General features: G+C 43.2%; 2 protein-coding genes across 9 annotated transcripts; both read left to right on the forward strand.

Annotated features, from left to right (window-relative positions):
- The first annotated feature begins 21,948 nt into the window (after positions 1–21,948).
- Positions 21,949–23,065, forward strand: ifnu (class II cytokine, IFN-u). The gene is made up of 5 exons (XM_090189048.1): positions 21,949–22,062; positions 22,201–22,278; positions 22,541–22,670; positions 22,781–22,863; positions 22,964–23,065. Exons 1-5 carry the CDS (start codon positions 21,949–21,951, stop codon positions 23,063–23,065), a joined length of 507 nt encoding a protein of 168 aa, XP_090045174.1.
- A 2,647-nt stretch (positions 23,066–25,712) lies between these two features.
- pfkpa (phosphofructokinase, platelet a) lies at positions 25,713–56,371 on the forward strand. Of its 8 annotated transcripts, none has more exons than XM_090189780.1 (23): positions 25,750–26,036; positions 35,303–35,376; positions 37,115–37,195; positions 37,374–37,563; positions 38,231–38,396; positions 38,501–38,545; positions 38,699–38,807; positions 39,107–39,202; positions 39,511–39,606; positions 40,805–40,897; positions 41,590–41,715; positions 42,120–42,184; positions 42,839–42,908; positions 43,341–43,487; positions 45,390–45,460; positions 47,838–47,925; positions 50,361–50,513; positions 52,784–52,948; positions 53,313–53,374; positions 53,592–53,703; positions 53,822–53,921; positions 54,850–54,955; positions 55,435–56,371. In XM_090189780.1, the coding sequence occupies exons 1-23, from the start codon at positions 25,940–25,942 to the stop codon at positions 55,592–55,594; spliced, it is 2,472 nt and encodes an 823-aa protein (XP_090045906.1). In that variant the 5' UTR covers positions 25,750–25,939; the 3' UTR covers positions 55,595–56,371. The 8 variants fall into 8 exon arrangements, 7 of the variants coding, with proteins under 7 accessions (XP_021476266.1, XP_021476263.1, XP_021476265.1 ...); XM_090189779.1 differs by lacking the exon at positions 50,361–50,513 and adding an exon at positions 52,025–52,177; XM_090189778.1 differs by lacking the exon at positions 39,107–39,202 and adding an exon at positions 52,025–52,177.
- The last annotated feature ends 15,718 nt before the right edge of the window (positions 56,372–72,089 follow it).

Consider the following 72,089-nt stretch of genomic DNA (forward strand, 5'->3'; position numbering starts at 1 on the left):
ACTCCAACCACCTCTCACCTGCAGAGGGGTGAGGAAAGAACTAGACAGGATTAACAACTCTCATCCTGTTGGAAATCAAGGTGGGAAGATTCAGGTCTCCAATGTTCACCAAAGGAATGTCCTTTGTTTCAAGATACTTTTTCCCGCCAAAACTCTAACACATTCAAAAGCAACTACTGGAACAATATTTCTAACATAGAACATGGGGAATGGTCAGAGTCGATCTATAGAACACTAATGTCATTTTGTTTGTTATTTTGTGATGTCATGAAAAATGTTATGAAGGAAATACTGTAACTTGGAAAGTATACCCACTACATGTACAAAGTTTACATACTATGCATTGTGCATATAATATTAAAAATTATGAAAGTGTTTTTGTTAAGAGAGGGATGTGATTTGAGAAACTATAAGAGATAGTCATGCCCCGAGTGAGGTGTCTCAGACTCGGAGGACGCTCTGGCATACAGACCCACATCGCCTCCAGCTTTGGACTTGGCTACTGAGAGGTGTAAATGGTCTAGGCATTCAGGACAATGTGGTGAACACGTTGCAGAACGCCAGGGCTTCTTACACCAATGTGTCACATCAAACGTATTCTGTACTTAGTGTGAGGGTCATAATTTTGCCCCCGAGTCGTGTGACATACAAACAGTTTTGCACTTTTTACAATCGCTGCTTTGTATGGGCCGAATGGCATCTACTTGGAGAGTGTATTTGGCATGGCAATTTCAGAGAACCATGACGATTGCCCGGAGGTACCCATGGGTGGCCATCCATTGAGCTCCATGTTTAGACGTCTGTGTCCAGCAAAGGCCCGTTTGGTGCCAAATTGGGATCTTAAAGTGGTGCTTTCGGCACGTGCTAGGCCACCCATCGAGCCCTTGGGGTTAGCGTCTTTGAAGAACCTATCCACGAAGGTGGCATTCCAGTTGGCTATTACCTCTACCAAGAGGATTAGTGAACTTCATGCTCTTTCAGTGAGCGCTGAATGTTTCCGAATGGGTGCAGACAAAGGGAGTGCTTTCCTCCGGTCTGACGCCTCTTTCTTGATGAGAGTTCTGTCTGACGGACATGTGAAACGCACCTCCCATGGCTGCGAGTGGGCTGGGTTTTCCCCAAGTGTGCTGTGCCCGGTGAGGGCACTAGAGACTTACCATACACGGACATAAGTCAATATGATAGTCGGATCAGCTGTTTGTGTGTTATGGTCAGAGAGTTCTGGGGAACAGGCTATCAAAACAGAGATTCTCACATTGAATTGTGGATACTATTACTACAACATATTAGCTGTAGTAGCTACATCTTCGGCCCTGCTCCGAGGAGTTTGCCTTAATGAAATTTGCACCTCGGCCAATTAGGCATCGTCTAGTACTTTTGCTAGGTACTATCGAGTCAGTGTTGCTGCAGCCAACCAGGTCGGGACCTGGTTGAAATTATTTCTCGGAATGTATCCTGCCGAGCGGAAGGATACCCTATTGGAGTGATCCAATAGCTCACATAACCATGGTTACATACTTAACCTTCGACATCATGAATACAAATCATTGTCTTATGTCAAATAGCGTGACTACTGCATCTGCACTGGTCTGTCTCATTCTTTGCAATGACTAATTGCATAGATTAAAAGTAGTTTCGCTACAATGTACTCACATAACAAAATATGATCTACAGTAGCTGACATTGTCTGCTGAACCCCATCTGCTTCAAAACAGGCTGAATAAATCTACTCTAAAACAGCAAATCTGTCAATAATGTTGACGTTTCTTTTGTGAGGTAGTCACATTTTACATCTAGCTAAGGATTTTGGTGCTTCAAAGGGCAGTATTTCTGAAGTTTGAAAATGGACACGAAATGCTAGCATAAATTTGTCCAACATTACTTTGCTAAAGCTAGCTGAGCAGGCCACTGAAACAATGCTGCTATCCAACCTACCTGCTTAGTGATACACACACAATGTTGAATGCTTACAAGAAAAGCTAGTTAGCAACCTACTCACAATACAATGAGTTTTCATGAAGCAGCTGTTCTGCCGCAAATTATCGCAGTAGCCTCCTGTCCTGAGTCAGCTGCTGTGCTCAGCTGACCCAACAATACAAAGAAGCATTAGCTAAAGTGGAGAAACATGCTAATCTAGGGAGGAATTTCATGATAACAGGGCCTTTTAATTTTGGGACTGCATGTCAAAATAATTTGTAATAATTTAGCTAGTTATTCTGCCTATTCATATTAGAGTGCAGTGATATTAAACATTAGGAACTATGCTCTCATTCTTGAATGGCAGATGCATTGGAATACTGAAATTTGAATATGAGTTCAACGTCCTACAGGACAGGTTGGTTGAGGGATGAGCGTTGTGTATGAGTGATGCCACCTGTTGGAAGACAATGCTCTAGAATATAATCTGTTATAGAATATCCTGGTTTAGGTATCTAGTTTCCCGCATGTCTTAGGGGGGAGGGAGAGTCTGTTTGGCCTTACCTAACTAAATGAGACAGACGGCAACGCAAGGCAATTCTTTTCTGATGAGGGGTCAAGTCCTTCTCCTCCTTCCTCCCTTCCTTCTTTCCTTCCATCCGCAACCCATCTCCCCGAATACTGGGGCGTTTCATTCACAGGGGAAAATTTCCTTTTCCAAGATTGATCACCATGCTTATAATTTTCTAATTTCCAATTCACTGAGGGACATAAATGGAAGCAGGCATTTTTCCCAAGCAGCGACCAGATTTATTTTATTTCCTGCGCCGGGGTAAATGGGAAGAATCTTCCAGCCCATTAAGCAGACAGTCTGTGTCATAAAGGTTTGGTGGCGGTCGGATGGTCTGCCGGAGTGCTGTGCTGTGTGTGTGTGTATTTGTGTGCGTGCATGCGTGTCTGTGTATTTGTGTGCGTGTGTGCGTGTGTATTTGTGTGCGTGCATGCGTGTGTGTGTATTTGTGTGCCTGTGTGTGTGCGTGCGTGCGTGCGTGTGTGTGTGTGTGTGTGTGTGTGTGTGTGTGTGTGTGTGTGTGTGTGTGTGTGTGTGTGTGTGTGTGTGTGTGGGTGTGTGTGTGTGTGTGTGTGTATTTGTGTGCGTGTGTATGTGTGTGTGCAGTAGGCCTATGGGCTGTGCTGCCTTAATGGCGAGGCATTCTGTTTGATCTGATCTACAGACTGTCTGTAGGAAGGGCTAATAGAAATTATCCCGTTTCTCTGCCATAATGAATGTAACTTCAATGCAACGTCAATAAATGTAACTTATTCTCCTGTCAATTTCGATTTGGGGCATTTCATTCATTCTGACTATGTCCTGATCAGGGCCGTGCACAGCTCAGCTCAGACCGTTGGTGGGCCAGATGCTCAAGATAAAAAAAGGGCAAAAGAATGGACTTTCATAATTCATAACTCGAAATTCATTACATACTAACTGCCTCTGTAGCCAAAATGTTATAATTTATAGGCCTATTTATTTTATGCAACAACACACTAACTCATAAAACATTGTAAGCAAGCGAGTACCAGTGACTCCTAGGCTTAGAGACGACGAGAGATGATTGACATCAGCTGATCAAAGTGAATGACGGTGTAAGCCATCAGACTGCTGAACACTTGAACTGGACTGATAACCTGCTCTGACTCTCCACACTTTAACACACACACACACACACACACACACACACACACACACACACACACACACACACACACACACACACACACACACACACACACACACACACACACACACACACACACACACACACACACATACACACACACACACACATACACACACACACACACACACACACACACACACACACACACACACACACACACACACACACACACACACACACACATACATACACACACACACACACACACACATACACACACACACACACATACACACACACACACACACACACACACACACACACACACACACACATAGTTTGTTCTGCTGCTGACATCTGCATCTAACAAACAATCAGTCAAATTGTCACTTTTTTTTTGTCCCTGACAGTGAGAGATCCAACTCTAAAATAGCATCCTACCGGTATTCAAGTCTCCCCGCCCAGCCATTGGCCACTGTATGCAAGTCAGACGAGTGCACTTTTGGGGCAGGAAGGCCGGGGATGGGGCATTTTCTGAGATTCAAGAGCTTCTGAAATTAGCTACTTAAAAATAAAAGACTAAGTCAAATTAAGAGCAGAATAAAATGTTAGTCATTCATAAAATGTAAAAAGTCCACGAGCTGAGTGGGTACTTTTTCAAAGGAGGGCTAAAGGGCAGGTGCTCGGGTACTGCCTGAGCCCTATCTGTGCACGTGCCTGTACTTGATTTTTGCCGTCGGGTAATCAGTCAGTATCAGGAGAATAGTATGACCTCAGAAAGATCTGAGATAAGACGTCTCAGGAGACAGAGGGGGACCTAGGCTCTGGGTCTGTCTGCTTACATGTAAGCTAATTAACTGGCTGATTGAGGCCTATGAGTTTTGGGGATACTTAAACCCTGATTGACCAGTCAATCAATCAATCAATCAGTCAGTGTACATGTCCCCACCTTTGAACAAAGTTGAAAAGGATTAGCAGACTACATCTACCCTAAAAGCAATGAATGATGTGTATAGGACAGGTTCAGTCTAGAGAGAGATAAAGAGAGAGAATGAAAATATGAGAGAGAGAGAGAGAGAGAGAGAGAGAGACAATGAACATATGAGAGAGAGAGAACAAAAATATGTGAGGAAGAGAGAGCGAGTGAGAGATTGTGAGAGAGAGAGAGCCAATGGTTTGGCTGCTCAGCACAACTGACTGATTAATTGAAATATGTGTAGTAATGAGTGATAATTATTAATAATAGAACATCAATCCACTTCATGTTACCAGGTGTGAATCAGTAGTTGATTGTATGACTCCCACTTCCTGATTGAGAGAAAGAATTTCAATCAGCCAACTACTTCATTCATAGGGCACTCTGGTGAAGACACTTCCAAATCATCACTTTATTCAGAGGTGTAGAAAGTTTAGTTCTTGAGAGAGTTGAATGAGTTAGGCCTGTTAGTTGAAATAATATAATGACTTCGATAAATCATAAATTAGGGGAGTGGGGAGTGAAAGAATGGGGGCATAGGGGATCTGGGGAACCACTCAGTGACACAGGGAGTACAGGGGGAGTGGGCAGTCTGAAGCCCTGTCTGCAGGGGTGTGTGAGGAATGTCACTGCCAAAGGGTGGGGTTGTTGGGGTACCTTGGGTTTGTGGGGGCAAAGAGGCCCCTCTGTATGGTACATTGCTATCCCGGTGCAGTGCCACCTTTCTCCCCCTGGAAAGCAGCTGGGGACCAGCTCTCCCATCCTCTCTAGGACCCTATAGGGCCTCACATAGTGACTGTCAAATCAAATCAAATCAAATGTATTTATATAGCCCTTCGTACATCAGCTGATATCTCAAAGTGCTGTACAGAAACCCAGCCTAAAACCCCAAACAGCAAGCAATGCAGGTGTAAAAGCACGGTGGCTAGGAAAAACTCCCTAGAAAGGCCAAAACCTAGAAAGAAACCTAGAGAGGAACCAGGCTATGTGGGGTGGCCAGTCCTCTTCTGGCTGTGCCAGGTGGAGATTATAACAGAACATGGCCAAGAAGTTCAAAAGTTCATAAATGACCAGCATGGTCAAATAATAATAATCACAGGCAGAACAGTTGCAACTGGAGCAGCAGCACGGCCAGGTGGACTGGGGACAGCAAGGAGTCATCATGCCAGGTAGTCCTGAGGCATGGTTCTAGGGCACAGGTCCTCCGAAAGAGAGAAAGAAAGAGAGAAAGAGAGAATTAGAGAGAGCATACTTAAATTCACACAGGACACCTGATAAGACAGGAGAAGTACTCCAGATATAGCAAACGGACCCTAGTCCCCCGACACATAAACTACTGCAGCATAAATACTGGAGGCTGAGACAGGAGGGGTCAGGAGACACTGTGGCCCCATTCGATGACACCCCCGGACAGGGCCAAACAGGAAGGATATAACCGGAAACAATCCAGGCTGTCCACCTTGGGGCAACAACCTTTCTTTCTCAGGGGGCTGTAGACCCAGACCAGCTCCCTAGTCTCAAGGTGCTGCCCCTGGGTGTGCACATCATAGTTTATTTTCTGCCTCACACCTGCTCCCTGGCGAAGGTGTGGGCTGTCTCCAGGCGGTCCTGGAATCTCCTGGCACACTCCGGCCCCTGGGGAACAGGAGGGCTATCAGGGGACCTCCCGAATGTCATCTCTGCAGGGGTGCGGATATCTCTCCCCAGTAAGAGTAGGGCAAGCGTGCAGGAGATGGAGTCTTGGACAGCGGTGCGGCATGCCATGAGGACCATGCAGGTGCTTGTCCCAGTCACACTGATGTTTGGCAGAGGTGATGGCCAGCCGCTGTAGAAGCATTTTATTGAAGCGTTCCACAAGGCCATCTCTCTGTGGTTGAAGCAGATTAGTGTGGGACTTGTGCATATAGCCAGCTGATCACACATGAGAACACACAGGACTCAAAGTTTCTGCTTTGGTTGCTGTGAATGGAATCCACAGTGTCAAACCTGCTGAACATACCAGCAGATGGTCTCTGCTTCCATTTTGGGAAATTTTGTGAGCATCCAGCAGTTTCTACTGTCCTTGGTGGGGAACGGCCCAGCTACAACCTCTCCCACTCTCTCCATGAGAACCCCGACTGAGAACTGTTGGAGCTGAGCTTGGGAGCAACCCGGAGGGCCCTTTCTCGCTGTGCAGCTGTGACAGAGGTGGCAAAGGTCCCCCCTCTTGTGCTGACCCCAGTAGAAGCACTGACAGTCAGTGGAGAGTTTTTGTGACCACAGTGTCCAGTCCATACTCCTCCATGCATTCCCTGGAGTACAGTTTCCCACATTGCTTTGGGGACCACCACCTGACACCTCTTCTTTCCTGTAGCTCGCTTCTTCCGTGCTCGCTGTAGCAGGCCATCAGCCAGTCGCAGAGCCTCAAACTTAGACCACAAACCTTTGGACTTGTGTCAGAATGCTGCCACCTCTTCCGGCCTCTGCTGCTCCTCCACCAACTGTAGCACTGGCTGCAGGTCTGTATCCTGCTCCTCCACCAACTGTAACACTGGCTGTAGGTCTGTTTCCTGCTCCTCCACCAACTGTAACACTGGCTGTAGGTCTGTTTCCTGCTCCTCCACCAACTGTAACACTGGCTGTAGGTCTGTATCCTGCTCCTCCACCAACTGTAGCACTGGCTGTAGGTCTGTATCCTGCTCCTCCACCAACTGTAACACTGGCTGCAGGTCTGTATCCTGCTCCTCCACCAACTGTAGCACTGGCTGCAGGTCTGTATCCTGCTCCTCCACCAACTGTAACACTGGCTGTAGGTCTGTATCCTGCTCCTCCACCAACTGTAACACTGGCTGTAGGTCTGTATCCTGCTCCTCCACCAACTGTCGCACTGGCTGTAGGTCTGTATCCTGCTCCTCCACCAAATGTAACACTGGCTGTAGATCTGTATCCTGCTCCTCCACCAAATGTAGCACTGGCTGTAGGACTGTATCCTGCTCCTCCACCAACTCTAGCACTGGCTGCAGGTCTGTATCCTGCTCCTCCACCAACTGTAACACTGGCTGTAGGTCTGTATCCTGCTCCTCCACCAACTGTAGCACTGGTTATAGGTCTGTATCCTGCTCCTCCACCAACTGTAGCACTGGCTGCAGGTCTGTATCCTGCTCCTCCACCAACTGTAACACTGGCTGTATGTTTGTATCCTGCTCCTCCACCAACTGTAGCACCGACTGCAGGTCTGTATCCTGCTCGTCCACCAACTGTAACACTGGCTGTAGGTCTGTATCCTGCTCCTTCACCAACTGTAGCACTGGCTGTAGGTCTGTATCCTGCTCCTCCACCAAATGTAACACTGGCTGTATGTTTGTATCCTGCTCCTCCACCAACTGTAGCACCGGCTGCAGGTCTGTATCCTGCTCGTCCACCAACTGTAACACTGGCTGTAGGTCTGTATCCTGCTCCTTCACCAACTGTAGCACTGGCTGTAGGTCTGTATCCTGCTAATCCACCAACTGTAATACTGGCTGCAGGTCTGTATCCTGCTCCTCCACCAACTGTAACATTGGCTGAAGGTCTGTATCCTGCTCCTCCACCAACTGTACCACTGGCTGTAGGTCTGTGTTCCTGCTGCTCCACCAACTGTAGCACTGGCTGCAGGTCTGTATCCTGCTCCTCCACCAACTGTAACACTGGCTGTAGGTCTGTATCCTGCTCCTCCACCAACTGTAGCACTGGCTGTAGGTCTGTATCCTGCTCCTCCACCAACTGTAGCACTGGCTGCAGGTCTGTATCCTGCTCGTCCACCAACTGTAACACTGGCTGTAGGTCTGTATCCTGCTCCTCCACCAACTGTAGCACTGGCTGTAGGTCTGTATCCTGCTCCTCCACCAACTTTAACACTGGCTGTAGGTCTGTATCCTGCTCCTCCACCAACTGTAACACTGGCTGTAGGTCTGTATCCTGCTCCTCCACCAACTGTAGCACTGGCTGTAGGTCTGTATCCTGCTCCTCCACCAACTGTAGCACTGGCTGCAGGTCTGTATCCTGCTCGTCCACCAACTGTAACACTGGCTGTAGGTCTGTATCCTGCTCCTCCACCAACTGTAGCACTGGCTGTATGTTTGTATCCTGCTCCTCCACCAACTGTAGCACGGCTGTAGATCTGTATCCTGCTCCTCCACCAACTGTAACACTGGCTGCAGGTCTGTATCCTGCTCCTCCACCAACTGTAACACTGGCTGTAGGTCTGTATCCTGCTCCTCCACCAACTGTAGCACTGGCTGTAGGTCTGTACCCTGCTCCTCCACCAACTGTAACACTGGCTGTAGGTCTGTATCCTGCTCCTCCACCAACTGTAACACTGGCTGTAGGTCTGTATCCTGCTCGTCCACCAACTGTAACACTGGCTGTAGGTCTGTATCCTGCTCCTTCACCAACTGTAGCACTCACTGTAGGTCTGTATCCTGCTCCTCCACCAAATGTAACACTGGCTGTAGGTCTGTATCCTGCTCCTTCACCAACTGTAGCACTGGCTGTAGGTCTGTATCCTGCTCCTCCACCAACTGTAACACTGGCTGCAGGTCTGTATCCTGCTCCTCCACCAACTGTAACACTGGCTGAAGGTCTGTATCCTGCTCCTCCACCAACTGTAGCACTGGCTGCAGGTCTGTATCCTGCTCCTCCACCAACTGTAACACTGGCTGTAGATCTGTATCCTGCTCCTCCACCAGCTGTAGCACTGGCTGTAGGTCTGTGTTCCTGCTGCTCCACCAACTGTAGCACTGGCTGTAGGTCTGTATCCTGCTCCTCCACCAACTGTAGCACTGGCTGTAGGTCTGTATCCTGCTCCTCCACCAACTGTAACACTGGCTGTATGTTTGTATCCTGCTCCTCCACCAACTGTAGCACCGGCTGCAGGTCTGTATCCTGCTCGTCCACCAACTGTAACACTGGCTGTAGGTCTGTATCCTGCTCCTCCACCAACTGTAGCACTGGCTTTAGGTCTGTATCCTGCTCCTCCACCAACTGTAGCACGGCTGTAGATCTGTATCCTGCTCCTCCACCAACTGTAACACTGGCTGCAGGTCTGTATCCTGCTCCTCTACCAACTGTAACACTGGCTATAGGTCTGTATCCTGCTCCTCCACCAACTGTAACACTGGCTGCAGGTCTGTATCCTGCTCCTCTACCAACTGTAACACTGGCTGTAGGTCTGTATCCTGCTCCTCTACCAACTGTAACACTAGCTGTAGGTCTGTATCCTGCTCCTCTACCAACTGTAACACTGGCTGCAGGTCTGTATCCTGCTCCTCTACCAACTGTAACACTGGCTGTAGGTCTGTATCCTGCTCCTCCACCAACTGTAACACTGGCTGCAGGTCTGTATCCTGCTCCTCCACCAACTGTAACACTGGCTGTAGGTCTGTATCCTGCTCCTCCACCAACTGTAACACTGGCTGCTGCTGCCTCCATTCAGCCACGTCGACAGCCTGCAGCTCACAGCAGACAGGCATGCTCACCTGGCATACTGAGGCACAGACCGCCTCCTCTCTCATGGGCCTCTCTCCTTCTCACAGAAGGCAGCATACGTCTGCTATACAGGGCCGATGGGACACGGTGTCAGCGTTAAAGTGGAGTTTTTTATTTTTTTATTTTATTTCACCTTTATTTAACCAGGTAGGCTAGTTGAGAACAAGTTCTCATTTGCAACTGCGACCTGGCCAAAATAAATCATAGCAATTCGACACATACAACAACACAACACAACACATGGAATAGACAAAACATAGTCAATAATACAGTAGAACTAAATAAAACAAAAAGTCTATATACAGTGAGTGCAAATGAGGTAAGTTAAGGCAATAAATAGGCCATGGTGGCGAAGTAATTACAATATAGCAATTAAACACTGGAATGGTAGATGTGCAGAAGATGAATGTGCAAGTAGAGATACGGGGAGTGCCCCCGCCCTGTGTACCATTGTTAAGTCATAGGCTTGAAGCTCTTCCAACGAGTGTGCTACCTGCCCCTCTGGTTCTTTGAAAGACATGAGCCACTGGAGGGCAGAGTGGTCAGTCCTTACAGTGAAGGGCAGGCCACACAGGTAGTACTTGAAGTGTTTGATGGACTCCATCTACATTAAGAAACTTTTGCCGGATGACACAGTAGCGTCTTTTTTGTTTGTTGAATGTTTTGCTGAAGTACGCTACCACTTCCTTCCCCTCTGGCCCCACCTGGCTAGCATTGATCACATCTTTCTCCAGGAAAAGGGCAAGGTGGGATCAGCGGGGGCGAGCACGGGGGCCTTGATCAGTGCACGCCCCTGTCCATGTGAAGGCCTGGTCCTTCGTCAGCAGGCAGTTCAACGGAGCGGCGGCACTGGAAAAGCACCGTACAAACCTCCTGTAGTACGAGGCCAGGCCCAGGAAGCTCTTCAGGTGTTGCTGGTCAGTGGGGTGGGACAGTTTCAGACAGCCCATACTTTCTTTGTCCTCCATTGTGCTGATTCCCTCTTCCCCCAAGAAGGACATATATCTCTCTCCTCATGAAGTAGCACTTCTCAGGGTGGAGCTTCAGGCGTGCGGCAGCCACCCTCTCTGACACACGCTGTAGCGCCACCAGGGCAGACTGGAAGGAGCTGCCATGGGCCAGGATGTCATCGAGGTAGACCAGACACTCCTGTCCGGGGATGCCAGCCACCACCCTATCCATCAACCGCTCAATAGTAGATGGATCATTGCACAGGCTGAAACACAGGACCTTGAACTGCCAGTGCCCTCTGTTGGTGGAGAAAGCAGTCTTGGCTCTGGCCTCTGGGGAGAGGGGCACCTGCCAGTAGCCACTGCGGAGGTCCAGTGAGGAGAACCAGTGACTCATTGATGAATGGTATAGGGTATGAATTCTTCCTGGTTACTGATTTCTGCTTCCTGTAGTCTGCACAGAACATCAGTTTGTCCCCCTTCTTAGGAACCATGATTATGGTGAATGCGGGCCTACCCTGGAAGCTCAGTGTGCTCCCGTCTAGGTCTAGCTGGCAGCCTGTGCTCTTAAGAAAGTCCAACTCCAGGATACAGGAGTCCTGCACAGTCGCCACCCACACAGGGTGATGCATAATTCCCTACAGGTCCAGCCCACCACAACAACAGGCTCCATCTGCATGCAGCTTCTGGGGGAAGTGGAGCCTTGCTCCCCTGTCTATGCCGTTGGCATCCTCCTGGCGTTGGTGGGGTTTGGAAAAGAGAGCCAGGGGTCTGCACCGCCCCATCTACGCAGACCCCAACCCAGTTCCCTGAGCTATAGGAGACATGGGGCAATCCCAGATGGCCTGGCTGGCCACACCGCCAGCAGACCATGGGGCCAGAGCGTGTGTTGCGCACTGTCTGTAGTGCTACGGCACGAATGACTTCAGTTATTTCAGCTACCCGTGCAGGCTTTTCCTGCTCTGGGCTGCTATGCACCACAGCCCACACAGAGTGGGTGTATCTCCATACGCCCCCAGTGAAGCTCCGGCCCACACAATCTCCCTCTGAAAACCATTTGCAAGGCTTTCTGTAATGACTCAGGATGAGCCAGCTTGGTCTGTGGGATGAGCCAGCTTGGTCTGTGGGATGAGCCAGTTTGGTCTGTGGGCGAAGCTTCGTAGGAGAGAGTGCATATATGCACTGAGGGGGGTATGTGAGCGTATGCCTGCCTAGTGAGGCTCTCAATTAGCTGGCACCCGTTGTGGCTCCCCTGGCTGCCTACGTCCATTACTCAGTTTGGAGAGCAGCAACTCAGGTTGTAAACAATGTCCAAAGCTCCTCTTCAGTGCTTCAACTAAAGCCCCATAATCACGTCTGTCCTCTGGGCTAATCAATATCAAACAGGACAGAGCATCGTCCGTGAGGCACAAAGCTACCTGAAGTGCCTTATCTTTAGCCGATCACCCCCCTGAATGACCTAACAGTTCAAACTGGGGAAGAAAATCCCCCTTACCGGAGTATCTAGCGGTTAAGAGCATTGGGCCAGTAACTGAAAGGTTGCTGGTTCGAATCCCCGGAGTACCTGGTAAAAAAATCTGCCGTTCTGCCCTTGAGCAAGGCACTTAACCCCCAACAACTGCTCCCCAGACACTGTTGACATGGATGTCAATTAAGGCAGCCCCCCACACCTCTCGGATTCAGGGGGGTTGGGTTAAATACAGTTCAGTTGTGCAACTAACTAGGTATCCCCTTTCCCTTAACCTCTACAGGATCAGTGTCCCCCCCCACGGGATGGTTGAGCTAACGTGCGCTAATGTGATTACCATGCAGTTGTAAGCAACAAGAACATTTCCCAGGACATAGACATATCTGATATGGGCAGAAAGCCTAAATTCTTGTTAATCTAACTGCACTGTCCAATTTACAGTAGCTATTACAGTGAAAGAATACCATGCTCTTGTTTGAGGAGAGTGCACATTAATAAACCAATTAGGCAATTGGGCAGACTTGATACAACATTTTGAGCAGAAATGCAATGGCCAATTTTTTCAGTCTAAACCTTTTCACATATACTGTTGCCATCTAGTGGCCAGAATCTTAATTGCGCCTAAACTGGAATAATACATTATGGCCTTTCTCTTGCATTTCCAAAATGATACAATTTAAAATATATATATATATATATATATATATTTACGAGATCTAATGTGTTATATTCTCCAACATTCATTTCACATTCCCACAAACTTCAAAGTGTTTCCTTTCAAATGGTATCAAGCATATGCATATCCTTACTTCAGGTCCTGAGCTACAGGCAGTTAGATTTGGGTATGTCATTTTAGGCAAACATTTTAAAGAAGGGTCCGGTCCTTAAGCTACGGATGCGACTGGGGACTGGATCCCGCCATGTTTGTTATTCTGTTATTCTGTTATTCTGAAGCCCAGCCTTCCCGTCACGCAGTGTCGGTGTCACACCTTCGCTCCGCCAACCAGAATCCGTGCAAAAAGCTGATGAGGATGCACCCATGCCCAGGTCAGCTGCCATCTGTCTAGCAGTCTCTTTCATACTGGACTTGTGCCCCTATGCCCTTGCAAAATCCTCAACCAGATCCTCCTATGTCCATCCACAAGCACCCCCCATCAACGTGATCGTCCTCAGCTTTCTACTTCACTCTCGGACCGCAATGAATAATTTTCAGTCCCCTCTATTGCTAGGCTAATCCACGTAGCAAGCCTTCATAGTCAGCTGGCTAGCGCAATTTGAGCTTTTACTTCTGACACCAATATAATGACCTCGATAAATCATAAATGAGCGAATGTCCACGGCAGTTCTTGAGTTCTCGAATGGAAACGGTTTATTGAACCGAACTCTCACAGCTTACTGTCTGGCCGTAGCCAAACAAAACCCTAAAGAACAGCAACAACTAAATGCACACTGTCGGGAGAAGAAAAGAGAGAGAACAAAGGATAAGCCCCCACGCTGTCCACCAACCACAAGGACACCTGGCACTGAAACATTCCAGGCATCCTCTTGATTGGCAGACAGCAGAGTGACTGGCATGCTGGATCCTGCGAAACCCTGTGAAACTCGTTAGCATGACCGTAAACTCACACATATTTACAAATAACTGACCAGGAATAGTAATATTGATTACTATAATGAAGATATTCATGTAACTGATGATGAATATTCCAGCATCCGCAAAAGCGGGAGTTCAAAAACAAGGTTTTAAACTTTTCTACTCTGCAACTATTTGACTTACAAATCCCCGATATCCTCAACCAGCCCTGTGGCTATTTTAGGTGTGGATTTGAGGAAACTTCTGGGTTCCGACTGCTTATTCAAACTGAGCTGAGACGACTGAGTAGGAGGAGGGAGCTGTGTATGAACTCATAACTCCTGCACTGTGAACCAATTCAAATTCACTTTGAAGAGAGCTCTGGGTTGGAAGAAATCCTGCGAAGAACAGAGTTTGGTGGTTGTGTATTATTCACCTAACGGGAGACGGAGAGCTAGTTACTTCTCCTTAGCTTGCACATCTTTTATTAGCTCTATTTCAACTATGGGGGGGAATTGGCCAATCTTTTAGGCCAATTCTGGGATAAATAATTCAGGCGAGGATTAGGCCTACTGCTAATGAAGAAGACTGTCTTTATTGGATATAGGCTGAGGGTGAATTTGTGGTTTGTCTTTGTATAAACATTATATTTATGTATTTTCTGCCTGCAATCAGTGGTTATTCTGCTCCTGGCTCATCCTCAGGTGAGGTCTCCTCTTCATTAGGTGTTTCAGCTCCCGTTCACTATACCTATGAAGGTAATACTTAAAAAATAAAGGAAATACGGCAACTCTCATTGTTTGTTTCTGTTATCTGATTGGCTGTTCCATTTCATTGAGGCCAACACAGAATACCTCTTATGGAGACAGTCCTTAAATGTCCCTCGTTGGATTCCTAACCTGGTTTGTCACAGGTGGACTTTTGTGTGTGACATACCGGAGAGGAAATAGACCAGGACACCAAGTACTGACAACAAGTGAAATGTGATTATTCCTGAAATCCCTCTCCCACAAGTCACTGCCGATGCCAGAGATGAGGGTGCAGTCTGGTAACAAAGAGACAGACCTCACCACCGAGACTGTCAGCGCTCAGATAGTGCTCAAAGCATTGGACAGTTTGTCCTCTGTTATGTCCAATAACATTGAATATTGTGGACATAATACAACTCTTTGGATGTCATAGTGCATTGTTGTATAGGGCATCTCTTTGGATGTCAAACATAATAATATGTAAAAGTGAAGTTTTGAGGAAAAATTGTAAGGATGTGGAAGTTTCCTAGAAAGAGTTAAGGAGAAGCACCACACCTTAACAGTATTTTTCTTCATATCACAATGAACCTTTACCAGTTGAATAAAGACACCAATATAACACTTTTCTGTATTGAAAGATCTCTGAAATATTATATCAAAATATGCAAATGAGGCAATATAACATTAAATATGTGCACATTTGTATATACCACAAATCCATTTTTCAGGACACTGGAATAAGTCTGCCTTAATATTTTCATTTCAATTTGTTATGACAATCCAGGTCCGCACTTCTATAGAGCAGATTGTGGATATATACCTTTTTCATCTTTCCATCTGTAAAATACTGAAGACATGTACGTAAACTGCATTTTGGGCACATATGTCCTTCTTTAAAAAAAAATCCAGAATCAACATTTGACAACATATCAACAATCAACATATGAACAATTCCATCGATACAAGTCTGGATAATATGTCTACGGATAACCACACAAAACTGGAAATGGCAGGAAATGGCAGTTAAAAGTAAGTCCAATGAATTTAGCCTACCGATTGCTAAAAGCCTATTTAGACTACATATAGTCCAGTTTGTAACATTCCCCATGAAACAGGCTTTTAATTTGTGTATAATTACATGCAGTGAGCTTTGAAATGATGCATTTCTGTCCATTTGAATGTGGTTAAATTTCATTACATTTTGATGACGGTAGCACGGTAAACAAAATCAAATATACATTTACATAAAGTTTAAAATGATTATACTAACAAAATACCCCAAAATCGAACAATTGATGAGTAGATGCAAAAATCTGGTGCCTCCTTTAACATGAATGTTTTGTTTGACATCCTGAAATAACCGAGGACGAGTATCCGGACAGATTTTAACTTGAAGGTTACAATATATCAAATGCACTTGAGTAAATCTGGGACCTCAAAAGAAAAAAAACTTGATCATTAGAAATAAAATATAAACGGTAATCCATAATCATATCAAGAAGACCTGTAAACAAATGCAGTCTATTTAACATAGTCAAAGTTAGAATGAACAAGACTTTTTGTGTTTCAGTGGGGTTTTACCACTCTCTAGTGGTTAGAGAAATGAATTGCATACACGTCTATAGAAATCACCAATTTAGTAGTAACCATTCATAAAGTATTATCTGCTATCTATGCATGTACAGTGGTCTACATCATTGCAACACAGTTTAACATATTCTGGAAGGTATTCTAAAAGTTCTATGTAGCCTTGTAGCCTATGTAGCCTCATACAGTGCTCTCATTCTCTAAGAAAGAAGGCCACATTCCCTGTTATATCAGCCATTCTTGTTACACCAATATAAGTCCTATTATCCTGGACTAATAGCTTGTCCAATGGTGCAGTAAGTTATGTGGCTTCTCTAGTCAACCAACGCACAACTCATTAGCACAAGCGTTACATTGTAATGCAACATAAAGCCCATGCCTTTTGTTAGGATCCAACACATTAACTTTGCTATATGACATATTCCAACAACAACAGCAATATATCAAATGATTTCTGGGCTGACTAGCTTAGCTGCCACCACGACTAGCGCTACGCCACCACCCTCCACTTTACATGCCTTTTCCCTGGTCCCCGTTTGAGTATAGATGCAGTAAATAAATTAAATTGTGTCATTGAGCATGCTAAATGGCTTGCAACCATAATTATCTAAATAATTATGAGTCTGCCATTAAAGTGAGCTAGATGGATGGTATACAGGTTTTATGGGGGGAAAAAAGTTAATGGGGCAAAATTTGATATGGGGAGAAAAAATGAAACGAAAGGAGATGAAGGAAAGGGAATGCAGCTTTCTTCCCCGTCGTTCTTTCCCTTTTCATTTGGGTAAAAGATGTATAGAGTGAGAGTGCTGGGTGACAATAGGTTGATTAGGCTAATCAAAGGCCTAGTGGGAGACTGGGTAGTGGGTACGGCTGCTCAGTGCTGTCTTTTTATCGACACACACAGACACACACACACACACACACACACACAGACACAGACACACACACACACACACACAGACACAGACACACACACACACACACACACACACACACACACACACACACACACACACACACACACCACAGACACAGACGCACACACACACACACACACACACACACACACACACACACACACACACACACACACACACACACACACACACACACACACACACACACACACACACACACACTGCATTAATCAGCAACCTCAGGCCCCTGAAAATCAGTTCAGCAAATCTGATTCGCTCTCACTTGTTCCCATGTGGCAATCTACGAAAGACAGAAAGAGAGAGAGTGAAAGAGAGTGCAAGAGAGAGAAATCAGTCCAGACTAGAAGTAGTCTCCCCCATTATCTGTACATTAAACTCATACATTTCTTTCCTTTTTTCCTCCTCTTTTTTTGTTTTTACCCTTGACAAATCAGTGAAGTCCAACTGTGCAAGATTCACTGTGTGACTGTGGGATGTGACCTCCATGTAACCCCAATTAACTTTCAGCTAGAGGCAGTTCTCCAGTGCATCTTTGACAAAAGTATTACATTCATTAAATTATTAATGCATTAGAGAGGGACACATTGTTTCGTCTCATATCAGCACAGTAATAGAGAGACAGATACTTATGTCTGTCATCCTGTGTTACTCCTGTCCCGATTAGGGAGGTGAAGGTTATGGTAAGACAATCAGACTACGCATACTAATAGCAGGGTTGGGATCAATTCAAATTGAAGGCACTCAATTCAGGAAGTAATTTTAACTTAAAATGCAAGAACCTTAAAATTTGGAAAAAATTGCTATTACTACTCAATAGCAATACTACTTTATTGAGAAGTAATTGAAAATAGATACATTTTTTAATATTTTAATTGTAATTTAAGTTTACTTCGAATTGACCCTAACCCTGACTAATGAAAGATCTGTTGGTCTTAATGTGAATTGTCCATCAACTAAATGCACATTACCAGAAATTACAACAATATTAACCCAAACTACCAACTTGCACTATATGCACTGTACTGTGCACTGTATGTGCAATAAAATGATGTCATTCATGTGTAGTAAATGCGTCAGGTTTCGTACGATAGCATTACTAACTGACTTAGTACAAATTCCTAAAAGCATTTCCATTTAGAAGAAACACCTTATGAAAAAATTGACTCCACCTCAGGAATCCGGCACATCAAAGCCCCAAGCTATGTTCATTCTGAAACTCTCCAAATCTCATCATGAGATCCTACTTTCTCTCATTCTGGAAAAGGAAACTTGTCATCGACATTGTGCCTTAGATCTCAACCTTGATAAGCATTACGGCACAAAGCAATTTTACATTTCCTGCAAACCATGTCATCATAACTGATCCAAACAACTTTACTGACTCTGTGTTGACATGTGCTTTGCTTAGTTAATAGCAAATGCAGTTTTTGCTACTTTTTTCTGTGAAAAGAAAGACAATACTATATCCCATTAATGGTTTGCACCATGTGCAGCTGATTCTAAGTGGGCTAATTGTCACTAGGCGTAAAATTGCTGACTGGGAAAGGGTTGTTGATCCATGAAATAGAATAGTTAGAAATCCCAAGTCAGTATCAGGGGACCGGGGACAATCTTGAAGCCCATCTATTTGGCAGCAAACTCATCCTGGACACTAGCTATATTCCAACTAGCAATAAGGCAAACTTTAGTAGGTAATCAATTTAATCCAAACCCACTGGTGTGTAGGCTATATAGTATGTGATTTCCCTTTGGACACAGCCAACCGTCATATGATGATTTTAGAGGTGAGCCATTCCTTATAATACCCCTCATCTCCACAAACAGCCAATGTAATCTATCGGACAGGAGTTTTTCCTCCCAAGAGGACTCTGGGTCAATAATGCTGTCTGGAGTGACCTGTGAGAGATGTGGTGGCCATTAGCTTAAGACCAAGTCCCACATATTTACTCATCTATCTACCACAATACAATGACTCAAACTCACTAACAATTACCTGCCAGTATCCAAGCAGACTTGGCCGACCTATTCTATAGTATCTTGAAAGGACACATTTTCTCAATGACCACAACTGGGGATAATATTGTACATGGCAGAGGCACGTTTTCTCTAGTGAACCGGTCTTTGACATGCAGCTGTCCCTGGATTCCCAATGCAAACAATAGTGATGGCAATGAGAAAAGGCTGCTTGACATATATCATCACAAATGGAACAACTGCACTCTACAGTAACAAACAACCTCTACTACAGTCCTTTACGCATCACAAATGACACCCATATGGGTCTTGGTCAAAAGTAGGGCACTATATAGGATATAGGCTGCCATTTGGGGCACAGTCCTTCTCTTTAGAGAGCTGTAACTATTACAACAGATACGCTAGGCTCGGCACATTCATTTCCTCTCAAGCCACAGGAGAGAGTAGCTTGACTTCAGTGCTCTCTGTGAATGTGGTATTGGAGTTTCAGGGAAATTACAGCTGTCACTCCACTTTGCAGCAGTGCATGTTGGGACATGCCAGGCTACTTCAGGCAACCTTCCTTCTCTCTCTCTGTGTGTTTGCGTCTGTGTGAGTGAGTGAGTGAGTGAGTGAGTGAGTGAGTGAGTGAGTGAGTGAGTGTGTGTGTGTGTGAGGGACAGAGAGAGAGAGAGAGAGAGAGAGAGAGAGAGAGAGAGAGAGAGAGAGAGAGAGAGAGAGAGAGAGAGAGACTCCCAAGTGGTGCAGCCGGGAAGGGTTTCCTCTCTACACCCACACAAACAGCTCGCAAGTGCTTGTAGTGCCCATTCACACATAATTTTAGGAGAAAGGAAACTTACTGAGATAATTGCACACTATCTACTATCTACACTATCTACTGTATGCATTTCTGTCACATTTGACCTCTTTCACCATCAAAGTAGATATATTGCCAATAATCTCAAGGGTTGTTGAGCTTTTTTAGATAGATCAATACTTTATTGTTTACTATTGTATAGCAGTATTAAAGTCCCTTGAAGAATACACTGATTTACAAGAGCAGGAGCTCTTACTCTAGATCCAGTTTATTCGTTACAAAGTATTACACAATATTATAACCCATTTAATACGATGTTAATCCTACACTGCAATTAGGACTGATTCTAATATAACAGCAATTAGGACTGATTCTAATATAACAGCAATTAGGACTGATTCTAATATAACAGCGATTAGGACTGATTCTAATATAACAGCAATTATGACGGATTCTAATATAACAGCAATTATGACTGATTCTAATATAACAGCATGAAAATAAGTTGATGCACTTACAATAGGTTGTTTGGACCGCAACATTCGTGATATTACAGATCACTATTTTTGAAATTGTGACGTGAAAACACCTTTCTGTGCCCTTGTTTGGGATTTCCATGTGAGGTACAGTAATAGTAACATCAGGTAAGGTACAAAGATACAGTGTAGTTTCAATTTGTGTAAGCCCAACAGGTGTGGTATCCCAGAAACAGCATCTCTTTGGTATAAAAGTACCATGGACTTGCAACGAAGGGCATCACAAAACTCCCATCTAAATCAGGTAACAAGAACAAGACGCAGCATCTTACTGTTGAGAAAGGACATCTACTCTGAGGTAAAGTTCACTTATTTTTTTGCATTCTGTTGATAGAAAAACGTAACAATTTAGGGCAAAAATATGATTATAATCTTGAATGGATCTGACCATTCTGGATGATAGATATACTTTTGGTTATGTAGTGGGTGGACATCTGCTAGTTGAACTTCTTATTCCACAATCATGGGCATTAATATGGAGATGGTCCCCCCCACTCTTAAGTTTGAGTTTATTTTTTTTACAGGGACAGTGTACATTAATCAACGTTTTAGTTAAAGTGCCCGTTTTAGCCAGCCGGCAAATTTTCAGTCCTTGGGCAGGTTATGAAAAACAATTACAACATCAATACAGACAAACAATGAGCAGTGAGCACATGCAGAGGAATATAGGACAAGCAAACATGTAGCATGCAGACAGAGAAATAGCACCAAAAGCAGCAAAACCAAATAAATTAAAGCAACAAAGTGTTCCCACACCTCACAAGCTATAGACAACATGGAAAGTGACAATACACAGCTGGTCTGATCCTGTCCCGGCGCTCTACGAACGATTCCTCCGACCTCGTGGCTTGGCTTTTGCTCTGACATGCACTGTCAACTGTGGGACCTTATATAGACAGGTGTGTGCCTTTCCAAATCATGTCCAATCAAGTGAATTTACCACAGCTGGACTCCAATCAAGTTGTAGAAACATCTCAAGGATGATCACTGGAAACAGGATGCACCTAAGCTCAATTTTGAGTCTCATAGCAAAGTGCAAAGCGTCTGAATACTTATGCAAATGCAACATTTCAGTTTTAAATTATTTATAAATTAGCATACATTTCTAAAAACCTGTTTTTTCTTTGTCATTATGGGGTATTGTGTGTAATCCATTTTAGAATAAGGCTGTAACGTTAAAAGAAATGTGGAAAAAGTCAATGGGTCTGAATACTTTTCGAATGCACTGTATCGTGTATCAATGTATCTTATTAAAAGTATGTCTAAATACACCTACATTTCTCTTATTCCAGGGATCATGTGTTGGATAAGAGTTGCTGTCATCTGTGTTCTGATAAGCCTGGTGAAGGCTCAGAAAGAGTGCTTTAAACATGTTGTATGGAGCGATCTACTGCACAGCTTAAACATCTTGGTAAATATCCTACACAATGGGCAAATATAATAGACAACGACACATTTTAAAAATCATGCATAACCATTCCACAAAACATTTTTTGATTTCCTTTCCACATCCATGTGACAATATGTTATGTTCTGTACATCCCATCAGTGCAAAGACATCTCCCACGAGTGTGTGCATCACCACGACAAGGCCAGTCTCTGTGATCCTCAACTGATGCTCGGTCAGGTAAGAGAAACAGGTTGACATTGTCATCAAATAGTCAATCACTTTCCATGTATATGATGTTGACCTCTGTAATAAAATACGGGATCACTCAAATTCACCTGCTCCCTAGATGCCTATTAGTCTGAATCCGACTTCAATTGCTAGGTTTTATCATTGTTGTGAGCAATTAAGTTTGGATCCAGATTGATGTGTTTGATAGCCTGCTAACATAATTAAATCAGGGAGATACAGAGTTTGAAGTGCTTCTCTCTATTTTCAACAGATAGAACACAAAGAAGTAGTTCTAGCTGACATCATGAAGAAGGCTGTGACCATGTATGAGAAAAGCCCTCAGTTTGACAGCTTCAGTGAACAATTAGCCATGTCGCAACATAGGCTAACATCTTGTGTGAGTGGCTACAACAAGCTTTCGCCTGTATTGCTAAGATCATATTCACGTTTTAGTTTTCCACGTGTGTTTTTTTATTTACTTATAACTCATATTTATTCCGACCATAGGCAGTGGCACAACTCCCTTCAAATGCTGACCATGAGCCAGTGACTGCATGCTTTAACAAACTGGAGAATTTCCTCCATCACAAAAAGGTCAGTGTCACAAAATTGCAAGTGATACGAGGGTGTTGGGTAGACTGAATGTGATGACAACGTGCAGTAAGCTGATTATAAACTGTTATCTCTTATTCAGGCTCATCTACAGTGTGCTTGGAAGATTATCCACATCACAGTCAGAGAAATCCTTCAGAGATTTGAGAAACGCACCGTCAGAGGACTACGACGAAGAAGATGATTGAATCAAATTGTTCATTACATCAACATTGAAAAAAAGATTGCTTTGTATTTTAATGAATTTGTATTGTTTTATTGGGGGAAATACATGTGTTAGGGCCTGTTTATGAAATAAAAATACGTGGATTTAAATGTTGGAGGTTGGCAATCGTTTATTGGAATGTGTTATGAAATTGTAACTTGTGTTTTTGATATTCTTGTTAGTTTGTGCATTGGGCCACCAGATGGCGACAATTCATATTGAATAAATATCCCACTAGAGGGTGCAAATATCTTGCCAAATTCATCACATATATTTTATTATAGTGGCATAAATGTTGTCTTACTTTATAAAGAATAATATCAAATATCAGAATGGCAGTTTAAACTGGTCAGTGTGGAAATACGAGGCTTCATTCCAAACTGCAAAGCCACCCTGATGGACTGCATCACACAGATCTACCTTTCTATGACAGGTTTGGGGGCACCACTACAAATAAATAACACACACACGAACGCACGCACACACACACACACACACACACACACACACACACACACACACACACACACACACACACACACACACACACACACACACACACACACACACACACACACACACAAACACACACACACACACACACACACACACTAGGTAGAGATAATGTGAGAGAATGTGTGTTCCCACTGTAAAAAGTAAATGAGGATCAATGTACTGCTCCATATTCCCTATAAACGTGAATTTACCCACACACGAAACAGAGGGAGGGAGAGAGAGAGAGAGAGAGAGAGAGAGAGAGAGAGAGAGAGAGAGAAAGAGGCTCCCAAGTGGTGCAGCCGGGAAAGGTTTCCTCTCTACACCCACACACAAACAGCTCGCAAGTGCTTGTAGTGCCAGTTGCAGTTTGACAAAATATTCACACATCATTTTAGGAGAAAGGAAACTTACTGAGATAATTGCACACTATCTTAGTACTGTATGCATTTCTGTCACATTTGACCTCTTTCACTATCAAAGTAGGTATATTATTGTCAATAAACTCAGGGGTTATGGATTTTTTTAAAAATATATAGATCAATACTTTGTTTACTATTGTATAGCAGTATCAAAGTCCCTTGAAGAATACACTGATTTCTGCAAGCCCAACAGGTGTGGTATCCCAGAAACCGCATCTATTTGGTATAAAAGTACCATGGACTTGCAACGAAGGGCATCACAAAACCCCCATCTAAATCAGGTAACAAGAACAAGACGCAGCATTTTACTGTTGAGAAAGGACATCTACTCCGATGTAAAGTTAACTTATTTTTTGTGCATTCTGTTGATAGAAAAACGTAACAATTTAGGACAAAATTATTATGTTCTTGAATGGATCTGACCATTCTGGATGATAGATACACTACATAACCAAAAGTATGTGGACACCTGCTCGTTGAACATCTCCTTCCAAAATCATGGGCATTAATAGAGCAATTGGCCATGTCACAACATAGGCTAACATCTTGTGTGAGTGGCTACAACAAGATTTCGCCTGTATTGCTAATATCATATTCACATTTTAGTTTTCCACGTGTGTTTTTGTATTTACTTATAACTCATATTTATTCTGACTATAGGCAGTGGCACAACTCCATTCAAATGCTGACCATGAGCCAGTGACTGCATGCTTTAACAAACTGGAGAATTTCCTCCGTCACAAAAGGGGAAATACATGCCTTAGGGCCTATTTATCAAATAAAAATACATGGATTTAAATGTTGGAGGTAGGCAATAATTTTTGGAGTTTGTTATGAAACTGTAACTTTTATGTTATTTGATATCCTTGTTAGTTTGTGCATTGGGCCACCAGATGGCGACAATGTATTTTCAACAAACATCCCACTAGAGGGTGCAAATATTTTGCCAGATTTATCACATACATTTTTTTTATGGTGGCATGAATGTTGTCTTACTTTATATAGAATAATATACAATATCAGAATGGCAGTTTAAACTGGTCAGTGTGGAAATATGAGTCTTCATTCCAAACTGCAAAGCCACCCTAATGGACTGTATCACATAGATCTACCTTTCTATGACGGGTGCACCACTACAAATAAATAACACACACACACACGCACATGCACGCACACACACACACACATACAGTACACACACTTGGCAGAGATAATGTGAGAGAAGGTAAGATAAAGTGTATCCCCACTGTAAAAAGTACTGCTCCATATTCCCTAAAAATGTGATATTACACACACACACACACACACACACACACACGGAGAGAGACACAGAGAGATAGAGAGCGAGTCAGGCAATCTGAATGTAAATACCAGTGGTAGCTTTTAAATATAAAAGCGTCTCAGGTATCTGCAGAGTAGGTTGATTTTTTTGCACAACAGTTTTGAGTTTTCAATAACATAGATCCTATACACTGCACCGAACTCATGAAGTGGCCTGTCTTTTATGGTCAGCCTTTATGCATTCAATGTTAGCAGCCATTAAATTGTGATTAGGCCTATTCAATGTACTGCCACATACAGTGGTTTTACAGTCAGGTTGGCCTACTCGTGTACTGCTCATAGGTACCTCCCATTCCATCACCTAATCTGCCCACCCACAAGTCTCCGATTGGTCCAAATACGGAAAGGTCTACGTGAAGCGAAAGTTCATTTGCTGACGATTATGTCAATTTATCGCCAACTTGTACTCTATGCAAATCGCTTACTAGAGTACATGCGGAACCCAGGCAGTGGGAGAATAGCGGGCACGGGAAGGAAGAGAGGAAAGGGGGGCGGACAGCAATTTTAGCCCTCCATCAGCGGCACAATTTATACTGTTTTAAATATAACTGTATAACTACCAATTTATTCACAAGAAGAAGTGAAAGCCGCCAAAATGGCACAGCCAGACAACCAAAGCAAGAGATTCTTTGAGAGTCTGTCGGGAGCAGGGAAATCCATCGCAGTGCTGACTAGCGGAGGGGATGCTCAAGGTACTGTGACAGATGACAGCGCAAGAGATTGTATGCTATGACATTGTATCAGTGGAGAGGCCCGTAGAGGGCGAAAAGCACCAATTTGAACTGAAAATAAACACATTGTTACATCGTATATTGAATCAACTAGCCTTGGTACCATGTTTCAATAAAAATAGCAATTCTTTGAAGTAATGTTACAGTAGCAGATATCACAGGCGCATTTAGCATTTCGGTGGTTAGCTAGCTCTGATTACCCACATATGGAGCATTTTCTCACCACTAGGCTAGCTGCAGGCTCCCGTCAAGGTGAAACACAAATGCCGACATAGCCAAATAGCTCGACATCTATTCGATTATCAGGCCAATCATCTGATTTGTATTGATTTTCCACAACATTAACAAAAACGATGACACCGGTCGAAGTGTGGAGAGAGGAGAGGTGATTTAATTTTTCGAATTCTTGCCACTGCATTGCGGAGTTTCGTTCTGTTCGTGTGATCACGTATTGTAGCATTTGTCCCTTAATAATACTGGTATGCTTCATAGTAATATGCCACATTATAACATCGGGGTGATAAAGGAATTAGTGAGGATGAGTGTTCACGACGACTCCTCCCAACCAGGAAGTCACTAAAAACGATAGTGTTCATGCTGCTATCTTCATCATTTTGAAATGTAATACGTCTGTCTCTGAAAAGCAGACGTTCACTATTATGATTATTATGAACGAGAATGTAATTGAAATAAGTTATGGGACTGCTATAAGCTTCAGGGATGCCCTAGCCTGTGTGTTGCCTACGTGAGGACCTGCAGGCAGCGTCAGAGGAAACCCATTGTCGTATGCTGCCTACTGTCACTTTATGAATGTGACTTGTGCCTTAGTCAAAATAGGGCCATACCAGCTGTACTGTAATTATTTCAGCAAGTGTACATGCTTTTCAAAAGAGGAATAAGCAGTGGGAATCAGCTCAAACGACTTGATTGAATCATAGAGAAAGCAGAACCGCTTTCAAGATTGCTGTAGTAGGCCTTTGCTCAAAATATAACTTTATTACTATAGGCCTACTGCAGCAATATTGACTTATGAGCCATGGTTGGAAACCTATATTCCACATGGTCCATCACATTGCACTGCAGTATCTATTTCAAATGCACTTGCCCACACACCCCTACAATGATGACCAAATGCCCTTACCCACTGCAGGATACAACATGGTCATCACTGTAAAAATTGTCCCTGTAAATGTACAGCATCATACTAGCGGCAGAGTTGCCAGTTAAATACTGTAGTTTTGCTCCACAGCAGGGTTGCTGTAAAATGTTTTACAATAAGAAAAACATAGTGCTGTATTGTATAAAACAATCTATATATACAGTATATACCAAAAATGTATGAACCACTTCCACTTCTAGAAACCTTAACGACTTCCAATACAGACCAAGGACAAATACTCAACCATTCAAGGTTTGAGACTTGCTGCCACTCCAATCTGCCCCCTTTACACATTGAATTGTTGGGGCACTACTACCACATATCAGTGACATTGGTAGCCTCTTACAAGGCATACCTCAAAATATGTCAATGAGCCAGAAACAGCAATACCATGCACTCACTAGTGGTCAAACGGTTTTTGGCACTCCAAAACTGTGGTAAGGTACTGTATTCTGTGGGGTGGAATTACAGTACCATTTGAAATACAGTACTTCTTTAAAGGAATCTATTGTTAAACCAATGTTTCATTGGAATTTACAGTATGATTTACAATGTATGCCTATATAATACTGTAAAAACATGTTTTAATAGTGTAGAGAGGAAAAAAAATGATGCGCTGGTGTCACGATCGTCGTATGGAGGAGACCAAGGCGCAGCGTAAAATGAATACATACTTTTAATGAAGACGAAGAACACTTAACAAACCGAACGTGAAGCTATAATAATACTAGTGCAGACACAGGCAACTAGACAGACAATAACCCAAGAAATACCCAAAGAAGATGGCTGCCTAAATATGGTTCCCAATCAGAGACAACGATAAACACCTGCCTCTGGTTCTCAATTAATCTAGGCAACCATAGACGTATATAAACACCTAGATGGTAAACAACCCCATAAACCTACAAAACCACTAGACAGTACAAAAAACACATACATCACCCATGTCACACCCTGACCTAACCAAAACAATAAAGGAAACAAAGAATACTCAGGTAAGGGCGTGACAGTACCCCCCCACAAAGGTGCGGACTCCGGCCGCAAAACAGCGGGCCCCGGACTGAAGATCATCGTAGAGGGCGTCACTGAACTGAGGAGCGGCTCTGGCCGCTCCGGACAGGAGGGAGATTCCAGCATCGCCAGCGTGACAGGCGGCATGGGCAGCTCCTGGTCGGCTGGCGGCTCCTGGCCGGTTGAAGGCTCTGGCGGATCCGGACTGCACGGAGACTCTGGCGGATCCAGACTGGTAGGTTCCGGACTGCGACCCGTCGTGGTAGGTTCTGGACTGCGGCCCGTCATGGGAGGTTCCGGTCTGCGGCCCGTCATGGGAGGTTCCGGTCTGTAGACTGTCGCCGGACGCTCAGGACTGGGTACTGTCGCCGGACGCTCTGGACTGGGTACTGTCGCCTGGACGCTCTGGACTGCCGAGGCGCTCTGGACTGGGTACTGTCGCCGGACGCTCTGGACTGGGTACTGTCGCCGGACGCTCTGGACTGGGTACTGTCGCCGGACGCTCTGGACTGGGTACTGTCGCCGGACGCTCTGGACTGGGTACTGTCGCCGGACGCTCTGGACTGGGTACTGTCGCCGGACGCTCTGGACTGGGTACTGTCGTCGGACGCTCTGGACTGGGTACTGTCGTCGGACGCTCTGGACTGGGTACTGTCGTCGGACGCTCTGGACTGGGTACTGTCGCCGGACGCTCTGGACTGGGTACTGTCGCCGGACGCTCTGGACTGGGTACTGTCGCCGGACGCTCTGGACTGGGTACTGTCGCCGGACGCTCTGGACTGGGTACTGTCGCCGGACGCTCTGGACTGGGTACTGTCGCCGGACGCTCTGGACTGGGTACTGTCGCCGGACGCTCTGGACTGGGTACTGTCGCCGGACGCTCTGGACTGGGTACTGTCGCCGGACGCTCTGGACTGGGTACTGTCGCCGGACGCTCTGGACTGGGTACTGTCGCCGGACGCTCTGGACTGGGTACTGTCGCCGGACGCTCTGGACTGGGTACTGTCGCCGGACGCTCTGGACTGGGTACTGTCGCCGGACGCTCTGGACTGGGTACTGTCGCCGGACGCTCTGGACTGGGTACTGTCGTCGGACGCTCTGGACTGTGTACTGTCGTCAGACGCTCTGGACTGTACTGTCGTCGGACGCTCTGGACTGGGTACTGTCGCCGGACGCTCTGGACTGGGTACTGTCGCCGGACGCTCTGGACTGGGTACTGTCGCCGGACGCTCTGGACTGGGTACTGTCGCCGGACGCTCTGGACTGGGTACTGTCGCCGGACGCTCTGGACTGGGTACTGTCGCCGGTCGCTCTGGACTGGGTACTGTCGCCGGACGCTCTGGACTGGGTACTGTCGCCGGACGCTCTGGACTGGGTACTGTCGCCGGACGCTCTGGACTGGGTACTGTCGCCGGACGCTCTGGACTGGGTACTGTCGCCGGACGCTCTGGACTGGGTACTGTCGCCGGACGCTCTGGACTGGGTACTGTCGCCGGACGCTCTGGACTGGGTACTGTCGCCGGACGCTCTGGACTGGGTACTGTCGTCGGACGCTCTGGACTGTGTACTGTCGTCAGACGCTCTGGACTGGGTACTGTCGCCGGACGCTCTGGACTGGGTACTGTCGCCGGACGCTCTGGACTGGGTACTGTCGCCGGACGCTCTGGACTGGGTACTGTATCCGGACGCTCAGGACTGGGTACTGTCGCCGGACGCTCTGGACTGGGTACTGTCGCCGGACGCTCTGGACTGGGTACTGTCGGTGGACGCTCTGGACTGGGTACTGTCGCCGGACGCTCTGGACTGGGTACTGTCGCCGGACGCTCTGGACTGGGTACTGTATCCGGACGCTCAGGACTGGGTACTGTCGCCGGACGCTCTGGACTGGGTACTGTCGCCGGACGCTCTGGACTGGGTACTGTCGCCGGACGCTCTGGACTGGGTACTGTCGCCGGAAGCTCTGGACTGGGTACTGTATCCGGACGCTCTGGACTGGCGAGGCGCACTGTAGGCCTGGTACGTGGTGCCGGCACTGGTGGTACTGAGCCGAGGACATGCACCTCAGGGCGTACTGGACTGCCGAGGTGCACTATAGGCCTGGTGCGTGGTGCCGGCACTGGTGGTACCGGGCTGGAGACACGCACCTCAGGGCGAGTGCGGGGAGCAGGCACAGCACGTACTGGGCTGTGGAGGCGTACTGGAGGTCTGGAGTGTAAAGCTGACACAACCCGTCCTGGCTGGATGCTCATTCTAACCTAGCCAATGCGAGGAGCAGGAATATAGCGCACCGGGCTAGATATGCGCACTGGAGACACCGAGCGCATCTCTGCATAACACGGTGCCTGACCAGTTACACGCTCCCCACAGTAAGCACGAGGAGTTGGCTCAGGTCTCCTACCTGATTTAGCCAATCTCCTCGTGTGCCTCCCCCAAAACCCCCCAAAATTATTGGGGCTGCCTCTCTGGCTTCCGTGCTAGCCGTGTACCCTTATATCGTCACCGTTCCTCCATTCTCCTGTATCCCTCCTCGCACTGTTCCAAAGAATCCCATGCAGGCTCTGGCACTCTCCCTGGATCGATCGACCAACTCAATCTCCTCCCAGGTTGTTACCCATTCATAATTATTTCAGGTCCATCTCTCCATTAAGCGCTGTTCCTCCCAATCACGCTGCTTGGTCCTTTTAAGGTGGGTTATTCTGTCACGTTCGTCGTAGTGAGAAGACCAAGTATGAGTACATACTTTTAATGAAGACCAAGAACACTTAACAAACTATACAAACCGCCCATGACGCTATCATAATACTAGTGCAGCCACAGGCAACTAGACATAGACAATAACCCACAAAATACCCAAAGAAGATGGCTGCCTAAATATGGTGCCCAATCAGAGACAACGATAAACACCTGCCTCTAATTGAGAACCAATCTAGGCAACCATAGACATATATAAACACTAAGATGGTCAACAACCCCATAAACCTACAAAACCCCTAGACAGTACAAAAAACACACACATCACCCATGTTACACCCTGACCTAACCAAAACAATAAAGAAAACAAAGAATACTCAGGTCAGGGTGTGACAGCTGGTAATATGGGTAATATCTTCTTAGGGAACTGGTCTGTCTGCCCAATATAAAGGATCAAAATTGTCGGAGGAATAAAAATAGCATAAATAGGAAAGTATACCAGTTTCATTTGAGGACCAGGATGTTGACAACTGTGCCATACAGATTGCAAAATAGTTGGGAAGAGTTTTTTGATGGTTGGGATTGGGATTCCATGGTACAGGGTGTGTGAGTTTATATTTAAAAAAACAACACAAGATAAAAGACTTCATGCTTTTCAGCTAAAATGATTATATAGAATCCTTGACACCAACAAAATGTTGAATATTTGGGGCATAAAATCATTAAAGCTCTGCAGATTTTGTTGTGAGGATACAGAATCAATAGACCATTTATTTTGGTATTGCCCTCAGGTAGCCTGTTTCTGATCTCAGGTTCAGGAATGGCTGAAAATGCATAGCATTGATCTAAAATTGACCCTATAAATAGTACTGTTAGGAGATCTGGAGAGACCGGGTCAGTCAATTACTAATATACTAATACGCTTAGAAAAAGTATTTATCTTCAACTCACAATCTGTGGATTCTATTCGATTAGATAGATTGAAATTGTACATTAAACATCACAGCATAGTTGAAAGATATGTGTTGCGTAGAAACCCAAAGTGGGTGGCCATCAGAGATAGATGGGATGGGCTGAGGGAAGCTGAGGGTTGGTTTGTGGAATTGGAGACAAGTTGGAGTGGAGTTGCTGTGTGGGAGATAGAATGATGGTCAAAGATGAACGTTTAAAAACAAAAAAGTCCAAATAAAACATAATAAAAAGTACATTTGAATGACACTGATGCAACTAATGCCAGTTTGCCTGAGGCTGATGCCGTGTAGGTGTTTGTACACATGAATATACACACTCTCTCATTCAAATAAACACATACAAGAACACACACATACATGTAATAGTGCCAGACATGCACACAAACCTATTCAGTTCAAATCAAAATCAAATCAAATGTATTTATATAGCCCTTCGTACATCAGCTGATATCTCAAAGTGCTGTACAGAAACCCAGCCTAAAACCCCAAACAGCAAGCAATGCAGGTGTAGAAGCACGGTGGCTAGGAAAAACTCCCTAGAAAGGCCAAAACCTAGGAAGAAACCTAGAGAGGAACCAGGCTATGTGGGGTGGCCAGTCCTCTTCTGGCTGTGCCGGGTGGAGATTATAACAGAACATGGCCAAGAAGTTGAAACTGGAGCAGCAGCACGGTCAGGTGGACTGGGGACAGCAAGGAGTCATCATGTCAGGTAGTCCTGGGGCATGGTCCTAGGGCTCAGGTCAGTTGAAACTGGAGCAGCAGCACGGCCAGGTGGACTGGGGACAGCAAGGAGTCATCATGTCAGGTAGTCCTGGGGCATGGTCCTAGGGCTCAGGTCCTCCGAGAGAGAGAAAGAAAGAGAGAAGGAGAGAATTAGAGAATGCACACTTTCACACAGGACACCGAATAGGACAGGAGAAGTACTCCAGATATAACAAACTGACCCCAGCCCCCCGACACATAAACTACTGCAGCATAAATACTGGAGGCTGAGACAGGAGGGGTCAGGAGACACTGTGGCCCCATCCGAGGACACCCCCGGACAGGGCCAAACAGGAAGGATATAACCCCACCCACTTTGCCAAAGCACAGCCCCCACACCACTAGAGGGATATCTTCAACCACCAACTTACCATCCTGAGACAAGGCTGAGTATAGCCTACAGTTGGCATTGCTGTTATGATTTTAGTTGTCATTGATGTCATTTGTTTAAAATGTATTATTTTGTTTTATTCTTTTTTTGCATTGTTGTTTTCTTCTGTCTTTTCCTTTTTTCTCTTTAGTTAATTCTCCTGGTTGTTGGTGCATTGGGTGGGGAATGGAATTAATTTTATTTTTAATTTTTCTTCTTGGGGGACTGTGGGAGGGGTCTCGAATGGTTGAGGGACAGCTATTGGGGAACTGTGGGGGGGATCTTGGAGGGTTCGGGTTCACGTTTTTAGGCCTGGTGGTAGATTGGTCAACGTGCCCTTAAGCAGGGCATTGACCTTGGATGGTTCTGTGTGTCGCTCTGAATGGGAATCTGTTGGATAACTGGTATGATGTAGTTGTTGAGCGGCTTCACTGCAAGTATATTGTATGTTTCGAATATTCAATAAAAAAATATATAGAATAAAAAAATATATAATTTAACTGTTTGGGCAAGAAACAAGCCATTTGCTCTGTATTAATGGTGCAAACCTAACAGTCACGAGTCTGCGCTTTATTCACGGTGGCTACTCTATCCAGAGGCTACGGTAGAGCGAAGCCTAATCATTACAATTATTATCTGCGTGATTAGTTTTTTCTTCATTTTTTGTTGTTGTTGCTAATAATCTGAGCTTTATGCGTCTCACCCGGCAGCATTAGGTTTGTGCCTGAAACGGAACATTTTAATCTACGTTAGGCATGCTGTAAAGAAATACTGAAATTCTGTTATTTATTCCAATTAATATCAGAAATGTGAGTATTTTACCCATAATGAATTTTACTGTGCATTCTACAGTGTTTTTATATTGAAAAGTCTTACAGTGCAGTCAAGATGCCTTTGACTCAGCCAGGAATGGCCAGGAGTACACTGATCGATCCCCTGTGGGAGGCTTTATAATGCCAAAGCAATGTTGTCTGCCTCACTGCGCTGCAGGGTTCACTGTAGCTGCAGGCCTTACTGCTCAGCCTCTGTTTGGCCCCAAACAAGTCTCGGGCCTCAGAAAGTACAACTGCTGTAGTACTCATCTGGAGGATCAGAGAGCATTCAGGCCGACTGAAAACAACAACAAGAATGTCAGCTTCAGGAAGAAGTCCCACTGGGCACAGATGCCAGTTGATTTAAATGTGGTTGAGTTGTCAACTAATGTGAAATCAACAAAACATTTCAAAATATCATTGGAGTTAGATTAAATGTTGGGAGAAAAAAAGAAAACAGTCCCTTACATTGATTACTTTTTGCAAATCCGTTTTGGACACTGATTCAACGTCATCCCATTACATTATTGTTGTTGTTGAAATGACATGGGAACAACGTTGATTCAACCTGTTTGTGCCCTGTGGGATGAGTCCGTCAGACTTGTAGCTCACAATAGCCATATGTTCTCTCTGGCTCTGCCGCACTCATAATCAGATCGTTTACAAGAGGTAATACGAATATAACGATGCTATTCATATTCATGTAGTTACGCCAACAGAACAGCGATGATCACTTGACTTGTAAAGTGGCATCTGATGATCCCTTTATGATGATTATGGACGAAGAACTATGGATTTGTCATTATGTAATAGCTTTTATAACACACTCAATGTAGGCTCGGCCCTATGAGGTTCATTTAGAGAAGTCTGTGCCAGTTCTTATTCTTTTTTTTTCTCCCCTGCTTTCTTGCTTTCTTTCATATCCTCCTGATGGTCAATCTCAGAAGTGTGTTGCTTAGTAACAGCTTAGCCTAGCAACTATTACACTGTGAAACCAAACGTTTATCAGATTGTTTATAAACGCCTTGGCCTCGTCAGCCAAGTTCCATGGATCTGCCTGGTCTAAAGCACACAAATCATTATTCCTACTGTCTAAGAAGTTACAGTAGGTTAACCTGACATTAGAATTGTAGGCACAGAACACCATCTTTACAATTCTCCCCAAGGCAACTGGAAGCGGACTGCACAGTGTTGGTATTTTTTGGAAGCGAGGCTCTTTCTTATGGTGATAAAGGATTCAGACTTCGGCCTGAAAGGGGGCATGACATTACATGTTGAGCTATTCACCACTTACGCTCATAAGTGTATGCACAGGACTCATGTGCTTTGGCCATATGTTCTCTTGTTGATTTAATTAGACGATGTAGGACCCATCGCTACAGGAGTCTTAAGCAGTATTCAAATGTTGTTATTTAAAAATGCCTTATTCAAGTGAGTTTTCTGTTGACCAGGAATGAATGCTGCTGTCCGGGCAGTCGTTCGAATGGGAATCTATGTGGGAGCCAAAGTTTACTTCATTCGCGAGGTGAGTCTAGACACTCTGTACACACAGCACTACTTTAGAAACAATAAAAATCCTTCCTTACCCAAGGATACGTCAACAGGTGGGACTATCCTATCTTGAGTTTTATTCCCGGGACAAAACACTTTGTAAACACCTTACTGAGCTGAGTATGTTCCTTCCATCCAGGGTGGTTTTGTATGTAGACAAATATAGGATGACTGATCAACATTTAGAATCTTCTCAAAATTAGCCGATTAGAGGCTACCGCCCAACATTTGACCAGCTCTTGCGTCCATCATGTGGAAGCTGAATTACAAACACAAGGATACATGCCTACAGTAGGCTACAGTACATGGCAATGTGTGTGTTGCATATTCTAACGTCTGGATGGAACCAGACCATCTATTTCACATATAGCCTACACGCTGACAAATGGGCCTGGTTTCGCTTACCTCGGGTCTAATGATGATACATATGTTGAATGAATTAGGATATGTTAAGCCTCTATGCAGCTGACTTCCTGGGCAGGCTAGGGCCTAAAATGCCTGCTCATTCTGTAATTTGTGTACATGGTGGCCTATACGTTTATATCAACGACTAAAGGCATTAGTCGACAGATCACATGTGTGTTCCCTTTCGGGTCTGCTCAGGTAATCTGTTTGGCTTCCGGGTCCGTTTAAACAGGATGTGAAAGCCAAAGACCTGATACACAGTAGGACATATTTGTTTTATAGCTCTTTGGTTTAAATTGCGACCATTCTGGTTGCATAGGCTATGCTCCTATAAGCATTGGTAGTCTGTGCAGCCTGGAGTTTTTTCATTTGGTAGCACCAGTCCGCCTCAAAGTATATTCACTCAGATTAACATTGAATGGCAAAATGATGTTTGTGCCATTTGGAGTAGCCTAAGCAAAGTTATTACATGTGTATCGTTTCCTGTCAGTAGGCCTAAGCAAAGTTATTACATGTGTGTCGTTTCCTGTCAGTAGGCCTAAGCAAAGTTATTACATGTGTGTCGTTTCCTGTCAGTAGGCCTAAGCAAAGTTATTACATGTGTGTCGTTTCCTGTCAGTAGGCCTAAGCAAAGTTATTACATGTGTGTCGTTTCCTGTCAGTAGGCCTAAGCAAAGTTATTACATGTGTGTCGTTTCCTGTCAGTAGGCCTAAGCAAAGTTATTACATGTGTGTCGTTTCCTGTCAGTAGGCCTAAGCAAAGTTATTACATGTGTGTCGTTTCCTGTCAGTAGGCCTAAGCAAAGTTATTACATGTGTATCGTTTCCTGTCAGTAGGCCTAAGCAAAGTTATTACATGTGTGTCGTTTCCTGTCAGTAGGCCTAAGCAAAGTTATTACATGTGTATCGTTTCCTGTCAGTAGGCCTAAGCAAAGTTATTACATGTGTATCGTTTCTTGTCAGTAGGCCTAAGCAAAGTTATTACATGTGTATCGTTTCTTGTCAGTAGGCCTATGCTCTGGTTGTTGTTACATTTGCATAATTATTTGAGCGGTACAAAGTTGGTGCATTGTATCATTTCAACTCACCTGTGAGGGTGAACAGGAAATTCAGCAACTCTTGTAGGACAGGGTTAGGGTTCAAAGTCAAAGTCAAGTTGACAACTTGACAGTGGAAGTTTTACAAGTAAAAAAATGAAGGAGGCTTTTATATATTTGAAATAGTGGGGGGTTGTTAAGCCTAGGAAGTGTGCGTGCCTGTGCGTGTGTGTGCGTGTGTACTTTGTGACATCTGTGTTGTATCTACAGGGATATCAGGGTATGGTAGATGGCGGAGAAGAGAACATAAAGGAGGCATCATGGGAAAGTGTCTCCAGCATGTTACAAATGGTGAGTACTGTACCATCCATGTAGGACAGAAATAGATGACCACACACTGAATCACAGTAGCCTATTTACAAAACCAGTAGACATAGACAGAGCTATAATTGATTGGTGTGAGTAGGCATCTTGCATCTGGGCTGTATTTTACATCCACTTCAATGTTTGTGTAATGCCACCATGCCAGGGTGGCACTGTCATTGGCAGTGCCCGGTGCAAGGAGTTCCGGTCCCACGAGGGGCGTCTGAAGGCAGCCCACAACCTGGTGCAGCGTGGCATCACCAACCTGTGTGTGATCGGAGGGGACGGCAGCCTCACTGGGGCCAACCTCTTCAGAGAGGAGTGGAGCGGACTGCTGGAGGAACTGGTCCAGCAGGGTGGGGAATGGGGCTGGTTTTGTTTCTACCGGGGACAGGAGAGGGGTTAGGGATCGAAGATTTGGAAAGATTGCAAGGTGGGGACTGGCACTTCAAGCGGGGACAGGAGAGAAGTACGAGAGAAAGGGATTGCAGAGAGAAAAGTACTGCAGAAGGGTTTGTTTGCTGCGGGGACAGACAGGAGCATGATGTAGGGGTCATTGAAAGAGAGCTTAGAGAAAGGTATGGGGCTGTAAAAGAGAGAGGTCATACTGACAGGGTGACATATTGACACTGAAAAGAAGTGGAAATGTCAAGAGTGGTATTGTGGTAAGCTGAACAGTCTTAAAAGTGTATTTGCACATGAGGTAATCCATTGTGAGCTTGCTGCTAGAACAGGATAATAAATCCCCAAATGTTTTTCATCTGAAAGGATTTGTCCGGGAAGGCAAAGAAGGTTTTTATTTGAGAATGAATTGGTCGTAGTTTCTCATTGTGTACCCGTGTTGGATGTTTCGTATCCTAACTTAGAATGAAGCTCCAATGTCAAGTTAACCTTTCTGCTTAGAAGTTATGGCTAATCCCACCTCACATTGAAGAGTCAGGGATCTTGGAATAAATTGCTTTCCTTTATTTCAATCTTAGTCACAAAAGTATATAATTGCATTGTTCTTAAACTTTGCCACAGGGTTGATTGATGAAGATGCTGTCCAGAAGTATTCAGCCCTGCACATCGTCGGGATGGTGGGGTCTATCGACAACGACTTCTGTGGCACCGACATGACAATCGGGACGGACTCTGCCCTGCACAGGATCATAGAGGTGGTTGATGCAATCATGACCACCGCACAGAGGTTAGCAATAGTAGCTTTAGCAAATGTTGTCTGCGTTTTTACTTTGTCTGTGAGCATATGATTCTCTCAAATGTCATCTTCTCACTCGCTCATCTCTCTTTCAGCCACCAGAGGACATTTGTGCTGGAGGTCATGGGCAGGCATTGTGGGTAAGACAGACACAAACTTATTTAAAAACTGATATGCTAACACACCTTATGTGTGTGACCTTGTGTGTGAGTTCAGATCCGTCCTGTGGGGCCGATGGGTGCTGTTGTCTGACTTGTGTGTGCGTCTTTGTGTGTCTGTGTGTGCGTCTCCAGATACCTGGCTTTAGTGAGTGCCCTGGCGTGTGGTGCTGACTGGGTGCTGATTCCTGAGATGCCCCCTGAGGACGGCTGGGAGGAGAAGATGTGTCAGAAGCTATCTGCGGTAACGTATTAACTCAGCAATCCTTTAACCTCACAACACTTCTCACTGTAATAATTCATGCTCGTTCACTATCCAGTTTACTCTGTTTCGTTGTTGTTTATATTGAACAATTTACAATAAATGATTACTTTTAGAATAAAATGAAGTTACCTTACCAAGAATGGGAACAAGTTTAGTTCAATGTCACATGAAGCTAACATTGCGATACGATCTGATCTGCAGTTATTTGGTCATGTCACGGTCATTTACCTGTGTGTTATATGCTGTTTTCTGTTTGGAAATGAAATGTTATGGTCCAGACTCGCTCCAGGGGTTCAAGGTTGAACATAATCATAGTGGCTGAGGGAGCCATTGACAGACATGGGAAAGCTATAACCGGTAGTGTTGTCAAGGACGTGAGTACCTTAGCGTGTTACAGGGCCAAAACCAAAAGTACGTAGGCCCAACAGTGTCAAAATAGTCCACTGGCAAACGAGCAGAGTATTATGTGTCGACACCAAGTTAGTAAATGATGTGATATTAAGGACATGTTCCAACAAAGAGATTGTGAGCATTTTTTGGTTAATAAACCGCCAAGAATCAACACTTGCTCTCTGGTCCATGGACAATGTTTTCACTGTCGGGCCCTCCGTCTTTTGCGAGCCCATGCCAAACCTCTGTTTTAGTTTCTGTCATGTGTCTTCCACCCCCCTCCCTCATATAGAACCGGGCAGGAATGAAAAGGCTGAATATCATAATAGTAGCCGAGGGGGCAATTGATTGTAACAACAAGCCCATAACGACAGACCATGTCAAGGATGTAAGTACAGCAACTCAGACCTATAGCAGACAGCTCCTGCTAGGCCTCTATCGCTACCGTGCTGCCCTTGGTGTGGCTTCACTCGCTGACTGTGCACTCTGGTTTGAATGCTCTGACGCGCACACACACACACACACACACCCTGCGGTAAGACTGCTTCCTGAGTGGCCTCAAACTGACTTTACAGCTGATAACCTGCTTTTTCCCCTCTACCTTCTTAATTTGCTGTGTGACAGCTTTAGCAGATACGTTTGATTAACCTACTGTACATGTCTAGCCAGGCCTATGGAACGCGGTGTAAAAGAGGTACATTTTGTACAAAACGCATCAGTACTTCCGCTGTCAAATACACTATAAATGGAAACTAATTGAGTTGCATGGTTAATCATTTTGAAAATGAAGTCCTTTTATAATCTGAGCACAATATGACACAGCATATTACCATTTCATTCTAGGCCCTCAGGAATTGAGGCAAAGCATTTAATCCAGCGTGTGCTTGAATGTCTTATTTATTTATTTGTGTCACATTTTGAAAGTCAACCCTTTTTTAAGCTTGGGATCTGTGCGTCTTGTAAAGACCCCACAAACATGACTGGAATACGGAGGATGGGTTGCATGTGCATTGTGTTTTCCCTTTGCTCAACTCTTCAGCTTGTGGGAGTATTTTCTCCGTGTTTAGTACAAATGTGTATGTCTAGAATATATTAGGTCAAATAATATCTGATGGTTTACTTGCAGTACGTAAAGATACAACACTACTTGCTTCAGTATTTAGCCTAGTATTAGAGCTAACATTTCAGTATTTAGCCTAGTATTAGAGCTAACATTTCAGTATTTAGCCTAGTATTAGAGCTAACATTTCAGTATTTAGCCTAGTATTAGAGCTAACATTTCAGTATTTAGCCTAGTATTAGAGCTAACATTTCAGTATTTAGCCTAGTATTATAGCTAACATTTCAGTATTTAGCCTAGTATTAGAGCTAACATTTCAGTATTTAGCCTAGTATTAGAGCTAACATTTCAGTATTTAGCCTAGTATTAGAGCTAACATTTCAGTATTTAGCTTAGTATTAGAGCTAACATTTGCATGAGTGTATCGCATGACCATTACTCCTATGCCATTACTATAAGACAGACTTTAAAAGAGTGCCGCTAAAACCACCTCAATCTAGCTAAAACATGGTTCCTGTTGTCCCAGCTTGTTGTCAGATGCCTGGGGTTTGACACCCGTGTGACAATCCTGGGTCACGTCCAGAGAGGAGGAACCCCCTCTGCCTTCGACCGTATCCTGGTAGGTATTCTGACCACATTCCTGGCCGTTACCCCACATCTGCAATCGTGTACTAGCCTGGTCCCAGATATGTTTGTGCAGTTTTGCCAACTCCCATGCTTGGCGTGACAAAATGACCATAAAAGCTGACAGGGCAGTACAAACAGACCCGGGACCAGGCTAGTAGTGTACAGCAGTCCCACGAGATTAATCGTGTGGAAGACATGCACTCACTAGGCCTGGGGAGGAAACAACTGCTGCTTTTAGGCTAAGCACATTAACAGATTTGAGGACATGGCACATGTGTTGATCTCGGCGTACTGGTCTATCATAGAGAGTGGGAGAAATCCAGGGCTGACAAGCTCTTCCAGTTTGCCTACATCCTCTGAAATACAACAAATGAAAAGAGGAAGCAAGAGAGCATGAAAACAAGAGGGAGAGTGAGGGAAACAGAGAGAGGGACGGCGATAATCCCTGTGTGAGCTCAGGCAAAGAGGAAGAAATGTCAGTATATGTTTAATGTGGTCCCGTTTGGCTCGGTTGCTAAGAGCATTACCCTAGCAGTGCCAATGTCTTGGGTTGAATTCCAACAGGGATCACATTCTGTACATGTACTAACATGCACTCAGTGTATTGTACATTGCTCTGGAGAAATGTTTCTTGCTGTGGCATCTTTCCTATCTTTATTATGTGTGGCTGTGTGTTCTCTCCAGGCCAGTCGTATGGGTGTGGAGGCTGTCATTGCCCTGTTGGAGACTACAGCTAATACACCGGCCTGTGTGGTCTCTCTGTGTGGAAACCAGGCGGTGAGACTGCCTCTCATGGAGTGTGTACAGATGGTAGGTAGACAAGAGTACTGTAGCCAGGACAAGGCAGCTTGCTACTCGTGTGCACACGCACCCTCACACTCACAAACACACATGGAGGAATGAGAGAATTGCCTGATGGGAAATATAAGTGCATCAAGTGGGTGAATGATGAATGTTGTTTTGTTCTCTGAGCGAGGTGTTTTTTGGTTAATCGCTATCCAATGCATGTGGCTGCCGGTTGCTTTCACAGAGCAGCTCTCAATGACTGCACTGCAAACCCTTCGGATCTTACCTAGATACCTACCGTTAGATTGCATCGACTTGATGTCCTACTAAGGCAGGAATCACATACACATTAGAAAAATGTATAAGTCACTCGGAATAAAAGCGTCTGCTAATTTGCATGCAAATATGAATCTGCTTTGGTTCACCAGACTCAAGAGGTGCAGAAAGCCATGGATGAGAAGAAGTTTGAAGAGGCTGTGAAGCTGCGCGGCAGGTACAGCCACGTCACCAACCACTGTAGTGGCTTTGTACAGCTACAGCCACAGCCACAACCACCAGCACAGTGTGAAATATTAGGGACAGTGACCCGTTTCTCGTGCTGATGTTAGTAGGCCTCTTGACACGTGACCTACTGGGCCACTGACACACACACACACACATACATACACAGAGAGAGCAGCAGCCAGCATGAAAGGACCTGGTCAGGCAGTAAATTAGATCACTATATTATGTCAGGGTCACCCAGTTTGGAATGATTGGAGTTCACTGAGGGACATCCTCTTCACCAGTTAGGACAATGCTTACCCATTTACAGTATAAAAGTAGTGGGTTAATGTTGAGGAACTTGTTATTATTAGGGACAGGAGATTTTCTTGACCACCTGATCTGGCTAGGAAACACTCTGGACCCTAGTTATAACCTGAAACTACTGCCGAACCTAGAGGTGTTCCTGGTCACGTGGTCATGAATCACTCCCGGCTCCACTTATTAACAGAATGCTAGGATCAATTGAACCGGGCTGTAGGGCCCTATTCTATCAGTCATTTTGGTCTCACTTTGTGCTAACGTGCCTAAGTGGATTTCTGTTCCTTAGTATTTGTGTAATATCTATATTGTAAGACATCTTTCCTTTTTTGTCTGATTGCAGGAGTTTTGAAAACAATCTGAAGACATACAAGCTCCTGGCACACCGTAAATTAGAATCAGAACTCCCACATGTAAGTCAATCACAGGTCATGAGTCCTGCATGGTGACAGAAAGTCAACATTGTTTTATGTTTGCTCAAGTTTCCCCTCCCCATATTCCTGTAAAATCTATAACAGGAAGGATGTTTATTTTGCACACGACTTACACTCCAAGTCCATTTTCCAGTGTTGAGAATGTTTTTCATCAGTGTTGCCTCTTCTAACATGTTTCTAATGTGTCAGCGTGGTCTATCTCTGTCTGAGCTAGCAGGGGGTATGCCTATGACCTAGCCTTAACATGTGTGCATAGGGCCAGAAAGCAATTATCTAACCTGCCCAGCTCTGTTGCCCCTTTCCCCCTTCCCAACCTAGCTCTGTAACCCCCTGCTTAAAAGTTAAATATATATATATATATTCAGTTGACAGTTTTGGTAATGGTGTATCCTGTTCCCCTTTTCCCTGCAGAGTAACTTCAACATTGCTGTGCTGAATGTGGGAGCCCCCGCAGCGGGCATGAACGCTGCTGTCCGCTCTGCCGTCAGGGTGGGCATCTCTGAGGGACACAAGATGTTCGCTGTCAACGATGGCTTCGAGGGATTCTACAAGGGACAGGTAATCATAAACAGACAAAACGAGTTGTATTCTTATGTTCTTCTAACAATTTATAACACCTATCATTTGGATTAGAAGATGCCACACAGACTCAGAGATTCACTTACAATAATGTACTCTAGATTAGTTTGACTGCAAACAAACACGCTTTGCCGCCACAGGATCGCTCATATCTCTGTTATGTACCATTTTGGTATGAAATGGGCAGATAAAATATGGACATGAATGAAGAAAAAAACAAAAAGAGAAAAGATGGCTGTCTAGCCGACAGTCTAGCTGACAGTTGAACAGCCATGTCACCTTTAGCTGTCCACTGACTCCATGGCCGTTAATGTTTAGGTGATTGATAGGTAGTACAAGCAGTAGGATAATCTGACCAGATTAGTGTAAATCAATTACTTGGTCAATGATGTCACTTCCCCTCCCAGGTAAGAGCAGTACCACTCTGCACCAACAGGGGGCCACGTGACATGGCTGACGCGTAATACAAATACTTCACTGGAGTAGGCTTGTTTTGTTATTGTCCCCCTGTGCCATTCATTTATAAAAGGGGATTCATTCCAATGAAAGACCATGATGTATCTTGTAAATCTAGTTCTACTGGTCTTTCCCTACTGGTACTGAACTAGAAATTCTCAGTCTCAGCTTTAGTTGGATCTAAACTCACTGCGGTAACACGAACAGTTCAGTACATGGATTTGAAGCACATGCCCAGTAGTCCCTAGATAGCTGTATTTGACAATAATCACTGGTGAATTTAGAATCCCGTCCTAGGTCTCTTAGACAGCTATGCACAGGTTTCTTAGAGAGGGTTATGTGCAGCTACAGTTGAAGTTGGAAGTTTGCATACACTAATGTTGGAGTCATTAAAACTTGTTTTTCAACCACTCCACAAATTTCTTGTTAACGAACTATAGTTTTGACAAGTCGGTTAGGACATCTACTTTATGCATGACACAAGTAATTTTCCCAACAATTGTTTACAGACAGATTATTTCACATGATTTCATACTGCTCAGGAAGGAGACGCGTTCTGTCTCCAAGAGATGAACATACTTTGGTGCGAAAAGTGCAAATCAATCCCAGAACAACAGCAAAGAACCTTGTGAAGATACTGGAGGAAACGGGTACAAAAGTATCTATATCCACAGTAAAAACAAGTCCTATATCGACATAACCTCAAAGGCCGCTCAGCAAGGAGGAATTTAGCTAAATACAGGGAAATACTTGAGGGAAACCTGTTTGTCTTCCAGAGATTTGAGACTGGGACAGAGGTTCACCTTCCTTCAGGACAATGACCCTAAGCATACTGATAAAGCAAGACTCGAGTGGTTTAAGGGGAAACATTTAAATGTCTTGGAATGGCCTAGTCAAAGCCCAGACCTCAATCCAATTGAGAATTTGTGGGATGACTTAAAGATTGCTGTACTCTAGCAGAACCCATCCAACTTGAAAGAAGAATGGGCAAAAATCCCAGTGGCTAGATGTGCCAAGCTTATAGAGACATACCCCAAGAGACTTGTAGCTGTAATTGCTGCAAAAGGTGGCTCTACAAAGTATTGACTTTGGGGGGTGAATAGTTATGCACGCTCAAGTTTTCCGTTTTTTTGTCTTATTTCTTGTTTGTTTCACAAACAACAAATAGTGGTAGGCATGTTGTGTAAATCAATACAACACCTCCAAAAATCCATGTTAATTCCAGGTTGTAAGGCAACAAAATAGGAAGAATGCCAAGGGGGTGAATACTTTCGCAAGCAACTGTAAGGGCAACCAATACAAGTTACAGTAGGCTCCAATATTTTCTCAAGCATTTCGCTACATCCAGCAACACCATCTGCTAAACGTGGATGTGACCAATACAATGTGATTTGGTTTGTTTTGATTGTGTTTTTGTCCCTTCAGATAAAAGAGATCAAATGGGCAGATGTCGGAGGATGGACAGGGCAAGGTGGATCTCTGTTGGGAACAAAACGGTAACGTCTCCATCCCAAATGCAAACTTATTTGATATAATATCACTCACTTGATTATAATGTTATAATAGTTTATAATACAGCATTTAGAGAAGCTATATAATTTCTTCCGTATAGCCAAATTTCCCCTATCAAGGTGTTTTGGTACTTCCCTTATGTGCTGCGCTTTTCTGTACGCTTACTATACAGTCAACTCTATCCTGCCCTCTATGCTTAGTGACAATAGCGGTAGGTGGATCGTTTGTCCAGATCTGCAATAGGTTAACTAGCAGTCATATCACATAGAAAGTCATTCAAATCTGCACAAATGTTCAATATGAATCCACAAGAAAAACATAGAAGAGTAGCTGATAGGCAGCAGAGAGGCTGGTGCGTCATTGCGCATGAAAGAACAGTAAACACATGAGACACACAGCTCAAAAAGCTCCCGTATTGATCTTGTTTAGGCCATACACATGTCATTTGATATATAACGGATGCCCCTCTTCACATTTCTCAAAAAAAAAAAAAAAAAAAAAAAAGTAAATTGCATTTTTATGAAAGTATATATTTTTGTAACAATTCTTTGATGTGCATGCAGTTGGGGTTTGGTTATATCCCGTGAATCGAATGATGGGAATCAAAATAATAAATTGTGAATCGCAAACAGTTAAAAAAAAAAATGTTGGGGGCTGTAGCATTCCTTTTGAATTGTTGCTGTAAAACTAATTTTGTATATTCTTTAAGTTGATTTAGACATTCTGTTTATCGGACATTGCAAATCAATAGATGCTGGTAGTCAGCCTGTATTGTATTTTTTTCTCTCGCTGACTGTTATACAGTGAAATAAATGTGTATGGGACAATATAATTATCCTACCTAGACTAGCCTACAACACTACAATGCAATGAACATTTGTACAATTATTGTTTTGAGTACAATTCTACTCTAGGCTGTAAACTGCAGTGAAAATGTCATTTGAATAATGGCACAAAAGCCCTGTTATTTAAATGTTGTCTTCCATTAATTCCATTTGGAACAGTTGTGGGTCTACTCTCAACAGATTATACAGTCCAGAAAGGCACAGTACAGGACAATCGGTCTGTATTTTTACTTCTGATATGGATGCGCTGTCTGTTGCCCATCATCATTCTTCCAAGTTGTCCTTCGGCCTCATAGGCCTATCTATGCGCACCGCAGGCCCAGTTATTCAGGAAAGCTTAACAAGCGTTCTGCTTCCTTTCCGATCCGAGCGGCTGTTCCTTGACCTAGAACCTAACGTTTCAATATAGCCTAAATATTTGTCATTTAAAGCTGCAATATGTAACTGTTTTTTGGGCGAACCGACCAAATTCACATAGAAATATGAGTTATTTATATGTCATTTGCATTGAAAGCAATTCTAAGAAGCGCTAGGTATGTTCAATGTGCGCTATTTCTATGCCTCCCGTGTTTAACTTTAGTTTGTGCGTTTTTTTTCCTTTGTACACCAGCTTCAAACAGCCAAAAATACAATTTGTTTGCGTTATGGAAAATATATTTCACAGCAGTTTAGATGGTACAATGATTATCTACACTACACTTACTTGTTTTGTCACAAACTGAAATTAGACAAACTATTACAATTTTAGCAACCAGGAAACGGCTGAGCGATTTCTGCATAGTACATCTTTAACTTTTAAAATGTATGACCTTTTTTTTTGTGTGGCATAAACGCAACCAGTCATAATGTTTCAAGCTGATGAGGCAACTTCAAAAGTCTCCTGTAGACTACCGGTTCACATTCGACTCCATTCTAATATCATTTCAGCATCCAAACGGCACACCGGGCCATTCGGTGAATGGAAAGAAACATCTGTCACAAAACACCAGAAAGTTTAATAACATTCAGAGTTTGCCAAGCTTTTGATACTGAGTAGACAGGGATGTATTTTCTGTAAGTCGAGATTGTCATACTGCATTTGATTGTGGTGTTGAAAATACAAACCGTGATGAAGCGCTCAGAGTCGGTAATCGGTATGCAGTTATGCGTTGCTTATTGGTTGTGTGTGGTGCATTGGCACGGAAACCCGCTGGTGGAAAATCATTGCATTTATTTTATATAATTATAAATATAGCATCAAAATGTAGAAAAACTGATTCCCCCTAGCTGATTATTGTCTGCAGCCAGCTCTGATCGTAGTGTAATGAGACGGGCAGGAAATGTGAACTCGACTGTGGTGGTCAGTGAACCCTCGACCTTCAGGCCCGTAGCCCAGGGTGGCATCGACTGTGCCTCAAAACCATGCTGAAGTGCAATTATTTTTTACAGTACACAGGTAGGGTCTCCTCCCCACCCCACACACTAAATGTAAAACTGTCTAACTCTTCTGTTGCTTTATCCTATTTTCTTTTTTCAGAACTCTCCCTGCAAAGCATGTTGAAAAAATTGCTGAGCAGATGCGAGCACATAACATAAATGCATTGTTAGTTATCGGAGGATTCGAGGTATGTTGACGCCTGTTGTTTTTACTATATAGTAGATATTATTATTTCATGAATTTCGAGCTTTGTGTTAGATTTGATTTTTTTACACATTTTTCATGTATTTTACAATATATACAGTACCAGTCAAAAGTTTGGACACACCTACTCATTCAAGAGTTTCTTTATTTGCATTATTTTCTACGTTGTAGAATAATCGTGAAGACATCAAAACTATGAAATATCACATATGGAATCATGTAGTAACCAAAAAAGTGTTAAACAAATCAAAATATATTTTACATTTGAGATTATTCAAAGTAGCCACCCTTTGCCTTGATAACAGCTTTGCATACTCTTGGCATTCTCTCAACCAGCTTCATGAGGTAGTCACCAGGAATGCGTTTCAATTAACCAATGTGCCTTGTTAAAAGTAAATTTGTGGAATTTCTTTCCTTAATGTGTTTGAGCCAATCAGTTGTGTTGTGACAAGGTAGGGGTGGTATATAGAAGATATCCTATTTGGTAAAAGACCAAGTCCATATTATGGAAAGAACAGCTCAAATAAGCAAAGAGAAACGACAGTCCATCATTACTTTAAGACATCAAGGTCAGTCAATGTGGAACATTTCAAGAACTTTTAAAGTTTCTTCAAGTGCAGTTGCAAAAACCACCAAGCGCTATGAGGAAACTGGCTCTCATGAGGACCGCCATAGGAAAGGAATACCCAGAGTTACCTTTGCTGCAGAGGGAAAATTTATTAGAGTTACTTGACATGCACCTCAGATTGCAGCCCAAATAAATGCTTCACAGAGTTTAAGTAACAGACACATCTCAGCATCAGCTGTTTAGAGGAGACTGCGTGAATCAGGCTTTCATGGTCGAATTGCTGCAAAGAAACCACTACTAAAGGACACCAACAAGAAGAAGAGACATGCTTGGGCCAAGAAGCACAAGCAATTGACATTAGACCAGTGGAATTCTGTCCTTTGGTCTGATGAGTCCAAATTGGAGATTTTTGGTTCCAGCCGCAGTGTCTTTGTGAGACGCAGAGTAGGTGAACGGATGATCTCCGCATGTGTGGTTCCCACCGTGAAGCATGGAGGAGGAGGTGTGATGGTGTGGGGGTGCATTGCTGGTGACACTGTCAGTGATTTATTTAGAATTCAAGGCACACTTAACCAGCATTGCTACCACAGCATTCTGCAGCGATACGCCATCCCATCTGGTTATCCCATCTGGTTTGCGCTATCATTTGTATTTCAACAGGACAATGACCCAACATACCTCCATGCTGTGTAAGGGAAATTTGACCAAGAATGAGAGATATGGAGTGCTGCATCAGATTACTTGGCCTTCACAATCACCTGACCTAAACCCAATTGAGATGGTTTGGGATAAATTGGACCATAGAGTGAATGAAAAGCAGCCAACAAGTGCTCAGCATATGTGGGAACTACATCAAGACTGCTGGAAAAGCATTCCTCGTGAAGCTGATTGAGAGAATGCCAAGGGTGTGCAAAGCTGCCTTCAATACAAAGGGTGACTATATTTAGATTTTTTTTGGTTACTACATGATTCTATATGTGTTATTTCATAGTTTTGATGTCTTCACTATTCTACAACGATGTAGAAAATAATAAAAAATCAAGAAAAACCCTTGAATGAGTAGGTGTGTCCAAACTTTCGACTGGTACTCTGTATTTGTAATTAAATTCATGATTCAAATGAATCATTCACATGTATTATACTGTAGATGTAAAGTATTAATATGTATATATAGCTAATATATAACTTTGTAATGCTTATTGTGTGAGTTCATCATAGAAAACATTGTTATGTTGATTTTGCCAACCCTTTCCATCAATCTGCTTCTTTGTAGCGTTGGCTCGTACCCACCTGCTTTAATGCATAGCCATGCACATTATTTGGTACTTGTTGTTGCATCAAGTGCATAAGTAAATGAATAATCCGTTCAATTTAAGAATTCGAAAAAAACAGTTGGTTCATTGTTCAGTTTTTGATTTCAGTTCAAAACCTAGAATAGATCCTTTAGTTGAGGCATTCAAAACATTCAAATGAATAGTGAACCAACGGTCTGAAACTTAAAAGATAAGTGATAATTTGGTCCCACTGGAAAACACAGAATGCACATTAAGTCACACGTCATTTCACGCACACCTGTGCACTAGGCTCACCAGCTTTCTATATATGTGTATGTAAGAGTGTGTTCAATTGAGTTTGTGTGTGTGTGTGTGCCTGTGCGCGTGTATGCACACGTGTGTAGGAACACTGTGTGTGTATGTCTGGAGTGGTACCTGTGTTTCACGCTGCTGTCCGTTGTGATAGACTTGGCTCTCCCCTTGGCATCCTTTCATGTCTCCTCCTCCCTGACTGTCAGTCTGCTTTATCAGCACCATCTCGTAACTAAAACCCCTGGCTCTGGCTCTGCCCTGCAGGCCTACCTGGGACTCATGGAATTGTTAGAAGCCCGTGGGAAATATGACGAGTTCTGTGTGCCCATGGTCATGGTGCCAGCCACTGTCTCCAACAATGTGCCGGGTTCAGACCTCAGCATTGGCGCTGACACAGCTCTGAACGCCATCACTGATGTAAGCGAGGCTGGAAAAAAAAGAGATAGCCACACCTACTTCCTGGTAGGCTCAGCCAATCACATAAAGGGGCAACGCTGACCTGGACCAACCCCCTCGGCCTTCCATTTACCAGCATCAGCCAATCAGCTATCACGATCAGCTATCCTGGCCAACATTTGCATTGATACAGTTGACAGGGCAAAAGGTTTTGGACCTGAATAGGAAAATGTTTTATTTTATCTACTGTACTAAATTTGACTAAATGTAACAATTGATTCAATAACACCGTTTCTGAAATTAACAACCATGCAGTGAATGTTGGCTAAATATTTCCCTCAGTTTATAACTAACAGATAAACATTCATTACACATAGCTTGAATTTGAATACACATTATTGATCCCCAGAGGGGAAATTGGATGGCTGGTAAACCAAAGCCGAGTTGTCCCTAGCACTCCCAGGTAAGTGCGTAATGACATGGAGGCATGCTTTGACCGTACCTATGTGTCGTGGTGGCCACCATGTTTGCTCCAGCCTGCCCCTTGACTGTGTGTGTACCTCATTAACAAAGACCATCGGTCAACAACGTTCAGGCTTTACACTGCTTAGTGTTTAATAGAATGCTCTTTTACCCTCTAAAAGGCACAAACTAACATGCTGTAGTTGTTAGGTCGTGGTAGCTAAGTAGTTAGTAGCTGTTGAAGCTCTCACATTGATACTACGTGTGTGCTATTGCTAAGTTTGCATAAAACATTTTTTTAGAACGATCCCTTAGTAAGTGTTTTGTGTAAAGATTACAGCAAAATGGTGAACAGTTATTTTTTTTTAGCACACGGTTAAATACTTTAGTGATTATTCATCCGCCAGAATCTTATCCAGTTCGTTTTTTTTTTTTTACAAAGGTCCTTGTGTTACTGTACAAGAGTCCTCTTTTTAAAGGATTGTATACAGCAGTTAGGCACAACATCACAACGTTGTTGTATGCATCCAAACCGCATGTTGTGAAACGACAAGGCAGAGGACCAGTCTGGGCTACAAGTTGACCGACATCTCTTCCTCATTCATCTCCGTCCCCCCTCTGTCAACATCCTCATCCTCTGTTTGTGGACTTGACCCTTGCTTGTCCTGCCACCTGTGTGCCCCGCCTCCAGCCACCGTTTCGATTGGCTGAGGTACTGTAGGCAGTGTCACCGGCTGCATTGAGCTGCGAAACCCAAACAGACCTCTCTCTGCCTCTCCATCAGATGAATCCCTTCTTTTTTCAACCCTCCAACCTCTCCACCCCCTCCTCTCCTTTCCCAGCTCCTTACCGTAGCCTTTTCCTCCATCCTTCCCTCTCTCTTCCCTCCCTCCGTTCCCCGCCCTCCCCCTCTCTGCCAATGGGAAGCCATAGCTGCTATCACACGGAAAGAGCCCGGAATAGCAGGGTACACTCGATCAGTGTCTCCGAGAGGTGTGTTCGACCGTCTCTCAGTCAGAAGTCTCCCCCTGGTTGTCTAATGCGTGTTGTACTACTGCCTACTGCTTCAGGCGCTTGAGTGTCTTCTGCAGCTGTATGAGGCTCGGTCCAGCTATGAGGAGTTTTGCATCCCCATGTGTATGCTGCCTGCCACCATTAGTAACAATGTGCCTGGCACTGACCTTAGTATTGGGGCAGACACAGCCCTCAATTCCATCGTGGAGGTAAGGGACAAACCCCCGCTAAGATCACACTACTTTGATGACTTATCGATTGAAATCTCTCTTCTAGATGTTTTACCTCTGTTACAAAATATCACAACATTTAGATGTGCAATGTTTAGACAGTATCACACACTGCATGTAATGTAACATGTTTACCACTAAACGGTATATACTTTTTTAGCCTTCTGCAGGTCTCCAGTCTTTTGGGGAATAGAACATTTTAGAACGAACGGGCCTATGTGTGCTTAGTATAGCAAGCAAGCCGTGTCGTGGTATCATAACCACTCAATGACCTGCGGCAGTATCAGAATGCTTTATGGTTGTCTGCTATGAGTAGGGCGGAGTAACACTATGATGAGGGATGTACTATCACGAAGCCTGGGTTGACTTATTCACTTCAGATGGGTAAACATAGCGTGTCGTGAACAATCCAGGAATTCTCAACTTATTATGTATGAACAGAATGAGAAAGAACATGAGTTCACATGTTTTAAGCACCTTCTGTTGTGGCAGTAGTCTGCTTGGAATGGTGTGTTTGTTCATTTGATCTCCCGACTAATGCTGTCGGCGTCTGTCTAACTCTGCGAGTGTGTTTGTGTGTGTCAGACATGCGACCGCATCAAGCAGTCTGCCAGCGGGACCAAGCGGCGTGTGTTCATCATTGAGACCATGGGAGGGTACTGTGGGTACCTGGCCAGTGTCGGGGGGTTGGCTGCTGGGGCGGACGCTGCCTACATCTACGAAGAACCCTTTGACATCAGGGACCTTCAGGTGAGACAAACGCACACTTAAACAAACAAGAATATATGTGCAAGTTCATTCAGAAAAACCTCTCCCAGACCTTCAACTTGAACCCTCATAGCAGTCTCATAACCATGACATACTGTAAATGGAATATGTCCTAAGCAGTTATAGCAGCTAACATCAGGTTATGACCATCTGCCTTTGCAGAGACTGTTGTTTAGGTAAGATACTCAAGTTGCTCTATTTGGCTAGCAGTGCAGTATTATAGTAGAGCATGTGTAAGTGGAACAGAATGGATTTGTGCCCAATATAGATCAATGTTTTTAAGGTGCAGTTATGCTTTTTGCTGGTCAAGAGAAGGAACACTGACTCGTAGCATGTTTTCTTTCAGTCCAACGTTGAGCATCTGACAGAGAAGATGAAGGGAGCCATTCAAAGAGGATTGGTCCTCAGGTAACGCAGTGCACTGGATGTGTCCCAATATCTCCTTTTCGGTGAAGGCAAGAGAAAAGTGTACACTTTGGGAGAAAGGAGAGATAATTGGGACGTATCCACTCACTCACCGTCTCATTCAATCCCTCTCTCACTCACTCCCTCACTCACTCCCTCACTCACTCACTCACTCACTCCCTCCCTCACTCACTCCCTCATTCTCATTTTGGTGTGGCAGAAATGAGAACAGCAACGAGAACTACACGACAGACTTCATCTACCAGCTGTACTCTGAGGAAGGGAGAGGAGTGTTCGACTGCAGGAAGAATGTACTAGGACACATGCAGCAGGTAGGTAACCGTAGAATACTCTGTGGATGCGTCCCAAAACAGATCCCTATTTCCTATAATGTGCACTACTTTCGTGAAGAGGAGAATATAGTGACAGCTGTTGTGATTGTTTTGAAAGGGAGGGGCACCATCTCCTTTCGACCGCAACTTTGGGACAAAGATCTCGGCCAAAGCCATGCTATGGCTCACCAAGAAAATGAACGAGACCTTCAGACAAGGTACAGTAGTAAAGACTGTAGTCATGCCAGTAGATTCCTAGTGTCCTCAGAGAAGATTGTGATCGTGATGCAGCACCTTTACCTGGATCTGTCATGGAGTCCTTCAATAACTTTTTGGGTGTTTTAGGTAGTTTTGTTCACAATGCATCCATCACACAGCAGATTTCAAATTCCCTCCGGTTTCATTTGCGTATTTGTTATTTAATATAATGTGTAAGGGCTATGTTGAACACTTTGCATGATGAAATTGCAAGTAACTATTCCATAATAAATGTGACAATTGCGCTTAAACTGCACTATAAGTGCATACCACATCATGTAAATAATTTTTTATATTACTTATTTACTAAGTAAATAAATAGTAAAATAAGTACTATACTAGTTTCTTGATTAAGGCTAACGTTAAAACATTACATTCTTCTTTGTTTTTTTGTCTATTTGTTTGTGCACATGGATGACATAAGATGAAGGTAAATTACTTAATTAATTGACTCTGGCTCCATGACCATCTATTTCATTAGATCTAGTTCCATGTCCCTTTACCCATCATGCCCTTGTAGTGTTACATGTCTCAAATAGAGTTTAGTTGGTGTTTGTAGCAGTTGGAGGTTCTGTTAGAAAAACTAGAGCAGGTATTATATTTTGAAATCATTTCTGGATCTGTGTATTTTTCTTTGGTTTGCTCTTATTCAGCACACTGTTGCAAGACTCCTAGATGTTTCCTTCTGTCAAACCTAAATTAGAACAGTATTCCCCTTTCCCATTCAAACATTATCCTAGATCCATGTAGACAGTATAGTGACATTCCAATTGTAGGAAGTTGACTTAACAACCATTACCATAATAATGTACTGGAAACTTGGACCATAACCGTGAAGTGGCATATAAACCATGGATGAGTGTGTGACTGCTGACTGTTGTTTTGTAGGGAGAGTGTTTGCCAACACAGAAGACACGTGCTGTCTGTTGGGGATGCGTCGCAGGGCCCTGGTCTTCCAGCCCGTCGTACAGCTGAAGGATGAAACTGACTTTGTGTAGGTCACTTTACCTCTGACAGCTTTTGTCACTGTACAGCACCCCCTGACAGCAACACCTACACCTTAAGTCCTACAAACCTGACTCAGTTACACCAGCTCTGTCAGGAGAAATGGGCCAGAATTCACTCAACTTATTGTGGGAAGCTTGTGGAAGGCTACCCAAAACGTTTGACCCAAGTTAAACAATTTAATGGCAATGCTACCAAATACTAATTGAGTGCATGTAAACTTCTGACCCACTGGGAATGTGATGAAAGAAATAAAAGCTGAAATAAATAATTCTCTCTACTATTATTCTGACATTCCACATTCTTACAATAAAGTGTTGATCCTAACTGACCTAAGACAGGGATTTTTTACTGGGATTAAATGTCAGGAATTTTGAAAAACTTGAGTTTAAATGTATTTGGCTAAGGTGTATGTAAACTTCCGACTTCAACTGTACAATCTCTCCCTCTCTGTCTGTCCCCCTGCAGCCACAGGATCCCTAAGGAACAGTGGTGGCTGAAGCTCCGCCCCCTGATGAAGATCCTGGCCAAGTACAAGACCAGCTATGACGTGTCTGACTCTGGCCAGCTGGAGCACGTGGTCCGCAACATCCAGCCCAAGGAGTCGGACCCCTCCGGGGCCATGTGAGCATCTGTTGTCATAGGTCTGTCTGATTGTCCCCTTTAGAACAGGGGGCTGTCTGCGTTAAAGAGTACCAACTAGCAACAACCAATAGCAGCGTAAAGGTCCTCTGTTGGTCAGTTATCAGTCACTTTGTTTATTTTTCTGTCTGTCTTTCATTCGTCCCCATTGTAAAAGTCCCTCCTTTTTTTGTTTTATTTACAAACCGGCGTATACAGTAGGACTAGGAATGTCTGTGTGTCACCATTGAGAGCTCTCCAGCCTAACTCCAGTGCTTCTGTCTGTTTTCACACTGACCCGCCTGCTCCAACAACCCATACCCCCTCAGACCACTGGCAATTTCTATTTCTGTGCGACAACTCAGTCGTCGTGTCTGTCCCCTGCCCTTGTCAGTCACTGTGGCTGTGTTGTCAATCAGTGACCCTTTGTGTTGAACTGTACTTTCTCCTTCCTCCTCTGACACCCTGATGTCTGTTCCCAAGACTAACCCGTCTGAGAATAGGTAACACCATACGGTAGATCTGCCAGTGTGAAGTTACTGGCCATATTTACGTACCTGTAAGACTGAATAAAATACAATGCTGATATTGGCTGTGAGTTTCACATCACAAATGTTTTGTTTTTGTTTTAACTTCATGTTAATTTGCTTGAAACATGGATATATTATACAACTACTATTTAGACACTACTTAAAGTAGGAGTCAAATGTAATGCACCATTCATTTAAATGTGTACGGCCAATATTCCCCACACAATAAACATTATTAAACATGGAAATACAAAGGAACTGAAGTCGTTGCATTTGTTGTATTAATGGTCACATACTTGTGTATTTACTCAAACATACTAAAAAGTCATTTTAAAAGCCTTATGCAATGGGTTTCATTATACCTTCCTGGGCCTGTATTAATATAGTATCTCAGAGTAGGAGTGCTGATCTAGGATCAGGTTTTCCTTGTTCATGTAATCTATTCATTACTATCTGAAAGACAAAACTGATCCTAGATTAGAACTCCTACTCTGAGACTCTTTATGAATAAGGCCCTGATGATGAATCGATAAGATCCCATATGCATTAGATGCGTCATTGGGTTCATTGGTTTTATTTTCTTTGCCACCTGATGGCAGCAAAGTACTGTCTCTGTTCACTATAACGTTACCTGCAGTGTAGCCGAGGCTACATTTTCCAACTAGGCGTTTTCCAACAAGCTCCCTACAATTTCTACCTATTCCATTCAGAACCATTTCAGAGCATGGGCTCTTGTAAAAAAATATATATATATATTTCTTTAAAAGACATGAAAGCGTGTGCCTGAATTTGTATGTCTACATAGCCACCATAATAATGAATTTATCTTTTAATTTAAAGGGAATTTCAATTTCCCTGAGGTGTATTAAATGTGTATACATGTAATAGGGTAATTTTTTTCACACCTAAATGGATTTGCTTTGCTAATCATAAGCAGTTATGTGAGCGTGTATACAGAGGGCTAAGACCACTGCAAAGTGACAGTCAGCAACACGAAATATGAATTCTACTCATAAAAGTTACCCATAACCTCCATCTCTATTCCCTTGTGAATCAGCTTTAACTCAAACTAATATGAAACATTAAACTACAGTATAAGTCACTCATGCTTTCTTACAAAAGCGTTCTCTTTTTCATCATCATATTGTTTTCCTCACCTTCAGTGATGGGGGCTCGGGTTAGAGGGAGGTAATATTCTCCCATTGCTTCTCTGACCCTCCTACAGCACGAAATTAGCAACTCCAATAATTTGAGTTGATATAAGAATGCAGAGGGGGCGCCTGTGGGGTCATATGCACATAGGTAATCAATAGTCATTACCTTTCATTTCTCCCCTCTTTCTGTTGTAAATTCACACACACACACACACACACACACACACACACACACACACCTGATCTCATCGGGCTGATTAAAGGTTGCAAATGAAGGGTCCTCTCTCTAGTTATGTATCAAAGCCGCAACTTTGTCTTCATTTAATGTTGCATTCTCTTTAACCAAAGGCCCAATTACAAGATGGGACACTGAATCACTGAAATGGGCTGCTATGTTGACCTTTACTAGATGAAAAGCACGTTTTCCTCTTTAAGTTCATACACTTGAATTGAAGGGATAATGAGGAATATTGGCAGAGAATTCTTCTCGCTGTAAATGGTGAATAAAGTCTACCCACCATGGGGCTAAAACAGATTACTTTGAAAGGTATTGTGATTACAAGAGTAACGACAGTCAATAAATCTTTGCTTGTGTTATTAAAAAAAACAATATTTTCCTTTCAGATAAATCATGTATAAGTGACATGGGAAAGATTCATATTTAAAAATACTAGCATAGCTAATACATTGCAGCACAAATATCTGCCCCATGAAGGAACATGCATATTGCCTGTAGCTGTAGCTGTGGAAATGGATTGTAAGTACAATTCCTCTGTTCTCTGGATCCATGCAGGATTGGAATAGTGATACTACTGTGGTGCAGGTTGATTTAGAACCACACAGCTCTCGTTCTCAGACCCAGTTGAAAGATATATTGAACATGTTGCAAAGCACAGAGAAGTGTAGTGTTGGCTTAGGCAGGTGCAGTGAGTTGAACCTCATTTGAGTATTTTTACAATTTACTGAATGAGTGGAGACTGGAGACTGGTCACTGGTCATCACACTTGGCTATTAGGGCTTCCATGAGGGCATGAAAAGCTGTAATTTTACATTGGTCTCTATGTTGTTTAACCTGCTACCTGTCCACTCATCCCTAACATAGTCATCACTCCATTATGTGGCATTTGCCTCAGAATTGATATGAGAAATCTACATGGAAAAGCAATTTTCTTTCATTTCTCTCACACACACTTCAGTGGCATCGGACAGATATAAGGAATTGTATTGGAGCCGCTAATGATGTTCGCTCTGCATCATTTAAAATGTTAATCTTTGGAAGAAAGTGACTTGGAGTCTGTGTCTTTATTTACTCGTCTGTATGTGACAGATAGAGAGAACAGAGTAGATGATATTGACGGTGGCGTTGTATCGCTGTATTTAATGAAAGGAGAGGGGCTTTAGTTGGCAGTCAGCTCAGAGACTGCAGCTGTCCTTTGATGCATTGGAGTTAATATCATCCTGACATTTCTCAGGACAGATTTTCATCGCAGGATCATCCATACTTTTGGACCTGTATGATAAATGATTCAGGACATTCATTTTCCTCTCTGTCTCATCTCTCCTTTCCTCTGTGTGAAGAATCAAAACTGTGTGTGTGTGTGTGTGTGTGTGTGTGTGTGTGGGCGAGTGTGTGGGCCAGTGTGTGGGCCAGTGTGAGCGTGTGCGTGGGCAGGTGTGCGTCCGCATGTCTGTGTGTGTGGGTCTGTGCATGACTTTGCGTGTGCGTCTGTGTGAGAGAGAGAGAGCGAGACCCGGCGCGGCATGCGATGAGGAAGAGAAGGCAGCATTAATGGAATTGACATTAATTTGACAGAGTGCTCGCTAACATGTGAAGTCACTCGCAGTTCATAAGAATAATATTAACTTGCCATTAGTATGCCAAGCGGCTGTCAAGCTTACCAGACGCCAGGCATTTTGGGAAGTCAGAGCCATGGCCCTGTTTCATTCTAGGGTTATGAGTGCATCCTGAAGCTATGCACAACAAGAAAACCCTCATTCCACTCACAGTCCCAGACGTAAATAGCCCACATTGTGAAAAGATGACAAAGATCCTGCTCTGGTATTGTAACCAATGGATGTATTGCAACACTGATACCCTCTGACCAACAGCATTCTCTGAATAGCTAAAAGCGTTAGTGAAAGGGTATCGATTAGGCAACAGGTTTAAGACCAAAACTAGGGCGGAATCAAGTTTTAATGTCACGTGCACAAGTAATGCAGTAATCAATATCAGTGTACACTGAACAAAAATATAAACGCAACATGTAAAGTGTTGGTCACATGTTTCATGACCTGGAAACGTATTTCACTCAAATGTTGTGCACAAATTTGTTTATATCACTGTTTTTGAGTATTTATCCTTTGCCAAGATAATCCATCCACCTGACAGGTGTGGCATATCAAGAAGCTGATTAAACAGCATGATCATTACAGAGGTGCACCTTGGGCTGGGGACAATAAAAGGCTACTGTAGATTGTGCAGTTTCATCGCACAACACAATGCCACAGATGTCACAAGTTTTGAGGGAGCGGGCAATTAGCATGCTGACTGCAGGAATGTCCAACAGAGCTTGGGAGTATTTCTGTATGTAATAAAGCCCTTTTGTGTGGAAAAATGTATTCTGATTGGCTGGGCCTGGCTCCCCAGTGGGTGGGCCTCTGCTCTCCCAGGCCCACCCATGACTGCACCCCTGCCCAGCCGTGAAATCCATAGAGTGGGCCTCATTTATTTAATTCAATTGACTGATTTCGTTATATGAACTGTAACTCAGTAAAATCTTTGAAATTGTTGCATGTTCCATTTATATTTTTTGTTCAGTATTGTACTAAAAATAACATACACTCTTAGAAAAAGGGTTCCAAAAGGGTTCTTTGCATTGGGATAGGGTTACACCAAGAACTGTTTTGATCAGAAGAATCCTTTTTGGAAGACAAGGGTTCTTGTGAGGCAAAGGGTTCTACCTAGAACCTTTAACATCCTAAGGAACCTTTTTGGAAGAACGGGTTATTTGATGTTTCTTTGGAAGGCAAGAAGGGTTCTACAAAGAACCATATAATATTTCCCGGCATGTGCTAGATTTTCAGATTTTTTTCGTTTTACTGTAAAATTTGTGTTTTTGCATTTACATTGATTGGTTAATACATTTTATGCTACACAAAGATAAATAACCTACAGTTTTCTGAAATAAATCCAATCTGTTGGATATATTGCACCCATTACTGAGATGGATGTTCCAGGTTTGATGATTGAGGCAGTCTCAAAGTTCTATCTTCCCTACCCTGGCAGTCATACTGAATGCAGGTTGTGGGTAATTTACAATTCCACTTGTTGGAATTGTAATAGGAATTACACATCACTTTGCAAGCCAGCATAATGTGACTTGCAGGCCTAATGTGGCATGTAGACCAGGAGATTCCTAACACCACTCTGTTAGGTTATACTGTAACTAGGCCCTCAAAGAAATTCCTTATGATATATATATAATGTATTCTCATAGATTATACAAATTTAAAAGCAAATAAGGCTGGTGGAACCGTTCCTAGAGGGTTCTAGGCAGAACCCTCTGCAAAGGGTTCTAACCCAGAACCAAAAAGGGTTTCTCTATGGGGACAAACTGTGGAATCATATATGGTTCTACTTAGCACCTTTTGTTTCTAAGAGTGTAAGGTAGAAGAACAAAAACATGAGAAATAAGAAATAATAAGAACTATGTACAGGGTCAGTTCCTGTACCATAATTACAATGTGCAGGGATACTGAGGTAGATATGTATAGGGGTAAGGTGACTACAGTAGGCATCAGGATGTATGATAAACACAGTAGCAGCAGCATATATGATGATTGTATGTGAGTGTGTGTGCGTGTGTGTAGAGTCAGTATAAATGTGTGTGCGTGTTATTTGTGTGTGAGCAAATTAAATGTTTGTGTTGGAATGTCAGTGCGTGTGAGTGTGCATAAAGACTGTGCAAAAATACAAAAATGAAATACAAGGGTCAACTCAGATAATCCGTGTAGCCATTTTGTTAGCTATTTTGTTAGCAGACTTATAGCTTGGGGATAGAAGCTGTCCAGGAGCCTGTTGGTGTCAGACTTGATGCACCGGAACCGCTTGCCGTGTGGAAGCAGTCCGCACCACCCTCTGTAGCACCATGCGATTGAGGGTGGTGCTGTGGCCATACCAAGCAGTGATGCAGCTAGTCAAGATGCTCTCAATGGTGCAGCTGTCCACATTCCCTTGACTTGCAAAAGGCTTCAAGTCACACACACACACACACACAAAGTACACACACACACAATGACAATGTTGAAAGCAGACTTGAATCATGAGCGTTGGGTGTTACAGCCAAATGCCATTAAAGGCCTCCCCCATTAACACTAATCAAAAACCACTTTAGTTGATAAGAACCCTGAGGTGGCCCACTACCTAGTGGCCACATCCCTCTTCAGCTAATATTGACCAGCCACAAACAAGCTGCCAGTACTAACCAGCACCAGGGTGATAAAGAGACGGAAGGGCTTCTAATTGTCCATGAAAAGGCAGTTCCTCTCCACTGCAGGTCTTTGGATGGTGTGGATCATGGTGATTTGTCTCTCTGGTAGAAAGGGGACTCATTGGGGCTGCTGGGCTCTCTCTCCATACAATATGGACTCGGCATGGCTGAACTGCTCATGAAAGATGCAGTTATGCAGATGTGGTTTGGAGTGAATGAATGCCACCCATAGGGGGCTGGTGGGTCGACGCGGGAGGGAGGGAGGCTGGTCCTACTGTACTGTACCATCGTGTGTGTGACCTACAGAACCCAGCTAGCACATTTGATTCCTTGGAAGTTGTGGGAACATATGTTTTTGGTTTCACATTGTTGGTGGGAATGAAGCCATACATTTCCTGACCGGTAAAAGTTTGTTGAACATTCTGAAAACAGAAGTGAAAATTTCACCTGTTCTGTATATGTTTATTTTGAGGTTGCAGGGAGGTTTCGAGAACATTTTACTCTGGTTCCTTGAATTTTGGGAGGTTTTATTAACACTGAGAACAGAAATTATAGGTTATTTGAAGGTTTTTAAATAACTTCCTTAAAACCTTCACTGACTGTTTCAATAAGACTTTTAATAACATTGCTAGCCTGTTTTGGGTATAAACAATTCAATTCCAAGCACCGATATGGACATGGAAATTAATTTCCATAAGCATTAATCATGCAAACACATTTATTTTTTATTGTGACACGACATCAGTGATATTCAAACCTATAATCTTCTGTTCTCTATTCATGAAATGAGCCCACTGTGCCAAAGCTGTTCATTTTAGTCTATTCAAACAGACACCATTTCAAAGGAAACAGGCATTCATTAAGATCAGGTACGGCCAATTAGTGGACACCTGAACACACTAAAGTAACAAGTTAGAAGATGGAGAGACTTTTGTTGATGACGAGAATGGAATGTATATGTTTTTGAGTAACATTTGTAGAGCGTTCTCTGAACATTACTAAAGTTTTCTTGTGGTTATTCTGGAAAATTTTCTGAACATTCTCAGAAAAATGTGAGAACATGACTTGAAATAGAACCATGAGGAAACCTGTAGATAATATTATGCTGAAGTACTGAAATTCCCTCTGAAGAATGTTGTTTCTTAACGTTCTCTGAACTATTTGAGAACATTCCCAATGTAAAACAAGTTGGAGAACATTCCGAGAACAACCCAAATGTAAATGAAATGTAACCATGTTTGAACATTTAGGAAATGTTCTGTTAAAGTAATGAAATGCTAAGAAACATTTTTGCTTTTTTGTCAAGTTCTATAAATGTGCTGAGAATGTTCCAAAGCCAAGCAGCTATCCTTAGCCATTCCCAGAATTTTGTGGGAAAGTTGTATGCTAAATAACCAAGGGACAGTCAGGCTCTCACTAAGCTGTAAGAAACATATGGTTCTCAGAAATGTATATGCTAGCTGGGAAGGCTTCAGAGCCAGCAGCAGCAATGACATAACAAACAATGTGTATATATGCCCAACATTTCAGAGAAAGATAGAGACAGAGAACACAGAGTGCCCAATAACTCAATGAGACAGAGACAGAGGAAACTGCCCAGCTAGCACATAATGTTCTGAGAACCATATGTTTCTTGGAGCTTGGTGAGAGCGTGGTTGTCTTATGGTTATTTTGCATACAACCTTCCCACAACTTTCTTGGAATGGTGCAAGATAGTTGCTTGGCTTCAGGACATTCTCAGCACTTTCAAAGAACTTGACAAAAAAAAAACATGATTTTCTTTCTATTTCATTACTTTAACAGAACGTTTCCTAAATCTTCAAACATGGTTACACTTCATTTCAATTTTGGTCATGTTCTAGGAACGTTCTTCAACTGGTTGTTCTACTGTGGGAATTTCAGTTCTTCAGCATAGTGTTTCCAACAGGTTTCCTCGTGGTTCTATTGGTTCTAGTAATGTTCTCACATTTTTTGGAGAACGTTAAGAAAAATGTATATAAAAATCAGAAGCAAACTTTAGTAATGTTCAGAGAACGTTCTACGAATGTTATTTAACATTTAACACAGCATCAACAAAACTCTCTCTATCCTCTAACTTGTTAAGTGTGTTTAAGTGTGTTGGCCACGCACACTAATTGGCTACACCTGATCATAATTAGTACTTGTTTACTTTGAAACGGGGAATGTTTGAATAGACTCAATTTAACAGATTTGTCTGAATAAAAAAAACATGGCATGCTACAGTAGCTCAATCCTGGCGGAGAAGTGGATTAATTCCATGGATAGAGAACAGAAGATCATAGGTTTGAATCTCACTGACGCTGTGCCAAAAAATAAAAATGTGTTTGCATGAGTAATGCCTAAGCAAATGAATATGAATGTGTCCTGTCTGTGCTTAGAAGTCAAACAGTTAGCCTACTGTAAGCTAGCAGTGTTATTTAAAGTGTTATTAAAAATATTCTCCAAAACATTATTTATTTAAATACCTACCTTCAAATAACATATCATTTCACTTCTCACAAAGTTAATAAAACCTCCCAGGAAAACGTTCAGGGAACCATTTTAAAAAGTTCTCAGAACTGTTCACTTCCGTTCTCAGAACGTTAAAAAATCTATGTTTTACCGGTCAGGAAGCATAGGGCTTTGTTCTCAGAACCAATGGGAAACCAAAAACGTACCTTCCCATAACTTCGATCCTAGAACCAATGGGAAACCAAGAATTTAAGTTCCCACAACTTCCAAGGTGGTGCCTTTATTACACTTAGGGACAGTTTCCTGGACCCAGATTGCACTAGCCTGTACCTGCTCAGTGGAACATCACCATTGAAAGCAGGGGTTGGAAAAATACTTTTTTAAATTCCGTTCCACTGTTCTGACCAGCAAAATAAAGTTCTGAACCAATTCAAACCCCCCAAAAGTATTGTTTTTTTTATCATTCCTTTCTGTTCCTTTAAAGAAAAATGTACTTCCTTTTCATGGAATCCAATTTTCGCTACAACTCCCGTACGGGCTCGGGAGAGACAAAGGTCGAAAGCCAGGCATCCTCCGAAACACAACCCAACCAAGCCGCACTGCTTCTTAACACAATGTGTCACCTAGTTAGCATGCACTGCATCCAGCCCGCCACAGGAGTCGCTAGTGCGCGATGAGACAAGGATATTCCTACTGGCCAAACCCTCCCTAACAACACTAGGCCAATTGTGCGTCGCCCCATGGACCTCCCAGTCGCAGCCAGCTGTGACAGAGCCTGGGCATGAACCCAGAGTCTCTGGTGGCACAGCTAGCACTGCAATGCAGTGCCCTAGACCACTGCGCCACCCAGGAGGCCTTCTGTCCCTTTTTAAACCTTCGAAATAGCTCGATATTAAATTACTTCACCAATCAGAGCAGATAGATCAGCTGGCTATGGAGTGGGCAAGCTATAGTTGTTTGCGTCACGGAAAGACAAGTGTAGGGCTGAAAATGAATGCCCTGAAAGTTATTATTCCCATGCTTTTAAAACAAAGGTTCTGTTCCGGAACAGTATAGATCACTGTTGTACCCTCTTATGATTCTATTGCAAGAAAAGTTTTGTCATTTTCCAGTTTTCAGTTCTGTTCCCTGATCCTGTTCCAACCCCTGATTGACATAACGTTTTGGTGCATAGCAGGGCTCAAACTGTGTCCAGAAAATGGTTTAACTCTATCCAGATGAACATACAAAACAACCACATGAATAGTTTACATTTTGGACCAGAGGTCAACATCAGACTGCATGATGATTGCATGTAGTTCTGTTCTGTATGATGAATCTAATTCAATGCTAGAAAAGGAGAGGATCATGTTGCAAAACACTAACCACATTATGGTGGTCCACATTTACACCCGTCATACATACTGTACCTAATTTCATTTATTGTTTCCAATTTCATTTCCTAAATATTCATGGGTAGGAGCTTGGGGCAAAGTTGTTCGTATTTGGTGGATCAAACCTCTCGTTTTCTTGCATCTGGTTAAGTCCGGACCTCTTTCTTTTTTCCCTTTCTTCCTTTTTTAATGAGATCAATAGCAAAATGCTACCCATCTTTCTGTTATACCCCGTCATCCTAAATTAAAGAATGAATTCAAGGTTTGATACAAAAGACGATGAAGGCATATTTGAACATTCAAAGAGAGGGAGACAGTCTACTAGCAGCATTCCCAAAATTATTTTTCATCTCCAGGGTTCATGCATATTTAATAGGTAGCGGTAGAATATCACAGGGTAATACAATCCCAGCATGCATTGAGTCGAGAGGGAGATGGAAAAAAAACTTCTGCGATCGTTGTCATGAGCAATAATTCTCTGCAGAGCTGGGAAACAAAATAGCCAGAATGCTTTGATGAGGAAAAAAGAGAGTGGTAGGATACAGTGGAGGTTAAATACTGAAGAGGACTGGTCCCTTGGATGCTGTCTTTGTTCAGTTGAGACCAGCTCAGAGGCAGAGGAGCATACATTGATTAGTGAGTGACACTAGTTGACAAGCCCAGTGGACACCGTCCCAGGAGTTTATCTCTCTCCCTGCTGCCCCTAACCGTGTAAACACATCACATAATCAGTATGCACACACAAACACACACACACACACACACACACACACACACACACACACACACACACACACACACACACACACACACACACACACACGCACACACCTCAGTTCTCTCACACACCACTGTCCCCTTAAAGATGTCCAGCTTTCAGAACAACAAACACATTCATTATTTCAATGCATTTACACAAGAATACCAATTCTGATATTTTGCCCAATTATAGGCAAACGAGCTGATCTGATTGGTCAAATGAACAATTAGTGGGAAAAGGTCAGAATTGGGATGCATGTGTAAACACAACCTAATAAGTTCTGTATCCACTATAGATAAGCATGAGCTGTAATGTAGGTGTGGCTATATAATAGTAAACCTGTATCCTAGAACTACCGGTATCTATTTACCCATTGTAGTTACCATGCTTATTAGGCATTCATCACACGTGTGTAAAATGAGCCATGAAACAGCGTTGTCATGCTGAACAGAATTTTAATTACAGATCGTCTCCACCCTTCCTTTAGAGTACGCTCCAATTGGTCTGAAATAACAGCAGAAAAGGCCTTTCTGAAGGGAGAGACAGTGCCATTAACATTAGCTATCAGGAGTGATATAAAAGCTATATCAGAGAATAATTAACACAGGCAGCAAAGCTACCATTTAAGCCAGCTTAAAAAAAAGAAAAGCAAAAACCTAATCAATTCCTAGCAGGGGAATATCCAGTTTGGAATATTAAGACAGGGAGGGAAATGAAAAAGGAAAACATATTTTTTTTAAAGCATCCGTTCATTTGCATTTAAAATGTGGGTTTTTAATTGAAATCGGTTGGATAATTAAGGTGTAGATTGAGGAGGAGGAGAAGATGGTGTTTGGTTGGAGCTCTTAGAACATGTCAACCCAGCAAATGAGTGAAGGGGCCTCTCTCTCTCTCTCTCTCTCTCTCTCTCTGTTTGACCAACAGAGATGAGTCCCATATCTCCCCATCCACATAACCCAGTGGACTTTGATTTTCTGCAGGATTTGAAGCCAAGGCTAAATAGGCTGATCTAAATAAACCCGTTGATTAGTCGACCCTCCCATCCTCCTCCCGCTTCCTCTCCTCCACCCTTCCACCCCCATGCAGAGATCATTGACAGGAGACCTCCACTGACAATAACTCATTTGGACCTGGACCGCTTTTATTTTGACGCTTGATACCTGCTTGTTTTATATCCTGACAGCTAAATTGAGTCGTAAAGACTTGTAAAAATAACGATGGTCCAGAGTCCTGTTTGACAGTTCAAGCCACCCATTTTTATTTTTCCATAGGTCCCCCGTGGGCTGTTAGCTGGCGCATTAAGGCCCTGACACGTTAACAAGTGTGAAGATATTTACGGGAGGCTGACCTCGACCCTAGCTGGCTGGTGTTGTAGTTCAGTCGGTGGTGGTGGTGGTGTCAAAGAGTGCTAAAATGTAATTATTCCCCAGTCATTGACAGTGACCTGTCCATAATCCAAAGGTATGCTGGACCATAGAAATAAAATCACTAGAACGTGAATTCCTATTCAAGTCAATGTGCTGTGATAGGTGGACCAATTTCTGTTTTTTTTTATTACCATTTACCATTCTAGTAATTCTATTTCCATGTATCATCCACACCATCTGATGTGTGGGCTCTGTTTACCCAGGGTGGATATTCCTCTAGGGAGACGGACTGTAAGGAATGCCAATATGAACTGACTCCTCTTCAATGGCTGCTCGGGTTAGGTCCCTGTGTGAAAACAGACGATAAATCCAAAATCACATAGAGTTTTATTTGTCACATTCATAAACAACAGGTGTAGACTACAAATGAAATGTATACTTATACCAGCAATGCAGAGAGAAAAAGAAAATATAGAAACAATTACAAGAGGAGTAAATATACAATGAGTAACAATAACTTGGCTATATACACTGGGTACCAGTACCGAGTCCATGTGCAGAGTTATGAGGTAATTGAGGTAGATATGACAAAGTAAATCATTCCTTTCGTATTCTCTCACAGGGTTACTCGTTAACTCTCTGGCTAAATCCCAAAAGGCACCCTATACCCTATGTAGTGAGTGCACTACTGTTTAAAAGTAGTGCACCATATAGGGGATAGGGTGCCATTTGGAATACAGACTCTGGAACCCCCAGTATCAGCACCATTGATTGGGCAGACAAGCAGTTAAAGCGTATTTAACAAAGCACTAAAGGGGAGTGCTGTAACACACTGTAACGAATCGTCACCCCTATTCAGCATTACTGTAGCTAATTTCCCCCCAACTTCAGACACCCCCGAACATCGGACACTCTCTAGCGGTTGGAGGATTAAATCACCTGGAGCTCAACATTTAAATGGCCTGGAAAACATTTTGTGACTAAAGACAACCTTCTAGCTAGCTGACCACCAATTTTCATTGCAGTTTATGTAAGTTAAGTTAGGTTTGGAGAGTTTTCAAAAAAGTTATATATATTCACCTTTTGTGGGACATGCTGTATAGTGTAACATTCGACTGCACGACAGACCACACATCATTTAATATCCAACTTCTACCTAAATTATTCATACTCATTTATATGTTAGTATTAAAACTGTTATCTACTTTCTCAAAACATAAGATTAATCTGTAAAACAAACCATGTGACATCATTTGGTTACAACACTGAAGAAGATGTTGGTGAAGAACCAAGGAGGGTGCACCTGGCTACGCTTTGATAAATTGACAGGCAGGTCCTTTTTTTTTTAAACTTTAAGGCTAACCTACAAGTCAACTGTCTAGTAAACACTTTGGATATGAGGTTGGTGTCTCTTTTTTGAACAAAATTAGGTGGCCAATAACTGGGGACCTACCGTATGCTGATAATTCGGGACATATTTGTTTTGCAAAGCCGCTTATCAAAAAGCTGATCGGAGTAGTATTTCCACTGATAAGTCAAACATGCTAATTGCTAACCCGTTGTTAGCTAACATTTTTACAACAATAATGATCACAAAACATTGATAGCTTGCTCACAAGGTGAGATTAGATTAGTAGATTAGATATTAGACAGTTGTACTAATCTCATTAAGGTATTTATAAGTCACATTCTTTCAAATCAAATTTCAAGAGTTAAATGTACTTGAAACATGACAGACTGTGGTATTTAAGATGGTGAAGTGGTCTGGTAGCATGACTCTGGCTAGAGAGTTAAAATGGAGGGGTATATTTGAGTGGTTGATAAGACTGGACATCTTACAGACTGTGGTTTTAAAGATGGACACTACAGTACAGTCTGATCTGTATAACATGACTCTCTGGCGACTTCCTGCCGGCTATCTCTACCCATATGGAGAAACCATATGAATTTCACGTGAACACGTGATGTTGTTGAATAAATGTTAAATAAATGTGACAACGGAGATGCAACATTTCCACATGTGATACCATAACACTACACGTGACAACATTTGAGCACATGAAAACACAAGTGTCAAATGTAATTTAGAGTAGTTTACTATGAAAGGCATAATTGAAATAAATTCAATTTAAACAGTCATGGTCCCATGCAGGTTTTGTCTAGCTCCCGGTTTGCTTCAGGGTCGTCCCCAAGTAGTTTTTTAATAATATTATGTCATGGTCCCCTGGAGGGTTTTATCTAGTTGCGATGAAAATACAGTACATCTAGTTACTGTATTTTTACAGCTAAATTCAGGTGTTAATGGACAGTATGCAGTTTACTTGGGACTCAACCTCTCTTGGGATTTCCCTGATAGTTACCTTAAGTTAATGCTGGTCCACCAGATCTGGGAACATCATGGAGATTGGCAAGAATACATATCTGCACTTTGCCTAAAGTTGCAGTAAAATAAAGTAAATATATACAACAACTTGAAGGTGTTATTTCTATAAAATAACATTATGCTGCTGTATTCTGATTGGCAGTGCCACCAGGTTCATACTAATTGCTTGGAACATATATTAACACAAAATAAGTGTATGATTACCTGGGGTACATGGTCAAAGGCACACTTCACAGGGACACATGAACTCAATGGGGCATTTTTCTACCCAATATTTTGAATGTAAGTTATGATCGTCACTGAGCTTTGATAGGTGGGGACAATGTACTGGTGGGGCTCATATAAAAGGGAATGTCCTCCCTATGTTCATTAACATTAAGCTTGTACACTGTCAGTACTGCAGCCTTCATTTATAGCTAGTCACCATGTAATTGTAATCATCACTTTGGTACCAGACCATCAGGTCAGTGAGCGTGAGGAATTAGCCACAGCAAATTACTGTGAATTTTACAATAACTAGTTGACAGTAAGTTATTGAAAGGTAAACACTAACTTCCTGTGAAACAGCTGCCATTAAGCTACAGGAAAATGCACAGTAACCTTTTACCAGAGTTGGGACAAAGTCATTGTTTCACTCAATTCCCAGGTCAAGACAGGCAAGTCCGAGTCAAGTCTCAAGTCAAGACCAACAATTCTCAAGTCAAGTCTCAAGTCCTAAACTTTGAGTTTTGAGTCCTAAACAAGTCATAATGTGCTCTTCACCAAATGTAATACCATTTCATATTTTTAACAAGAGTAATAGTTTGAATTTTACATTTACGCAAATCATGAATGATTTAAAAAAATACATTTATTACTTTCCAAATAAACTTTATATTTCCATGGAAATACATGGGTAGCCATAAGAAAGACCCCCCTCAATAGCGATTGACTATCGAGGATCGCTATGGTGCGCAATCGAGCGATGTAGGCTTGTGCACAATCGGCCAACCTTAACACACACGCAATCGAGCTCTATGGTGCGCTCGATTGCGCACCATAGCGATCCTCGATAGTCAATCGACTGCACTGACTGACTGACTGTGTGGAGGCTCATTGATTTAATGTTACGTTAGCCTACATGCTACACTAGCAAAGTTATGAATGATATAGCTGTCGGCTATATTAGCCACAACTTACCGTTCTTTGTGCAGCTACAAATGTTGAACAAAGTTGGAAGTTGTTGCGCCTCCTCCGTCTGTCGTTTTCTTCCCGCATGTTTTGCAAGTTGCAATCCGTTTTCTGTTGATACAACGTAGTCTTTAAATCCGAAAATAATAATTTTGGGTATCATCTTTCCAAAGGCTCCATCTGAATGGAGCACGCAACTTTTTCTCAGCTGGCACAATTTGATTGGCTGCTGTCCGATTCAAACTGTAATTCGTTAAATGAAGAGTTGATGCGCTGCACACTTTTTTTAATAGCATCATTTTTAATATTTGGGCTTGGGGAGGGTATCAAGTCAGTTCGAGTCAAAAGGCTCAAGTCCAAGTTAAGAGTCATTGGTGTTAAAGTCAAAGTCGAGTTGCAAGTCATCATATTTGTGACTCGAGTCTGACTCGAGTCCAAGTCATGTGACTCGAGTCCACACCTCTGCTCTTTACAGTGCAGTTCTTGAATGTCACAAATTATTACAAAGATTTCTATGTGTACCTCTGAAGATACCTTATGTGTACCTTTGACCTTTTTGTACACCAGAGAACAACACTGTACAGTAGTCATACTCTTATTTTTGAGTGTTTGGATATACACTCACCGGACAGTTTATTAGGTACATCTAGTACTGGGTTGGACCCCCCTTTGCCTCCAGAACAGCCGGATGTTGGTCCATGCTGACATGATGGCATCACGCAATTGATGCATATTTGACAGTGGTACATTCACGCTGCAAACAGCCCGTTCCATCTCATACCACAGATGCTCTATTCTATTGG

Source organism: Oncorhynchus mykiss, chromosome 11 (genome assembly GCF_057628025.1).
Source record: "Oncorhynchus mykiss isolate SJ-2025 chromosome 11, ASM5762802v1, whole genome shotgun sequence".
In the NCBI taxonomy this organism is placed as follows: Eukaryota; Metazoa; Chordata; class Actinopteri; order Salmoniformes; family Salmonidae; genus Oncorhynchus; species Oncorhynchus mykiss.

Bases quoted from the DNA above. Each gene is read 5' to 3' on its own strand.
- ifnu (XM_090189048.1), top strand. From the start codon at position 21,949: ATGTGTTGGATAAGAGTTGCTGTCATCTGTGTTCTGATAAGCCTGGTG. The intron at 22,279-22,540 runs GTAAGAGAAACA...TATTTTCAACAG, and splicing joins CTCAACTGATGCTCGGTCAG to ATAGAACACAAAGAAGTAGT. The intron at 22,671-22,780 runs GTGGCTACAACA...GACCATAGGCAG, and splicing joins TAGGCTAACATCTTGTGTGA to TGGCACAACTCCCTTCAAAT.
- pfkpa (XM_090189778.1), top strand. From the start codon at position 25,940: ATGGCACAGCCAGACAACCAAAGCAAGAGATTCTTTGAGAGTCTGTCG. The intron at 38,546-38,698 runs GTAAGACAGACA...GTGCGTCTCCAG, and splicing joins GTCATGGGCAGGCATTGTGG to ATACCTGGCTTTAGTGAGTG. The intron at 38,808-39,510 runs GTAACGTATTAA...TCCCTCATATAG, and splicing joins TGTGTCAGAAGCTATCTGCG to AACCGGGCAGGAATGAAAAG.